The following is a 72,089-nucleotide window of genomic DNA, read 5'->3' as shown; positions in this document are numbered from 1 at the left end:
GACAATGATCATTCCAAGAGAGAGGAATGGTGATAGGGTTAGAGAAGGGGAGGTCTGAGGAGATCAGAACATCCAGGGTGTGCGTTACAGAGTGAGTCAGGCCAGAGGGAAGAATAGAGGGAGACAGAGTGAATCACAGTGCTTGCAAAAGAGACCTGAAGAATAGCTGGTAGCATCCAGGTGGATGTTCAAGTCTCCGAGGAGGACAAGTTGAGAGGTAGAGGCAAGGAGCAAGAAGGAGAGGTCAGCCACTCAGAGAGGAAGATGACAACCTGGCCAGGCGGTTTGTAGATAGTGGCCACAGTGAGAGAGAGGTCAGGAGAGAGAGAGAGCCTGAAGACAAATTATTCAAAGGAGGAGTAGTGCTGCACTGGAATGATAGAAGCAGGGATCCACTCTGGGAAAAATAAGGCTACACCCCCACGGGACGGTTGGTTCTGGGTTTTGAGAGGGTCTTGTAGGCTTTGGGAAGGAGAGTGTCGAAACCCGTAACAGATCTGGCCGTGCACCAAGTCTCGGTGAGACTGAGTACATCCAATTCAAGCTCTTCCTGGAGACGGCAGATGTCAGAGGAGTGTTTGACAGCAGAACAAGAGTTGATAGTTGCGATGTGGAGCACATTTGAAGGACTCCCAGGGAGGGGTACAGGCCAGAGGTACACCCTGCGGAAGTGTTTGAAGTGCACGAAGATGGGCAGAGGAGGAAGGAAGAGAAGGCAAGGTAGTCAGAGAGGGAGAAGAGAGTGACAGAGGTGTGGCAGAGGAGGGAGGCAACAGGGTGGCCAGAGAAGCATCAGGGGGTGCCAAAGAGGTGGCAGAGGAAGGAGGTGGCACAGGAGCCAGAGAGGCTCAAGAAGGGAGAGCAGGAGAGGAAACGAAGTTGATAAGGCATGGGAAGCATCTATCAAAGAGAGGAGCTTGGCCTGAGGGCCCTGGACCAAGACGGTGACATTTAAGAAGATAATAATGATGGTCTAAGAGGAGTGGAAGGGGGCCAGGTGGGCCTCCCACCGGGTGCCACCATTAATGGGAGAAGAGGAAAAAGGAGAGATGACAGAGACCATATGGGGGTCCATAGGCCTGGAGAGGGAACGACAAAGTGTATGTCGGTAAGGGTCTGTATGGAGGATGCACTGATATAGGTATCACACATTAGATTTCCTGATGCTTTCATTACTAGGGAGGGGTTACTTTATGAGTTCAAAGATGCCTTGGTCACCTGAAAGAAACCCTTTGCAGATCTGAATAACCAGTCAAATTACTACTCAATTTTAAATGTCCTCGCTCGGTCTAGAACCCTAGAGAACATTACAAATCCCCAGCTGTCATAGTATAACACATTTCACTTCATTTGTAAGAGAGAAGAAATCCCAAATTGCCTAGATGCAAAAACCGTAGCAATAGTTATTCTCCTTACTTTATCAAAATATTAGGTTATTATTTGCCAAGCAATTCTCCTGTGTAGCGTACATGACAACATGGATATTGAGGGTGTGTCTCTAGCTTGGCTGAAATCCATTCTGAATCATTGAGCAATCTTGGTAAATTGAAAGGATTTCACATTAGTCCCAGAAACCCGGAAGATAGGGTTCCTTCAAGGGTCAATGATATCCCATCAGCTGTTTAATAGTTAAAATTAATCATGAGCATCACTCATTAAACAGCTTGCACCATCTTTCCAGTTCTATGGAGAAAATTCCCAAATACCTTTCAATATCATGAAAACAGACACAACATAAGCTAACATTGCTGGCAATTGGAGGTACAGGAATTAATGACAGTGCATAATCTATGCTTCTCTTTACTAATCTAATTGCAGTTCTTTGTTTTAATGCAGTATTTCCCAATACCATTGGTTTCTATGATCCTGACAGCTTGTGACCATGCCTGCCATGCCATTCATGGGACCATGCTAACATGGTTAAAAGTCGTGGCATCACATTTGATAGCAATGTATCTGTCTCAACACTTCTAGCTCCATGTCCATACAAACATCTGACCCTATTGTGAAATGTTATAGAAAATAATCCTTGATAACATCTTGCTTTCAGTGTTGGTCTTCTATAAAAGTGTCTACATATGATAAATACAATTCAGGTCCATCAACTACAACTAGTGCACAATCATGCTGCTTGAATGGCCCAGGGTTTCAAAGAATGTGACTATCACACCAAGCCTCTTGGCCCTCCAAGGGCTACCTATTGAAGGCTGCATCTAAATCAAAATGTTATGCCTGATCCACAGTAGTCTTCATAACAGGGGCCCAAATATCTGTCATCCCCTCTCACATAGTATTGCCCAAGGAGGTTGCTCAGTTCTTAAGCTGATAATCTTCTCAGACACCAACACCCAACTCCCAAGGTCAAAAGAACAGCATGGAGGTAGGATATTTGACTCGCATGCCAGTAGATGTGTGAATTATCTATCCAATAGAAATGTAAATATGTTACCATAGATTCAGACACACGCTGAAAGGGTATATGTTGAACAACTATTGCCCAACGTTGTCCTAACTTTGCCAACTGAATGGGAAGTGGCCACGCCCATGGAATTTGGAATTCTTTCTCAGCGCAACCATCCCAACCCTACTATCCCTGATTAACCACCTCACAATCATCTCTAAATCTATTTAAATATTATGCTGTACTTATTTAATCATCAAACCCACACTTCCTTGTATGTATTCTTAAGTCCGGCCTTTTTCTCCTGTACCATTTCATAGGGCCTAATAGTTGATATCTACTTTGCCAACATTTTATTGTACCCTTCAATTGATTGTTAAACACACTACCTGTCAAAACGACCTATTTTTTTCCCATATTCCCTTTATCCCTATTTACTTTCCCAACATGCTCTGTAAAACAAATTATTCTGATTGTACACTTTATTAAACATCAATCAAATTAAGAAAAATGTATGTCCTACTAGATATCACACCTATCTCTGTTTTCAATGTACACAGGTTGATGGTTCCTCACATGAGACAATAGGACCTTAAGAGGTATAAATGCTGACGTTCCTACAAAGTAATATTTGTATAACTCTTCTTTCTGCTGTTGACAATTTATTGTCAATTTATTTTAAATGTGTGTTTTCATTAAACGGTTAACAAATACATGTTGTACAAATACAAATACAGTTTACAAACACATACAAAAATAAAATGCAAACATTTGAAAATACGCATTCCTAGTTATAAATAATTCATCAATTGAATACACATTAACAGTAATTGAGGAATGTATCAATGAACAATCATCAAAAATTCACAGAAATCCCTCAAATAATCTGAAAGCAGAACTATTTAAAAAAAGCAACATATATTTGTTTAAAGTGAACGCTTCGATAAGCTCTCTCATCCAATAAGTATGATTTGGGTCATGGATCCTTCCAACCCTACATAATCTGTTGTTGAGTTCAAATAATTGCTTTACGATAGAGTTGATTATTAGAAGAGAGCAACCCCTCCTCATCAGAGTACATTGCAAAAAAACATGTCACTGTTATGTTCAGGTGAGGATCATAGAAAGTCACCATCTCAGAACAAACTCACATGTGAGCATTCAAAGGACATATACAGAAATTAGCATGAATCTGTAAACATCTTGGGCTGCCAGATGTAGCTCCATATTCCATTAATTAATTAAGGCAAGACATGAACTTTATCTATGGTACTATTAATAAAGCCATTTAGTAACAAGTATTGCTTGCAAATAGAGCCTTTCTCTGCAATTCCATGATAGACCAGAGCATAAAGTGCCTTGGGTGTTATTTATTGACATAAATAACGTCATACAAAAACACCTTACCTGCAGGTAATGATTAAACATTCTGCACAGGTCCTGAAAGCATTGCAGCCCAATTTTGCCATATTCACCACATAACATTTGCAGAATAACTGGGTTATCCTGAAAAGCTTTGCAATAATTAATGTACTGGTTATTTAAGAGCTGATTAAAGACTTCCCAGTTAATGGCAACATTCTCAATAGTCCTAAGTCTAAACCAGTTGAAGTAGTAGGGATCATTCAAAAGGGTTTCACACCAAACCCTGACTACATGCAGGACTAGACCAATTGTATAAGAAGCAAAGAGCCTTTATAATAGTGTCCAGCAATAAAATCTAAGGTCTGCAAAATGATGCTCTCCAGCCAAAACAGTATCTTTGTGAGAAATTGTCTGTCTTAACCTGTGTCCAAATACAATATGGGATCATAGAACTATAGTCTTTACTTTGCATGCAATTTAGATGAATTGGGATGGCCCAGAACATTTAAAAAAAATCACAGGAATGATCAGTAACTTTGCAACACTGATTCACCCAATAAAGGAGAGGAGCATCCATGTTAACCAAACTTAGATCTTCCGAATTGTGCTCAATTTCTTATTGAAATAATCTGACACCTATCACCTAATATGTAATTGGTTCAAAATCCCAAAGTAAGTGACATCGGAATGGATTTCTGGAAAAAGGAGGTTGATCATTACATTTGCATGACATATTCAAGTATGTATCATCATTTTGTTTATATTCAGTGATAGTTCCAAACCTTTTGGCCTGAACACAGTATCCTTATAAACTTGCTCAAAATTGCCTGTGACCATGATCAAATCATCCATGTACATGATGACTTGAATTTAGCTTTTGCATAGCAGATTTAAAAGAATAAGTACCATGAGAGAGGTTAAGCTCTCTAACAAATGGATCACGCTACAATCTGAACAGTAACAGTGAGAGTAGACAACCCTTACAGGTCCCCGTTCCCTCATTGGACTGTGAAACTCATCTGGATAATGCACACTGGAGGATCTCACTGCAGGCCTGGTCAAAAACCTTTTGCACATTAAGAAAGCACAGGGTCCATTCAGAATACTAGCATGTGGACAAGTCCACAAATGTTACTGCCAGTCTTGTGTATTTGGCCGTATTCCAACCAGGTATGGACACCAGTAGCTAAGGCCGCATCTATGAGCTGCCATAAACGTAGGGCCAATATTTGATCATATCTTTTTTTATCCCCATTAATAAGGGTCATTGGCCAGTATGATAAACAGTATCTTGCATTCTTCCCCTTCTTGAGAAAAAACAATATTAGATTTCTACCAAGAAAGAGGGACACTGGTAGCTTTCAAAACATACCAAATAATTACAATTAGGTACAGAGAAATTGAATAACAAAAACTCTGTAAACCTCAGTGAGTCTAACATTATCACCCATTGTGTTGCTGGTGACAAGATAGGTTAAGGCTTGAGTGCACCTGCCAGAAGGTTTATGTTGGAACTCAATACTGGCACCAAACCTTTATCTGGACAGGGAAAAGTACCTAGGGTATTGTATTACTCAGAGCATGAATGCCATATATGGGGAACACATCCTAGTGTCTGATAACCAACATCATTCTCTAAAAGTGTATTTGAATTCTTCCAAAAAAATGTAATGAATTAAGCAATTATATGCATATACATTCACATGTTGATTCCAATAAAAAGCATAAAAGGATGTGGTCAAAATCAGGGGGTGGCCAATTTTAAGTATTAGAATATATGTGATATGAATGCATTGTGTCCATGAAGACTGAATAATGACCTACCCCAGTCAATGTATCCCATAAGAGACAGACATTCACTTTGTCAATGTGTTCATTAAAGGAAGGATACATCAAAACATTTGATGATAAATATACAAACAATCTTCAAGCTCCGGCAGCTTTCTGTCAAATATCCATATTTGATGCTTCTTAACTGCAGATGCACCTGCCCGTGATTAGTTATTAATGGTGAGTGATCTGAGATCAAAGCAGCACCATAGTCAACCTTAACATGAGGAGCAGCTCTAATAAGAAAACACATGTTTGAATAGGGATTGTGGACATGAGAAACTAATGACAGTGCATGATTATTAACATGCTGCTCCTTCTATGCATCAACAAACTAAATGTTCTGACAGAAAACAGAGCAGGCTTTAATTGCTTGGCATTTCCCTTCTACACCCACATTAAATATTTCTTCAAGGCTCATGAGCATAATTAAAAAGGACCTGACCAGTCAGCTTTTCTGACTGCAGGGAAATATAATCAAATTTGGGATCCTCAATTTTAGGGGCATAACCCCTGAAGTATACATTGATAATTACTTGAATCAAGGGCGGTCACAACCTGCGGAAAACTGCCTTGCACTTCAATGCATCCTGTGTTGCCATAATGCTCTGGTAATTGATCATCTCTGCATACCTAGTAATGTAAGTCCGTTAGCCAGACCCACACTGTTTCGCAACCTAGTATTATCATTATCAAATAACCACGATGCCGAACTTCTGCCCAGTAGCAACATTGAGTAATTGATATCCGAACATTACTCGCATATTCTCAGTTGCCTGCATTGACTCTCTACATACTGAAGAATACACCTTATGCACACAACTATAATCTTCTAATATTAGTGTGATTATTGGTGTGTCGTATTTAACCTTCAGGGACATAGATTATCATTGTCATGCAAGCCCACTGTGCCACCAACATACTGTAGGCACTGTACGCACTCCCAAATTGCGATCATACGCTTGCGCCAGAGCAGGGGATTGCCACTCAATAGGTACCACCTGTACTGTTTTGCAACAAACTATTGCTGTTTATGCTAACAGGTTAAGGGTGATCCTGATGCACTCATGTTAACTCTGTATACAGTAAGGCTATAATATCGCTACTATACTGCTAATTGTACCTGCCACGACTCGACCAACTACAGTATCCTGAACAGCTCACCATGCTTTGCTCTATTGCCTAATGTATCGCTGCCTACTGTATATATGCCAAAGATGAAATGTTAGCAACCCCACAAAGGCTTACCTTAGTCCTGTGCTGGTACAGTCACCCAAGCACTAGGGATATTTCTCCTATTACTTCATTGTGATATCACACTGCTAGCATCATTATAACTATAGTCATGATAGTCTGGATACCTCTTATTCTGTTCTCGTTTTTATCGTACCTAATTGCCTTCCATGCACAGGAAACCCCTTCCTCACCTATCGGAATGGCCTCTCCAGACTAGGCTGCCCCTGGCACCACCCTATCCCCTGCCCCACCCCATTCTTACCTTCCATAGCACCCTTCCTACCCTTAGAGGACCATGCCAACACCCCTAATGACCTTAAGAACTGCAACAAGACAGAACCCATAGCTATTCCACCTAGGGCATATTGCATCCCCGCTCTAAAGACTGTTGATGAGCCGATCTCCTATCCCAATGCCAGACTCGCTTGACTGAGATCACACAAGTACACAGTCACGTTCCACCCAAACTCAGACCTCACCAGGCTCAAGCAGCTCAAATCAATCCCCATTCAGGGCAGTATCAGAACCCGCCGCCTCAGGTCACATACTAAAAATAGCACCTCTAAAAATATTCTCGCCATAACTACCCCCATACAAACCAAACCCATCCCCGAACACCAACCAGAAGTGCTCAAAACAAGTGTTACAGCTATTACTTAACAACAGGCGAGCCCACAAGATGGCCAAATTCCACCCACCATCACGGCACCCAAAACTGCTCTTACTACAAAACTTAAAGGTTCCCTTATTAATGCCGATCTGTAGGAGCCCACCCTTCAGAGATACATGACTACTTCACTGAACAACATTTGGACATACTAATAGTCACAGAATCCTGGCTCCATCAAGTGTCAGGACCCTTGCTCATGATTGCCATCCCACCTAATTACACCATCCTTAGGACTGATAGATCTAATACTGTTGGTGGGGGAGTAGTTACCATAGCTAAATCCCACCTCCAATTAAGATCTTGCCCCATCAAAAACCTGGAAGGTTACAAAGGCACAACAAATATGGGAATTCTCTTTGAACTGAATTATATATCAGATTGTTTGAAGTCACCCATAAACTATTAACATCACTTCAGTTTTTGATGTATAGTATTGAGACACAAATACGTGAATAAGCACACTCATGCTACAGAACCAGATTTTGTTCTCTGTCACATTGTGCTATCTGTTGTTATATATGTTTTTATGATAAAGGGACTGATGGTGCCCAATTTTGTTATATGTTATGGAATAAAATGTATTATATGTTTATAATCCCGACCTTCTTTCATCTCTTGATATTTGTTTGACAAAAAATGATAGCTTGCATTCACCCAATGTGATGTTGAATCTACAACCTAGAGTGTGACATTAATAGGTAGCTCACTGTGGACCCCTTGTTGTCGCTCCCAGGTTCCAAAGTCCTACTAGCGAAATTCCCCACCAATCACAAAACAACTATCAATTTAGTAGTGATTTATAGATTGCCCAACTCTAACACCCAGCCTGAGGTAGACATTCCCCTTTTACTAGCCCCATTTGTCACACCAAAAACCAAATGTATTAATCTCAGTAATTTTAATCTAGGTTTCAAAGATAGCCAAGATCATAACGCTGAAGCCCTCCACAGTGCCCTCAAAGATATGCATTTCACACAACTTGAGAACGCACCTACCCATATTAAAGGCAGGATACTAGACTGGATACTATCACTCAATACTGCCTTAGCCATTGAGCCAGTCACTCCACTAGTCTAGACAGACCACCACAGTGTGAACTTCTCCCTTACATGCAACGAAATATGCTCTCCTAAAACTAAGGAAATGGAAACCTACGAAATGAGAAACATTCGTAACCTCTCAGCTGAGAACCTAAACCCCATTTTAAGCAATGCCCTTACAACCCATGTGATCACTAATGATAATCCATGCCTTCTGGCAGACATCTATTGTAAATGTCTTACCACTACAATAGATGCATTAGCACCTCTCACCACTAAAACTAGACGTGCTGACAACAAACCATCTTTTTGGTTCGACAACGAGCTAGTATCACTAAGGCAAACCAAACATTCACTTGAACATATCCATACAAAATCTCGTACCATATAGTCAGCAAACGCCTTCAATGCTGCAAACAAAACCTGCAAAGCAGCAATTATTACCCACAAAACTGATGTCTACAATATCTTCATCGGCAATGCCTTCTCGAATTCAAAAGAACTGTTCTCCACCCTCAGAGAGTTGGAAAATCCTATTCCATGATCCACCTCAGCTAACACTAGCAAAGAATGGTGCACGACCATCCAAGATGCTCTAGCTTCCAAAATTGAACTGTTGCAAAAGGAAATAATCACCAAAAGACAATTAATAGCTGAAAAATATACCTGCCGCATTACTCCTACTATCCCCAAAGATTGCAATATCCCACTATTCCATTTCACCCCAGTATCCCAAGAACAAGTGTATAACACTATTGCCAAGTTGAAAGCCTCCAACTGTAAAGAGGATAACTTCCCAGTCCACCTATTTAAAGCATGTGCATCTATCCTCACCCCATCATCACCAACTTCGTCAATTCCTCCTTTAGCACCAATTTGGTCCCAGCCAGCATCAAAGAAGCTGCTTCTAAAAAAAAAAAAAAACACCCTTGTCCCTCTGGTTCCCACCAACGACCGGCCTATAACTGCTGTCTCATTCCTTCTCAAAATTATAGATAAATTAGCATACTTACAAACCCACCTCAAACAAAACCACCTCCTAGGAGCCACAGAATCCGGTTTCAGGCCAAACCATAGCACCGAAACCGCACTCATTGATTTGAAAATCCAGATGGACACCATCAGAGACTCAGGGAAACTCTGCATACTACTGTTGTTAGACCTAGTAGGTCATGACAAATTATGCTCTACGCTAGCAAAAGACTTCAGTTTTTCAAACAATGCCACGGTTAGGGTAAAATCCTTCTTATCCGGACACACATCCAGAATTTCCATAGGCAAAGATGCTGCCGACCCCTTAGTAGTCCCCATTGAAGTTCTGCAAGGTTCATGCCTTTCACCTACCCTCTATAATGCCTACACAAAGCTCCTCTTTTCAGCACTAGATGATATGGGTGTCACCAACACTAATTTTGCAGATGACACCCAGATTCTCATCCCCATCTAGGGGAACTATGATCAAGACACACTGACCATAAACAAAGTCTATGCCATCATCCAAAATTGGATGGCCTTGAATAGCTTCTGCCTCAATGATGAGAAGACAGAGATTCTCAATGTTTGCTCTCAAACTAAACTAGTTACACTTCAACCAGACTATGCAGCAATCAACATTGATGGCACGATGATTCCTATTACTTAAGCAAGTCAACACTCTAGGAGCATACCTAGATGCCAACCTCACCATGAGCAAACATATCTCGGCACTTGCGTCCTCCACTTCATACACATCTAAACTAATCACATTAAGACGCCAATTCCTCACACCTAACAATTGCATTACCCTGGCCAGAGCCATGATTCTAGCTAAACTGGACTACTGTAATGCCCTATTACTAGAAGCTCCCAACACAAACCTCAGTAAGCTTCAACTAATGCAAAACAAACCATTACGGACAGCATTAGGCATAAAAAAATCTGACCACATCTCCAATATCAGGAGGGAGACCCACTAGCTTCCCATTAAGGCCAGAATTATCTCCAAAACCATATGTGTCACACACAAATGTCTCACCAATAAAGGTCCCATTTATCTGAACAACACCAGCAAGAAAAAAAAACATCCAGCAGGACTCTCAGATCAAATAACCACGCACTCCTGGAGATCCTGTACCACAAATGTACCAGAGCAGGAGGTAGCAGCTTCCATGTCCTTGCCCCCACACACTTGAATTCCCTCCTACTGAACATTAAAAAGGAGGAATCCTTCCTAGGCTTTAAAAAAGCATTAAAACAATGTTTTTTTAACCAATTCTAGCAAATTCTAGTCAACCACCTCAGACTTATTAGTTCCGCTGGGCTATCAGAACTTTCACCCTGAGGTGGACTGAACTGAACTTTGTAAATAGAACTGTATGTTTTTCTGCACCTTCCTATGCATACTATTAACTGGCTAATTATGTAACCCCATTTATCTGCTACATGTATATATGCAATGTAAGGAACCCTGTCCAAATGTAAAGCTAAGCTGTCTGTTACCATGCCGTGATACCCCAGGGTGTGACAAATGTAATAAATAAATACATACATAAATAAACCCATCTACCTTTCGGTTGCATTTTGTACTGAAGGATTATTATACTAGAATTGTAATTAAGCAGAGCTGCCCCTCTTAAGGAGAATTTCACTATGAAGCTGCCTGCCTCAATAATGGATAGCACTGGAGGTAAGGTTCATAACGGTTTACTCAGGTACATTACAAGGGATATTAATGCACACATTCTGAGACACAAGGACTAGGGACATGAAAAGCTGACTACCCTCATCAAGGGTAGAGGTCCACTTCATTCAAGCCAACACATTCCATTAGAAAACCAACATTCTGCTTTCCCATGGGACCATCAAACAGTGACTTCACCATAGAGCAGCATTTCATACTTAGACAGGGGAAGGGAGGATTTCAATGGAGTATGATATGATATGATATGATATGGCATTTGTAACGCGCCTATACACAAGTGTTTCAAGGCGCGACGAGGCAGGGAGGGGGGAACAAGGGGAAGACAGACAACGATCCTACTAGGCCAGGTGTCATTCAGATCGCGCAAGTGCAGGGGTAGGCGGAAGGGAGAGGTGCATGGGGAAGGGGGGGGGGAAGTGCAGTACAAGGTAAGTAGAATAAATAAATAAAAGGGCCAGCTGGTGGCAAGTGCAAGGTAAGTGCAGAACAAGTGCTGGGAAGGGGGGGCTGTAGGGATACAGAGACAGTCCCGCAGTGCAGGGGTTGCCCGGGAGGCAGTGCAAGTGGAGAGTGGCTGGGCCCAGGACCGAGGTCGCTGAGAGTGGCCCAGTTGCAGATTCAGTGCAGTTTCAGCAAAGAATTAGCAGGGGAGAGGGAGAGAGAAAGCAGAAGCAAAGAGGAAGGTTTTGAGGTGCTTCCGGAACCGGAGATGGTTCTCCTCAAGTTTCAGGGGGGCAGGAAGCCTGTTCCAGAGGGAGGCCCCTGCCGCGGAGAGAGATCTACCCCCAGCTCGTTGCTTCGAGAAGCGTCTGACCCTGAGGGAGTTGGAGACAGATGAGCGAAGGGCTCGGGAAGGAAGATATTTAGGAAGAGAGAGTTGAAGGTATTTAGGCCCCAGGCCCCAGAAGGCCTTGTGGACAATGCAGAGGGTTTTGAACTTTATCCTCCCAGCCACTGGGAGCCAGTGTAGAGATTTCAGTCCTGGAGAGATACGGTCCCTGGGCTTGAGGCCAAGGACAAGTCTCGCAGTTCTGTTCTGGATGAGTTGCAGAGGGCGGAGTGTGGAGGCAGGCAGATTAAGATAGAGGCTGTTACAGTAGTCCAGCTTTGAGAGAACCAGGGCTCGGGAGACAGCAAGCTTCTGGGGGAAGGAGAGGAAGGGAAGATCAGACCAGGATTATAAACCTCAATCCCATAGATTCATTTTGGGATAGTTTTACCTTTATAATATTGAATGCAAAGTAACAAGGGAATCTTGCCAAACTGAGCATCCACTTGTTTCATTTGTGTTGCAAGTTGTACTGCCTTCGAATGAAGCCAAGCCTTAGTTGGAATCAATGAAGGTGTGGCTAGAATAAGAAAACCTAAATAGATGAAGGAATCAATCCTCTCAACTGGTGTAACTTGAGTTTACCATATAAGGTGCTGACCTCCGCCTGTTTGAGATTTCCATTACTTTAGTCTAGTGGGGTTCACCTTCAGGGCATTCTCGCTAACACATGTACAAAGGGCATTCAAAACTCTCTGCAGGCCCACAGGAGTAGTATCAAACATAAAAAAAATCATCGGCATACCCTGTCCACACCACTTTATCTTTAGCAATCTTAGGCGATGCCTGGGCAGCTGCTTGTAAATGGGGACCTATGTCTGCCATTTATAGAGTACAGCTAAAGGGGTCCAAGATGCAGCCCTGTCTAGCTCCTCTAAATGTTTTTATTGGGTGGGATAAGTTGCTTTGATAGTTAAGGCAAACTTGTATAGATGATTCCTTGTGTACCCCAATAAGTAGTCGTAGGAGCCCCAACGGAATTGCCCACCTGTGTTCCTGCCTCCACTGATGAGCTTGGTCCACCGAATCAAAAGCCATGGCCAGAACTATTGTGGCCAAATAGACCACCCCCTTTCCCATACCGTCCCCTGTAGGCATTTCACAAGCATACAATTTAAGAGTGTCCCCATTCCCTTCCTGAAGCCTGTATGCCATTTAGCCAAAAGATGGTCGCTAGAGGCCCAACCCTCAAGATGTTTCAGGAGTAATATGGAGAAAATTTGGGAATCTACATCGAGGAAAGCAATGGGCCTATAGTTTTGAGGATTGTATCTCTCCCCTCGTTTATAGATGGGAATAATGTGAGTGGTATCCCAAGTTGGAGGGAAATTGTAGAGTACGAGCAATGTCTGTGAATAGAAAATGTAACATTTCCGCCCACAATGGAGGGTTAGTTTTGAAGAGGCGATTTGAGAGACCATTGGTGCAAGGCGCATTGGAATTGCTGCATCTGGTTATTACAGCTATCAAATTCGGGAACAAAAGGTCCAACAGTAGGCCCGTCCCCTTAACCAAAGCATCACCCTCACTCCCCTTCCATCCAGGCGGAGGAGATGCATAAAGCCCTTCAAAGTGTCCACCCACTTCGCTTTCCCACAGCATTAACCAGATTTCCTGCAGGCCCATTTCCTCTGGCTTTAATTCGTGACCAAAAAGCAAAAAGCACCTGAGTCCTTGCAGACCAACACTGCCAGCATAGACTCGGCATATCGCTGTAGACGTGCCGCCCTCGTGTATCGCAACCAGTTCTGATTGCCCTCTTGAATCTGTCTGATTATTTCCTGCTTTAAGCAGGGGTGAGAACGGTGTCATTATTGATGCATCTTATTGATTTCCTGACATCCCTTCTTTTAACTAGATCCGCATCATATACATGAAGGTGCAAATGCTTACACAATTGGTTTTCCCCATCGCCATGTTGAACCGTTAGGCCCTTTTAAATGAGGTAGCATGTCGTAAGATAGATGGGGGTGCAAAATGCAAAAAACCTCTTACACCAATATTAAGACCGACTCAGGAAGTTGGCAAAAATAAACTGTTTTATTTTCATTTGTCTAAAACACGGAGTACAACGGATATCAACAGATGTCCCACAGCATAATCTCAATGCATCAGATAAAAAAATCACACTTTTATGGGAATAAACTTGTCATACATGATGTCATACTATGTGGCAAACTAAGAAAATGTATTTAGGATTGTGGTTGGTCTATGGGGAACATCTAACTATACTTTCTGTGGGGGTTTGGATTGTGATTGGGTCTCTATAGTCAGGTGGACGACTTATGCCCACCCCTTGTGCAGGTCACCCTCACTGTTTGTTAGATACGCTACACACTACTGGCTCTCAAACTATAGGGCTCTTCAATACATGACCCTTTATAATTGGTTGGCATGCTTGTACCCTTCTGGAATATTCAACTCGCTAGTAGCATGCAAGCTAGTACCCCAGGAGCTGGTGGGTGGACTTGACCATGCCGCCCCACCCAATTAGCCCATCATCCAACATCACTCATGCATTCTGCCATTTGAATTGTCTTTGAACTTGGCCTTGCACAGCATCACTGCTCTTGAGAATGGAAGGGAGTGCAAGCACCTTCTTATCTTCAAGTCTAAGTGCTGCTTGCCCATATTCTATTTCCATCTACCCCATGTGACAGGAGATCATGTTTTAGCTCCTTCTTCACATTTAATGCAATTAAATGAATAAAACTTGGCACTCAGTGTCTTTGTGTCGCACCTTAACAAGCGCTTGCCTCACTTCTCACGTTCTCACGTTTTCAGCACTTCTCTTTCGCGGGTCCTGGCTTACTAAAGTTGCGACATCAAATATCCAGATTCTATACATGTATATATATATTGGCGGAACCGTCTGCAGTCTATTCACTATGTATAGTCAGCCTTCATGATTACTTAGTCTACTTGCGTTGCAGCATCTGTACATTTATAAAACAGCTTATGTTTTCTTCAGTGCTCTTTGCACGTGCAATCTTCTTTCAGCACATGAAAGATTACTGCATTCTTGATTTCATCATGAGATTCCATAAGGTCGGTACATTCTCTTCTTTTACCATTCTTCTTAGCACATCATCTTCACCTCATGTGACACCACCCATCTTCTCTTTCATGCATTGTTACACATCTTCAGGGATCTCTATTAAGAGACCGTCATCATTCCAAGGGTACATCATATAGGGATTTCTGAATGGATACCTTGTTTCGAAGATCTTTTGCAGTATAGGTATCATTACTGGCATTGTGCATGTCGCAACCTCCGGCTTCCAACATATAGGCAGAATAGGGGTGGGACTTCTGGTAGAGGCTCTTGGCTCCTCTTCTCCACTCCCCGCTCTGGTTGATTCATCGACCACTCTCCCATCAGTCTTCACATCTAGACATCCTTGCCTTAAAAAGTGCTTCTTTGCAGTCCATATTTTCATTACTCCTTTCAGAGATCCTGCTGATTTTACATGGTCAGCAACACTCCACGTCATGTGACTACATTGTCCATTCGAGCTGCAGTAAATCCACCATCACACTTACTTCTTGTGGTTCTTTAAATACAGGAACTTCATTCCCTCAGTTGCTAAAATGCTTGATACTATATATTTTCTGATTTCTTCATCTGCCAACTCTTTGGGTCCAAGCCCAGACTCAACATCGATCATGACCTTCATTCCTACTTCTTTCTTTGCTGTCTTCTTCCACTGTACGATTATTATCCTGATCACACAGAATCCAAACATGATCATCACCAATAGGGCTCCAATAAACTTGAAGATATTCTCCATCCATTGTGGAACCCATGAGAAGATCGATGCAAACCAGCTGTCATCTGCAATATCTTCTGTCTCATCTTCCATCTTGATTTTCAAGTTCATTAGCAACAGTATGGCCTCTGTCAAGGTCCCATTCTCATCATCATAAGAAGGTATGAATGTGCAACATGATTCAGTGATTTCGGCCAAACACCTCCATCCATTGCTGTAACCATGTCCAGGGCATACCTATTCTGGAGAGTCATCAATCTTATGGCTCTCAATTCTTCCTTGATCACGTTAAATCCCTTTATGGTAGTATTGAACGTCTGCAGGATCTCCAAGCGAGTGATTTGCAACCTCTTTGCATTAGCCACCATCTAGATCCATGGCATACAGATAGTTGTGAATACCGCAGCAGTCTCACTGAACAACCGGTGTTCATATGGAATAGCATAAAAGGCATCTATTGACATAGCTGAAAAGTAATTCTCTCTTCTTGTCCGATTGAGCAATCCAAATGATCTCACATTCCTCATATGAGCATCTGCTTTTGGAAATTCTCCAGTGTTCAGGTCACTCTTTGGAATCACTAATGCTGGAACATGAATAAGTACTATGGAACACAGCCCTCCCCAATCTTTGGGCAACTTCAGGTAAGTTCTGGATCCAAAGGCCCAGTAGTGATCCATTAAAACAACTGTTCCATTCTTCATGCCTGGTATAGAGAAAATTCAGCCACACTGCTGATTCATCCCAACTTTTCTCGTGTCATTGTTTCTGAAACACAGGAATGCATTTGCTAGAGGTACTATCTTCAATGGACCTCCTTTATCATCCATCCATGTCAGCAACTTCACAATGTTCGGCCAATGATGCTTGCATTCATTATCGGCATGCCACACAATTGCTTCAGGTCGTCCTGTTAGTCCTGGTGCCTTAGACACAATCAGGCCTTCCGCCGATCCTTCTGGAGTCAGAACTGTTCCCGTGATGTTCAGCTGACCTCTTTACTTGCATCTTCATATTTCTTCAGGTTCTTTCCTTGACAATTTAGCATTTTGTTTTCTTCTTTTCTGATTCCTGCTTTGTTTATTCCAGGCTGTTAATACCTTATCACTTGATTCCGTGTCTCTGATTTCTCTCTTGTCTTTAAATCTTGCACAAAGTCATCTTCTCTTGGAGATGTCTTCTCAGTCACCCATACTAAGGATTCTGTTCGGCCCTGGTACTGACCTCTTGTCTGGCAGAGTGCAAGGTGTACTTTCTGGAATGCTACTTCTATAGCTATAAATATCTTGGAAGTCCCCAGGGCATAACGTATGAGAGCACAAACATAGCAACTCTCTTTGGACGTTCTCTCTCCCACCTTTTTCATGTGTTGATACCACATGTTATTGCCCAAGTGTGCTGTACTGTCTAAAAAATTATTTAATTCATTACCATTGTCCCTTGTACTTCTATTATGTCTCCCTTTCTTAAAGTAAGTGCTTGCATAATAATCAAGAAGCATATCAGAAATAGTCCTCCCTTCAGGAAGAACCATCGGAACATTTATCTCAATTATAGGCAACTCCATACAAGCTACTGGAGTGGGGAAATCATGGTAGTCTCTACCTCAACAGGAGCAAGAATATAGTAAGCAAGGCTAAACAGGAGAAACAGAAGGACACAACGTATGATGGCAGATACATATATCATGAATCAGCAAAGCTAGTCCCATCCATTCACACAATTTTGAACTTCATTAGGCTTGCTTTTTTTCCAAAACTGTACCATTATCAATATTCCTTATTTTGCCTGCGTACTGCTTTAAGGAAGGAAAAAACATTTTTAATCAGGGAATTCTGTTAAATGCTGCAGGATCTGTCCAACTATCGCCACAACCAAGCTCTGCATCACAGGGCCATTTTTAGGATCATGCAGAAAAGTAGGTATGTTGACACTACGCCCAACAAGAGCAGGATAAACTCAAAGAAAAAATATGAAAACACTGACTAGGAGCCTATGGGCATCGTTGCATGTCAGAACCATAGACTCAACCAAACAATTGCGTTGTAGGAAAAGAATCAGCGTATTATTCACTCTTCCAATCACTTACTAGATGTTGTCACTCAAACATATCTGCAACATGTCAATAACTTTCTTAAATTTATTTTTCAAAGATTCCTGTGGCTCAAGAACTGAGTTTGCACTCCTGCTATAATATCTATTAAGAGTGTCCGGGCTGAGCCACAGTCCAAATGCACACTTGCATTTATTTAATCAGCAACCTTAGCATCCTTCTTCCTCGTCATTGACCAGGTCTGTACGTGCTGAACCTCTTCTTCTTGTCTTGCTTCCGAATCAATCATTAGGGGTGCAAAGGTCTCACCAGTGTGGAGTTTAAAGTCGTTTAGATGGATCCAATCACGTCTCTTTGGAGGGAGAAAATCTTTCCACAATATAAGGTCCGACAAAGCACATCTCCTGGCACTTTCTTGTGAAGTCTGAATCAATATTGTGTCTCCAACAAAAAGTCTAGGTACAGGTAGTAATTCCAAAATTCTGGTTGCTGAATGGTCTTCATCCGTGTTCTGAGACCAACCCCCCGGCGCTTGAGTTGATCTGAAATGACAGATACTAGTGGTCTTAAATGTCAACTACACACATAACTCATTTCCTAACTTTTCTGCAGTCTGCTGGGCATCACTTCTGTTCCTCGATGGAGGAGACAAAGGCTTTCTCATTCTCCTCCCTGTCACTAACTCATGGGGTGTGAGGTGGTGGTCTGACCCAGGCTTATTCCTTAATGCAAATAGGGCTAGGGGTAGGCAATATAGCCATCCCTTCTGCGGTGTCAATTTGAGCTTTGCAATCCTCTCCTTCAGAAGATCATTGAGTATCTCATACACTCCATTTGCTTGAGGGTGATAAGTAGAAGAAAACGTGTGCTTAATATTCATTATTAGGCTAATCTGTTCAAATTTTCATTAACAAATTGGGGCCCATTCTCGGCTCTCAGCACCTCACACACTTCCATCTTAGATAGACTTCTCATACTAAAAACTTTGCTATGCAAGTGGCATCAGGGTGTGTACAAGGACCTGCTTCGATCCACCTGGAGAAGGGACACACCACCACTATCATATACCTATGTCCACTACATACTTTCAGCATATCAATAGAGTCAATATGTAAATGCTGAAAAGGACCATTTGGTCGTGAAATCACTCCTCTAATCATATGTCGTGTGTACCCAGTGGTAAACATTTGACATATGATGCAATTTACTAAATGAAATGCAACGTGTTCTAACAAGTTTGGTACAAACCAGTCCTCTGCAATAGTTGCTGCTAGGCTTTCCCTAGTTACATGTGCATGGTAGTGCAGCTGTTCAAGCGCTATCTTTAACAATGCTACTGACATCACCAGCTTTGCAGTGCTGTTTTGTCGCCAATGCTTCTAAGGGGGATAAAGAATATCCCCTTTGTTTCCATATTTCTTGCTCTTACTGTGGTGCACTGCCCTGAATATCCATCAACTCTGTTCCAGATGAATGATTAAACCCTTTGTTTACTACCCTAATCATGACTGCTTTCTCCTTTACATCTGGAGTATCAAAACCTGAAATATCTGGTGAATATGCAACTCTTTTGGCCTCTACTTCCGCGGCTTAACTCCCAGGAGAAATAAAGTCTGTTTGCTTAGTATGTGCTGCACATTTAACTCTCGCTATAGCTACTGGGAGTTGTAGTGCCTTAATAAGCCTGTCCAAAAACACTGCGTGTTGCAATGGAGTGCCATCTGTCGGAGGCAACACCTTCTTTTCCAACATGCTATTCCTGCATGCACCGTTGACATCACATAGGCGGAGTCACTGTACACCGTCACTTCCTGACCTGCATGATTTTTTAGCGCGACAAGAAAAGTGAGATGGTAGTCTTTTACGTGCTACAACCTCAAATTCTCCATTTGCTCTATATCTCAACACATCTACGCCAGAATGCCTTTCTCCACTAGTTTGATCAATTTTAGAATAACCATCAACAAATAGAATCTCCCCTAATGCTAACGGATTCTCTTTTATGCGTGGGATGTCATCGTAAAACTCCTCATAGTTCACGCAATCATGCACATGGTCGCCCTCTGCCACAGGCTCAGCTACAAACGTGGCAGTTTAACTATTCTTCATACTATTTTAATTGCTGGATTTGATATGATCAGCTCATACGCAGAAGTTCTCTGAGATGTCAATGTACCCTTAGGTTTCTCCAAAATAGCCAACAAAGCATGCTCCACAAAAAGCGTCATAGAACACCCTATTACAATACTAGTAGACTTCTCTATTGCGAACACGGCTCCCGCCAGCGACTGTTCGCAAGGAAAGTCACCTTTCATAACTGGATCTAGAATCCCACTGTAATATTCCAGAGGTGTTTACCCTAGTGTAGTTCTCTGTGTAAGTACAGCTGTCATGACTGTCCCATTCATGTGTGAAAATAAAAAGAACTCCTCAGCATAATTGGGAATTTCTAAAACGGGAGCTCTACAAATTGCTTTCTTCAATTCTTTAAACCCTCCCACCATTTCCTCAGTCCATTCTATTTTCTCATTGTTTACCTGTGCTTCCTTTAGCGCTTGCAAAAGGGGTATTGTGTATGAACTATAATCAAACACCCGTGATCTAACATAATTGCATAGTCCCAAAAACTGCTGCATTTGCTTCACCGTGTGCGGTTTTGCTGTTTTCATGATCGCCTCAGCTCTTTCAGGTGTGACTCTTTATCCCTCATGTGAGATCAACTGGCCTATGTACAACACCTCTTCCTGACAGTACTGTAATTTCTCTTTGTCTACCTTGTATCCCTTGCCAGCTAGGACAGTCATTAACTGGATCAAGCCTTGCCTGCACTCGTCTTCTGTAGTGATACAAATCAGAATGTCATCTACATACTGTATCAGAACGCTCTTCAGATTAATATTGCCTAGGTCCATCTGAAGGACCCTATTAAAGATCGCCGGGGACTCACAGTACCCTTGAGGCAAATGGGTGTGTTTCATTCAGATTTAGCTGAAGGAAAAAGAAGTCAAGTCTTGTGAGTCCTTGTTCAACGGAGATTGAGAAAAACGCATTTTTCAAGTCAATCACCTCGAAATATCACGCTTCTACTGGTATACTGCATAGTATCGTCGCTGGATTAGGAACTAAAGGAAACTCTGCTTCTACAATCTGTTGAATCTTTTATGAATCTCCATGAAGACCCTTTTGATTTTTTGATCGGATACACGCAGCATTGCACAATGATTCTGATGGTACTAGAATACCTTGTTCCATCAGTGCGAAAATAGTCTTAAAAATCCCTTCATCCACACCTTGAGACATGGGGTACTGTCTTGCTTGAGGTAAAATTGCTCCTGGCTTCAACTGTATCTTAACCTCCCCTACCCCCTTCAATAGGCCTAAGTCATAGGGGCCTTTAGTCCATAAAGCGCTGGGCACTTTTTCCAAGTCTTCATCTAAGAATGCTGGACGCTGCCGCGCCATTCACGATGGGATCTCTCTTTTCTCTATTCTAATCCAATATGTAATACTCATCTTGAATATTACTTCATCATCTGTTAAATCATCTCTAAACATGTCATTGTCAGTGATGTAGGTATGTCTACACCCTTCCCCAATGGCAATCACTGTTCTTTATGGCCTGTCCTCGTCATCTGTTCCTTCGAGCATTGCCCTTTCCCTTCGTACTATGGCTGCATTTAACTCTAGGGGAATAGTCCGTCCCCGTTCTTCGTCCATAGGTATCTGTGGCCTGAACAGGAATTCATCAGGTATTCTCATAATCTTTCCCACTAACCTGGGTAGCCATGTCAACAGAATGTGTACCCCATAACGAAAAACTCCTGGTTCCAGTGGCATTTCTTGCATAGCCATTTGCTCTGTAAATGGCAATATAAATTCAACTACATTCATATAATGTATCCCTGGAGTAGAGCACACTATGCCTTCATCAGTAAAAGAAATTGTCATGTTAATCTTCGTCATTACATCTCGTCCTAGAATGTTAACTGGTGTCTGCTGTGAATACAATAACAGAAAAGACATTGCACACTCTCCCATGGAGACCGATAATTTGTCAGTAAAGGGAACTCAACTCGTAGCTCCAGAGAATCCCTGAGCATTCATGGCATTTCCTGACATTGGGTACTTCACTCTCATATACATGAACGAGTTTCACCAGCGTCTACTAAAAAAGAAACATATTTGCCTCCTATCGTCACATCACCGCTTGGTTCCTCTTGGGGGTCCGGTGTCACTGATAGTTCTGAACACATCAAGTCGCCCTGCGAGCTGTCCTTTTGTGGATACATGCCCCTTTACCCGTGAAAGGACTTCCTCCCACCACAGTGACACCCCCTATTCTAGGTGTCAATAATTATCCTGTGTTTGCATTCTTCTGTATATGCATGGGTGCATGCTGGGACTGCCCTTGCAGTGGATTCAATGTTGCTTGCTGTTGCTGCAATGCCTGTTGCATTTCAGACGTTTTGCCTAATACACTGTCTGATCTTGTGTGAACCCATCCCAAACTTGTGAGCTATATGCTGGAGGATAATCTTTCCCACCTCTTTATGTGCCCTGTCATCACACATGTCCAACATACATGAGGAGCCATTCTGACTAGTCGCCCTTGGTTAAATCCTCCTTGTACACTCTGATTATCATTCTACATATTTTGAAAACCGCTTTCATTATTCTGAAAACCACCCTGATTATTCTGAAAACCATCCCTTCCTCTATTTCCCATCCCTCTGACTCGTGGCACAAATCCATTCCCTCCTTGGCTGATCTGGCACTGGTTATTCGCCTGTGATGCACCCACTGCTTGCTGCATTCCCAGTCCTTCTCCACTTGTTAATACTGCCCCTTCTATGGCATATTTTGAAAAATTTCTTCTGAACTAACTTGGCTTCATCAAGTTTTCTTGAATCTTCATTCTTAATGTTTTTCTCCTGTAGCAGCCAACAGTGATGTACTATAGTAAACTGTATCTCTGCCCATGGCTTTGCTTTCATTCCCACTATTTTCTTGAGCTGCCTCTGTACCTGCTTGGGCAACCCCTGACATAAAATATGGTAAAATACTGCCACTGTTTTTCCCCACGGCTTGTGAGTTTCAAGAGTCCAGCACTCCTGAATGTCCTGAATGTAAGCAAGAAGATCATCATCTTCTTTCATCTTACGTGTCACAAATGCATCCATATCTGACATGTCAGGATACACCCTGAGAGCTCTCCAGTCATCTGTTCTACAATGATTAAATGGCGCTCCATTATGTGTTGTGTTCTGTGCGTGACACTTGAATAGCCTGCTTTTGTTGATCAGCTGTTTCCCCAAGAATGGCTGCTAGGAGACCCTTAATGTCCCCTATTGCCAGAGTATTTCCCCCTGTCATTTTCTCTAATTCATAAATCAATTTTCCTGCACCCGCCATTAAACTAGGGAGTTTGCATCTTAAATTATCGTTATCCATTTGTGGCCATGGAATATACTGCGGTCTGGCCCCTCCTTTTCCCAATAAAGGGAACTGCGTGAATCCCAATCTGCAATCGGCTCTCATCGTCTGCCTATCGATAGTGGGGACAATGGTTACTGATTGCTTTCTACCTGGCAATGACCTCAGCCTGCTCACATTAGTGGAGACTCTCCCTTCTCGCTATATGATCGTCCTCTAGGACACTCTGGATATGCTACAGGATCTGGCGTCCAATCCTTAGGTTGCTCTAAATCAGAGCATCTTGCTTCCTTGTCTGTTTGCAGACATCCCTTGGGGCTGCATGCACTTCCTCCCTCCTCCCCAGGGAAGGTTTCTCTCTCGTCGTCTGACATATCTATACCCCAGCTGGTATGGCTCTCATCCCCTTCACCCTTATCTAATGTCAGCCTGTCTAAGGACAAAGTTCTATGCTTGAGACTAAATGGGTCTCTTTCTTTGCTTCGGGATTGGAAGACCAAGGATCAATCTCCCTTCCCTTGACTTCCCGATTTGCTACCTTCTCTTAAGTCTTGATAGGCCTTATCAATCCTATCTCCAATGCTCCATATGTCAAAATTCTCTTCTTGGGATACTCTAGATCGCCCTGGCATTGCCTCCTTCGAAGGACGAAACTCCCCTGTATTGTCCCAAGGTATTATTGGACTCGGTTCCATTAACTCCTTCTGATTGCGATCAATATTGTGCTCCCGCTGTCTCCTTTTTTGTTCCAATTCTTTGTCTAATTCTCTTCACTTTCTCGTGTCCCATCTAATTATTTCCTCTTGTTCTTTCTCCTCTCTTCTTTCCTTCGGTCTTCCTCTTCCCTTCATCTCTGTATCCTTTTATCCCTTAATTTCTGCATTTCCTCTTCTTTGATTGCTCTCTGCCTTTTGTCATACTTTCTTTGCTCCTATGCCCTTTCTTCCTTCTTTTGCTGCTCTTCCTGATACATTTGTTCTTGCCCCGTCTAACCTTTCTCTTGTGTTCATCCTCTTTCAATCTCTTTTCTTGTTTCGTCTTGATCTTCCCTTTGCCTGACTTCCAGATACTCATCCCATCAAGCTTGAGTACCATCTGTCCTCTCATCCATTCCTTCTGTACGAGCGTTACCTCGTCAGCTTTATCCTTTTCTCCTTTCCATCTCTTATTCAATCATTCTGTGTTTGTTGTTATAATCGATCGCTCACTTTTCTACACCTTCTTCTGCACAATCTTAAAGATTTCCTGCTTTCTTTTGGTCTCTTCTGAACTATCGTCACTGCTATGAGCAGGTGGTTCATATATCAGATTACTATAACCTGTTGCTGCTTTCAGTTCATTTAACGGACACAATCCTACGTCTTCTGTACTTTCGCCATTGACTTCTGGCGAGGTGAGGGGAGCAGAAGGCTCAACACATTCCTCCCTGCACTGAGTAAGCATCCACTCCTCAGGTGGTGGACCTCTCTCTTCTCTTGGTACATCTTCCAAAAGCTCTAAAATCGCTAACCTCTTCTCCAATTTCTTCCCTGTGTACGCAGCGTGCAAGTATGCGGTCAGGTCTTGCAATACTGCTGTAGACAGCGATCCCCCTTGCGCCCGTGGCATAAACATTGTACCTGCTGTGCTCTTTACCCACTCCGCACTGTACTGTTTGAACTTAGGCATGTGCTTTGGCAGTGTTTTGAATAGGTGCATCAGAGGAGTAATATCTCCCATTGTGAGTCTCATTTGACTGTCAATACTTACCGGTGTAAAACAACAAATATAAGCGTGCTCCAACACTCACCGCTCAAAACCTCTGTTTCTCAATGACCTCAACCTACTTCTTGGTCGGTGCCAACAATGACCTTCAATAGGCAGCAACTTTTTATCGTTACTTCAACTTTACACAACTTATTCTTGCAGCTCTTTGCCACCTTTTTTTAATTACAACACACACAAACAGTCAGACTAGTCGACTCTTTTACATTTAAACCATGGTACTCATCTTCATCATCTCGCTCCTAAAATACTCTGACTAGAGTTGAACCCATCTCCTAACATAAGCCTGTTTATGCGCTGCCTAACTTATCCCGATTGGGGTGTGAGATGAGTTCTTTTAAAACTCTTTGAGCTAGGAAATCCCGGGCCTTATCTCTTTTCTCTTATTTTACACTTTAAAAATGCTCTTAGTTTCTTTTTTACTCAACCATGTTACTTTTCTAAACTGCCTACAATTTGCCATTCCCATGATTCTACTCATCATTCAATTGTTCAGCTCGAGGCCTTCGGTATCGCCTCCCCTCTCCAATCAAGCACTTTTGCCTTCCGTCCGCGAAGCGCCAGTGAAAACCCAGAGGGATTTCGTCAAAGAGCGACCCGTCCCACCTGTATCGATTTTCTTACAAGAATTCTATGCCAGCCGCTCTTCACAGGAAACTGTGCGATCTTCCGGCTAGATGGCAAAGGGTGCTCTATCATCCAAAACACTGGATTTCTACTTAATCAATGGGTTATAAACCATCCAACATGCTAGCACATTAACAGATAGGCCCTTTTAAATGAGGTAGCGTGTCTTTAGATGGATGGGGATGAAGAATAACATTTACACCAATAATAAGAATGACTCATGAAGTTGGCGAAAGTAAACTGTTTTATTCTCAATTTTCTAAAACACGGTGTACAACGGACATCAACAGACTTCTCACAGCATAATCTCAACGCATCACATAAAAATAACACTTTTATAGCAAAAACTCATCATACATGATGTCATAATACGTGTCAAACTAAGAAAAACGTATTTAGGATTGTGGTTGGTCTACGGGGAACATCTAAGTATACTTTCTGTAGGGGATTGGATTGTGATTGGGTCTCTACAGTCCGGTGGGCAACTTATGCCCACCACTTTTTAAGTCATCCTTAACATTTGTTAGATACACGACACACCATTGGCTCTCAAACTATAGGGCTCTTCACTACATGGCCTTCTATAATTGGTTGGCACGCTTGTACCCCTCTGGAATATTCGACTTGCTAGCAGCACGTTAGCTAGTACCCCAGGTGCTGGTGGGCGGACTTGACCAAACCTCCCCACCCAATTAGCCCATCATCCATCATCACTAATGCTTTATGCCATTTGAATTGTCTTTGAACCTTGCCTTGCAAAGCATCACTGCTCTTGAGAATGGAAGGGAGTGTGAGCACATTCTTATCTTCAAGTCTCGACGCTGCTTGCCCATATTCTATTTCCATCTACCCCATGTTACAGGAGACTGTGTTTTAGCTCCTTCTTCGCATTTAATAAAATAAAATTAATAAAACTTGGCACACATAGGGCCTCATTATGACCCTGCCAGTCCGGAAACAACGGTGGCGGTAAACCCGCCACCACTGTTGACTCCAAACCGGTAGATTAAGAGTTCTGCAAGCGGGTGGTGTCACTCCCGCCAGGTCTGACCTGGCAGGAGTAACGCCACCCACCTGCAGACAGAAATGGAAACACCAGCACCGTTATTTACTGGTCTCCATGGGAATGGAGATTAACGGAATTCCGCCTCCGGAATTACGGGGTCACTGGGGTTGTAATGCCCCGATAAATCCAGCAAGTCGGGAGGCGGTAATTCACTCCGGGTCTGGCGGCAGCCTGTTGGTTTTTCTGGCACGGCTAACACCGGACTCGTAATGAGGCCCATAGTGTCTTACCACCGCACCCTAACAAGAGCTCACCTTGCTTCTCACATTCTTTTTATCTCCTCAAATAGATAACCAGTTCTTGGCTGCCCCAACCCTTGACACTGGGAGAGACAGCTTTTTCAATCCTTCCTCGATTTTCAGCTGTTTTCTCTAGTGCACCATATTTTCAGCCCTTCTCTTCCACAGGTCCTGGCTTACTAAAGTGCAACATTGAATATCTAGATTCTATACATGCATATATATATATATATATATATATATATATATATATATATATATATATATATATATGTACATATATATATTGGCGGCACCGCCTGCAGTCTATTCACTACGTATAGTCAGCCTTCATGACAACTTAGTCTACTTGCATCGCAGCATCTGTACAGTTATTAAACAGCTTATGTTTTCTTCAGTGCTCTTTCCACATGCAATCTTCATTCTGCAAATGAAAGATTACTCCATTCTTTATTTCGTCATCAGAGTCCATAAGGTCTATACATTCTCTTCTTTGACCTTTATTCTTAGCACGTCGTCTTCACCTCATGTGATGCCACCCATTTCTCTTTCATGCATCTTTACACATCTTCAGAGATCTCTCTTAAGAGACCGTCATCTTTGTGCGGGTACATCGTATAAGTCTTTCTCAATGGATACCTTGTTTCGAACATGTTTTGCGGTATAGGTATCATTACTCGTGTTGTGCATGTGACAATTTCCAGCTTCCAACATACAGGCAGAAAAGGGGCGGGACATCTGGTAGAGGCATTTGGCTCCTCCTCTACAGTGTGATGACTCCCCATTTTATTAGAGATAAAGGGATCAAAATTGTTGACCGCGAAGGCTGCCTCCTTGTTTTAACTTGACATGTCTGCCAGCTTTCCCATAAGACACTTATTTGCTCTCTTGATTAGGGACAGGGATCAATACAGTCTCTGTCCTTTCTGGTTGGATGTAACCATGTGTCTATCTAGGGCCAATTGCTCTCCCTTAGAATCCCATAACTGCAAATCCTCCAGAGAGAAATGGGCAACTAAAAGTGAATAATCACTAATGTCCATCGGCATCACCTCAAAAGTCACACATCTTTTGAACCCCTTCCCATCCACAAACAGGAAGTCAATTATAGATGTACTCTTTCCATTCGTCCATGTGGATGAGTGCGGAATGTCTCCAGCAATAGCTCCATTAAGGGGTGCAAGACCCAGATTCATAAGACAGTCCAACCAGGCTCTCCCCTTTTTCAATTTAATTCCCTCCTTACTCTACCTGGTATGTCAGTGTGCAAGGGCCCCCATAAAGTCTGAGTTTAGTTCCCCTACCACTAGCACCTTCCCTTCCGGTGTAGTATGTAGCCAACCTGCCACACACACCCTTTAAATCCAGAACGGGTGCCAATGGACCAATACCCCTGTGCCAGTAGATACAGAAAACATTATCTCCACCGCCCTCACACACCAATGGAGTGACACATTTGCAGTGATGTTTAAGCTCACCGAAAAATTGCGGTATAGGTATCATTACTGGTGTTGTGCATGTCACAATTTCCAGCTTCCAACATACAGGCAGAATAGGGGCAGGACTTCTGCTAGAGGCATTTGGCTCCTCCTCTACAGTGTGATGACTCCCCTATTTTATTAGAGATAAACGGATCAAAATTGTCACCGCAAAGGCTGCCTCCTTGTTTTAACTTGACATGTCTGCCAGCTTTCCGTTACTTGCTCTCTTGATTAGGGACAGGGACCAATACAGTATCTGTCCTTGCTGGTTGGATGTAACCACGTGTCTACCGAGGGCTAATTGCTCTCCCGTAGAATCCTATAACTGCCAATCTGCCAGAGAGAAATGGGCAATTAAAAGTGAATGATCACAAATGTCCATCGGCATCACCTCAAAAGTCACACATCTTTTCAACCCCTTCCCATCCACAAACAGGAAGTCAATTATAGATGTACTCTTTCCATTCATCCATGTGTATGAGTGTGGAATATCTCCAGCAATAGCTCCATTTAGGGGTTGAAAGCAAGTGTCCCCAAAAGGCATTACCCTCCCCACAATGAGAGGCAGTAAAGGACACACCCCAGGAGGGAATGAGACCAAGACCAAGTGCGGGTGAAGGGTTTTTTTATCTAGTCAAAAAGGGCATGCAAAGGACTCTGCAAGCTCCAAGAGCGCTCTGTCTGACAAGAGCAAAGAAAGTCTTATTTATTACAAAACGACATCACAAGTCCTACACACTATAGGGGGCACATAGTCTCAGGGATTGGGTGGCGTTGACTAACTATAGGTGTGATAGTGATGAGCCGCTCCTGGATTGGTGGACATCCATGTGGTGCCAAAGTGGGGTGGATGGGTCAGCTGGGCTCATCAGGGTGGGGCTGCCAGGCCAGGCGCGGTCAGTGTCGTTGATAGATGGCTGCACTAACATTCTGCCCTTGTGGCCACACACACACAAAAACTCATCCGTTAGATGATTCCAGTTGTCCTGTAAATCCTACAATATGTTACTCTAAGAAATAATAGGATACCGGAGGAACAACATGCAATGCGGAGCTTCACCAATACATCAGTGCACTGTTACTTTTGACCTGTTGGCCGGATGTTATACATTTGGGTGTTTGATCTGAGGGCATAAGGTGAGCTGCCCTGTCATTCCGTTCTTGTTAGATGTAGTGAAGAATTACTTTATGATATGTTAGTGCAGGGTTGAATACCTAACTCCAAGGCCCATTAACTTGGGGTGAGCTGGAGTACTACTGGATCAGCGAGGGTGCACCGCTGGCCCCTTGAGGCAGTGGGGTTTAGGACCAGGTTGTAAATAATTCATTTGGCCGACCATGGTGGCCTCGGATATGGGGGAGGTGAATACTTGACGCGGGTCCAACTGAATGAGGGAAGGTGAGGCAGTGCTGCCCGCGCACCAGCAAGCCCTGGCGGGCCTTGGCGGGAGAGAGGAGGAGATGGCCTTGTGGTTATACGCATTTCTCTGTGCCTGGGCTGCACACTATACCGCACGAGGGGACGGTTAATAAAATTAGTAATATTAGGATGACTGCACATTTCTAGTGTTTATACATTCATGTACTATTTCATATATGATTATGAAAGTCTGGCAGTGTTTCATACATCACAGAACATTGGTTGAATACATCTTAAGCGGTAGCAGATAGATAACACATGAGGTAGCATTAGGTTTGGTTGTGTACTCAGGAGCATAGGAGCAATGCGTTCAGAGGTGATGGTACTTTTACATTCATGCTCATAACATTTTAAATGTGTCCCACTATATGACACACATACATTTTCAGTAATGCTTTTCTCGCCTACCTTTGTACATTAGCAGCATTCGTTGGTTAGCATTAGGTGGTCTGTATCAAGCCCATTCATTGAGTCTTCAAGGCATATAGTACCTTAAATGGACTGAGGTCAGTCTTGCTTTACTAGTACTATAAACTTTTATCCCTTTCCCAACACGTGTGTTATAATCGTTAGGCTTTGGTATGCGGTTAACACTTAATTTGGGGAACATAGACAGGGGTTCATACGAGGAGGGTATTGACACGATATATTTTAAATGTTAGGGGTTAGATGCTGGGTCGAGGCCTGTTCTATTAGGATGGTTTTTGTTATTTTCCAGATGTGAACCTTGAGTCAGGTCACTCCAGGGGCAGTGATGTACTGCGGGAGGTAAATGATACAGTGTTTGTTCTAATATTTGCTTGTGTCTGGTTGCTCTTGAGAACGGGCCTCCAGCGGATCTACCATGGGGTGGAGGCGTCGGGAGTGCATAGTTCCCTGTGCACAGTGAGCGGGGGCCACGCTGCAGCTTTTGCAGGCAGGCTATCTCATTGGGGTTTAGGTCGCTACTATCTAAAATGGAGTCTCGACGCTCCCAAAATTGAGTCCATGGTCTGTTACAGTGCAATTCGATTGGCCCTGTGTGTCGATCAGCAGCCACCCTGTCACCTGTGCACAGGTGACAGGGGGGCCTCTGACGGACCACAAACCTAATGTAGGTGGGGCGTGTCGGGGAGGGGGTCTCATGGACCTATCCTCCCATACATTTCCCCCCTTTCATTACTAAGTAACACATACTGTAACTCGCCCAACCTCTGGCGTTCTTTCTCGTTTGTAACAGCCTCATCCCATGCTGGGGTGCCTTTTATTGGCATCCAAGCTCTACAAACCCCCTGCAGGCTCTCCCCCCTCCTAGCATATTCATCTGGTGTGCAGGTCATGTATATACATCCCCCATCTCCTTCCAAGTCCACCTTTACTTCTGTATACCACTCCCGATCTTCGGGCTCTTTTATTGTGGTGTGATATAACCTATTTACTATGTCCCCATCATAATAAAGAGGCACCATTCTATACTTTGGTTCTGGGTCCTCACCTGTCTGTACTTGAGCTTCCTGCATGATCTGTGCCACTCCTCTAATGTTGCCCATTGTCACCATCATCATTGCGCCATTAGGCACTGCATTTGCCAAAATCGAAGACCCAGCTGGCACACACAAAAAATCAAAAGTAAAAATACCACGATAGGCATCAGAATTTTGACCGTCAATCCAAGCCATGATGCTACCCAGGAGAAAAGGTTGTCGAACCAGGTGCTGGCGCCTTCTCCACCTTCGTTTTTCATTCGCTCCCCCAGATTGTGCACTTCTGTGATAACATGTGAGAATGTACCATTATCTGCGTCTTCAGAAGGTACAAATGTGCAACATGCACTCCCGATTTTTCAGCAAACACTGCCGTCCATTGCCGTTAACAGGTCTAGGACATACCTGTTCTGCATAGTCATTAACCGCAGGGCTCTTAGCTCCACCTTGATCACATTAAACCCTTCTTCAGTGTCGTTAGCCAGCTGGATCAGCTCCCAGCATGTGATTTGGAGCCATTTTGCATTTGCCCGTGCAATGCTTGGGACGAGGGAGGCGAAGAATGTTTCTGCAGAATTGAACAGTCAGTACTTGTCTGGAATCTGTGCCAATAGTTCTGAAGAGGCTTTGGATATATAGTTGGATGATCTTTGCTGCCTCGATAACACAGCTTGCACATTTCCTGGGGACAGGGCATACAGTTGCGGTTCTTCTGTTGGCTGGGTGTTTTGTTCACGATGGGCATCTGGCACTCCTTTCCCCCCATTAATATGGCTCTCCGGAATTTCCATCAAGGCTGAATGCAACGTTGCCAAGGAACATGTGCCCCTCCAGGATTGTGGGAGGTGCAAGTACGCCTGTTTGCCGCAGACCCAGTAAGTGGCCATAAGCACTGCTGTTCCTTTCTTCATGTCTGGGATAATGAGTGTCCGGTTACAGTTCTTATTTACACCCATTGAGTTCTTCCCTTCGCCATGGAAACACAGATCATATGATATTTCTTTCTGCAGTTTGAACGGCTTTTCTATGGCGGTCACCCAGGTCAGTTTCATGATGTGCTCCTTCCAAACTGGTGTGCAGGTTTTTTCGATCCACTGTAATCTTTCTGCCATCAGTCCTCGCAGTGCTTCAGCTTTGCATGATATTACTTCATCTTTCCATTTATTGTCCAAAACAATGTCCCTTTAATCACGAAAAAAGGTTCTTTCAAACATATCACTCCTTTGGCTCTTGAGTAACAGGTTCTCTCCTTTTGCAGCATTTCCAAAGATACCTTGTGTGCCTGAAAGGTGTTCTTGATTCTACACACAGTGAGGTGAAGGAGACACTGGGCATCTGCAAGAGGCAATTCTTTGGGCAACAGAACTTTAGGTGTACCCGAGGCGTGGGGGATCAGGGAACAGAAATAACAACTCTCGTTGGTTGTCTGCTTCGCAGTCAAACTCATGTCTGCATACCATTTATTTGACTGATGTGGATATCTGGGGTTTTCTATTGTGTCTATACCCAGGCCAGAATATTTGTCATATTTTCTCCTACCCACCTCCCTCTTCTTTCTACTGCTTCGCAGGTAGCTCCTTGCTTCTCGGGCTATATGTTTTATTGGCCCCCCTTCTCCACGCCCCCCTTTTCCCATTCATCATATAAAGCCATAAACCTCTCTGCCGTTTCTTCATTCTCTTCCTTTATGCTTGCAGGTGGTCTAGTTTCTGTAGTTTGGGTAATTTCTGGTGAGGACATTGAGGCAGTAGTGTCATACAACCATGATATGACAGAAGGGTTGCGATCATTTAAACTGTAAACATTATATTCTGAGACATTTTTTAGTGCGGAGCTGGACTTATACTTGGGCTGCTGTTGGTATCATTTAAGGGCTGTGCATTGGTAGGGACTGTACCATAGCCCCATAGAAGCTGCAACCCGTTGCATATTAAGTAGTCCCCTTCCTTAACCATCCTGGTTCCATTCCCCATGTCAGTTCCATTCCCTCCCCCTCATTCATCTCGATAGAGATGAATGAAAGAAACCAATAAGTAACAAGACAAAAGATCATTGCAAAGAATAAAACAGCACACACAAACAGACCACATTCATACAAATATCTCCGTAAGTCGAATGCATTATTTACGTTTATAACTGTCCTAATGTTATTCGTTGTGGGCTGCCCGTTCGTTTCCATGGTTACTCCTATATGTTAAAACATAAAAGTGCAATAATGAAACAGTTGAAATCATCATTTTGCTATGCAACAATAGAAAGATAAAAGGATAAAAGGATAAAAGGAGGGGTGAGAGAGAGAGAGAGATATTTTATAATTGCAATTCAGCCTTATTTACATTTCTTTTCACTGTGATACTTCTGCTGTTGTTTGTACTACTACTACTACTTCTTGTTTCTCTCTGACACTGTCGTATGCTTTGCGTACGTCTGTCAAAAATGTATGCAATATCTCAAGCCCTTCACCTTCACTGCAGTTGGTGTACAAAATATTACCTCATAAGGGCCATGAAATCTTGGGGCATTCCACCTACGTACGAAACTCCTTACATAGATCATATCTCCTGGCATTAATTGCCCTTGTGGGATTTCCTCGACAAACGTTACTGCCTCATTCCCTTCTTCTTGTGTTAATGGTGGTGCAAGCTGTCTTGATATCATGCGGGCTGCTCTGGTGAGTTTTGTCAAATAGTCATTAAATTCTTCTCCTAATATCGTGGCGCTTGTGTGCTCATCTGAATGTCTGCTGAGCGGGGAGTGTGCTGTGCGCATGCGTCTTCCAGTCACGATCTCGTGCAGTGACAAATGGTGGTCCTTGCTAGGCTGGTTTCTCAGCTCGAACAAGGCCAGAGGCAGACAATGCACCCAATTCTTTTTAAGGGAAAAACACAGTTTTGACAATCTCCCCTTCAGGAGGCCGTTGATCTTCTCAACAATGCCATTGCTTTGCAGATGATAAATCGAGCATAGTTTATGCTTAATTCCTAACAGAGCTGTTACTTCTTTGAAAGGTTCATTGACAAAATGTGCTTTGCAGCGCATTTGGCGTCTGGTCGTGCACACAGCCCTGCTTCAACCCACCTGGAGAATGGACAAACTACCACTATCATGTATCGTGCACCATTACACCTTTCTCCCATATCTGCAAAATCAATATGCAGTTCTCTGAAGGGCCCTACGGGTTTGGGTATTGTTCCTCGCAGTGTCCTTAGGGTCATCCCTGAATTGTATATTTGACTTGTCGTGCATTCCATTGCCAGTTTTGATATATGTTCCTGGAGGCCTGGTACAAACCAGTCCTCTTGAATCTCTGCTGCTATATGCTGTTTAGCATTGTGGGCTGGGAAGTGAAGTTGCTGGAATGCCATCTCTAAGAGTTTGAGTGGCATAACCACCTTCCTGGTATTATTTTGTCACCACAAGAGATCTGTTGCTGATTGGCTACATCCCCTCTTTTCCCACAGCCCTTTACTTGCCCCTTCTTGTAACTCCAGTATTTGTGACACGGGCATGGTGTTGTATCCATCTGAGAGATCTTCCTCTACATGCTGGTGCATTAGGTACTCACCTGTTCGTTCTTTTACTAAATAGGAGGCTTCATTGGCTGCAGCATCCGCTGCTGCGTTCCTCAAAGAGATAACGTCTATATTAGATGTATGGGCCTGGGACTTCACTATGGCTACCATGGTGGGCCCTTTTAATGGTTCAATCAGTTCCTTCAGGAGCTCTGCATGTTGTACTGGTGACCCATCTGCTCTGTGGAACCATATCCGTCCCCACGTTGCCAACCCGCTGTGTACTGTTTTGGTCATATAAACTGAGTCTGTGTAAATGGTGACTGTGCACCCTTTCGCTGCACGTAATGCTTCAATGAGTGCTATAGGTTCTGCTGCTTGGGCTGAGTAATGGGATGGCAGGCGATGCTATACTATCACTTCAAATCTCACCTTCTTCCAGTCTCACAACTGCCACCCCCACATGGTTTCCCCCGAGTACGTGTTTATTGATGCTGACCCATCTATGAAGAATACCTCTCCCTCGTTTAGGGCGTTTTCACTTACCACTAGGCCTTCCTCTTGTAAGTAGTACAGTCGTGTTCTTGCATGTCTTCTAGTGTGCATGGTTCTGTAATGAATCTTGCTGGATTCACTGTTTTACATCGGACGATGTGTATGTTTCCACTGGTCAAGATTATTTCATAAGCAGTTGCTCTTTGAGTTGTCAGTGTGCTTTTTGATCTTTCCAGTATAGCGGATAGGGAGTGTTCCACAAATAGTGTCACAGAGCAGCCCATCACTATTGTTGCACTTTTCTCAATGGCGAATGCTGCGGCTGTGAGAGATTGCATATATCCATTTACTTGCCCCGCCTGATAGCGGGGGCAATGATTTTAGCAAATTGACTTTATCCATTTGGGTTAGCAATATAAGGAAGGTAGGAAAAGGGAATTGTCAACAGTCACTTATTCTCTAAGTGATAAATTCACATTTAGAAAAGATATAAAAAAACTTTAATAGTAATTATTTTAAGTTAAACATTGTACATATATAGATACACAAAAAATTTCATTTTCAAACACTCTAAAATGCATGCATGGTCAAAACCTTTACAAAGACTAATTAAGACTCGTAGTTCTAAAAAAATTAGGAGCATATGGTGGTCTAGCTGTTAGTATTTAACCTAAGCTTTGGGTCCTGTAGTTTATCGTAGGGTATTAGATCTTGTTAGATCTCTAGCTATTTCTGTGCAATCTAGTTAGACTCATAGATTGCCAACTCAACATGTTTCAGTCCTCTATATCGGGTGTAGGGACTTTCTTCAGGAGTAGTCTTAAACATCCATATTGAGTGATCAGTCAGATTGTCTGGAATCTTCTTTAGATGAAGAGTCTTTAGTTAAAAAGAGAGGTGACTGTTGACAAAACCAGAAAACCAGAGTCAATATTATATAGTATTCTGGTAACACAATTTAGGGTGTTATGAAGCGGAATTAGATAGATAAATTACCTTTCCGTTCTTGTGTAGGGGCTCCCTTTGTTGGTAGAGATAAATCCACATATGTTGGACACGTTCTCTTGGGGGAATATGTATTATTCCTTAGGTACCTGAAATAGGTTAAATAAGGGAGTCATTAGATCCGTTTTTCTCTTTGGGTCGGGATTAGCCAAAGTCCTAAATAAACAACCTAATGTTGATTAGTAGCCATGATGTAATTGGCGTATATTTCCTTTCATTCCTACCTTTTCAGGCGTGGGTAGGGTATTTCTTTCTAGTCTCTACCGGACGCTTGGAAAGTCGTCGCTGCGGGGCGGGCCATTTGATTTTCAAAACTCGTGTGCGGCGTCTAGAGGGTCAAAAGTACCTATTAGTTATGCCGTTGTGTCAAATGTTATAATGCGGAAACCTGTTGTTATTATAAAACTGTTTACCTTTGTTTCGCGGCAAAATTGCGTGTTTGTGCCCTTTCCTGGTCAATCCCTTGTTCCTAACTTGCGAAGGGTGTTCTCCTGGGCGGTCTGGTTGATGAGCCGCCGAACGTCTGTTGGTGCCGTTGGGAAACCTGAGTAGGCTGCCATGTTGGGTGTATAAATACATGAGTGCCTGGTTCTCTGTGTTAGTCCTTCTTTTGTGGTGTTGTAACGTCCTACGAGGATAGCTGGCTAGTGTCTTATTTTACTGGCAATCAGGTTCGGTGTAGTGAGAAACATTAGTAGATCTCTAGCAAAGTAGTTCTATTGGATGTCGTTTTTTCCAAATAATTCAGAAATGAGTATTTAGATTTTAAGCCATTCAATGGACTCATTAAGTCCTTTCTTATCACTTTGTGTTATAAAGATGAGTCTTTGTTCTTTTTTAAGAAGAATTCTACTTTTAGTATGGTGATCGTTCCCTTTGATCATTAGCAATACGGTCCATTTGAAATCTTCGTATCCGTGTTTGGCTTCTGAAAAATGTTTTACTAGAGGGGCATTTACTGTTTTGTTCTTAAGACAGCTTTTGTGTTCTTGCATTCTTACTTTTACTTTTCTGTTTGTTTTTCCTATATAATGTTTGTTGCAGGGACAGGTAATCATATAGAGGACATATTCCGAATTACAATTTGTGAACTTTTTTTGTTTCCACATTTCTGGTAGTCCTATATCTACTTCTTTAGTTTTTTGTGTTTGTTTACACATCATACATTGACCGCATGGATAATGGCCCACAATTGGGTCGTTGCCCCAAATTTGTGTGAGGCTTGGCGTAGAGGGTCTAATAGTCTTTAGTTTGCTATTGCTCACTCTGTTACCTATAGTGGCTGATTTTTTATATGCAAACATAGGTATTGGTATTGATGAATTGCCCTTTTCAAAGATTTTCCATTGTTTCTTAACTATTTGATTGATTTTGAGACTCAAATTAGTGAAGGTATTCACACATACAAGGCGATCGTTGGTAGGTTGTTTACACTTATCTTCCAATAAGGCGTCGCGGTTGTTATTGAATGCTCTCTTTGCGGATTTCCTCACTAGTTTTTTAGGATACCCTCTTTGTCTAAGTTTTGCAGCTAGGTTCTCGGCTTCTTTTTCAAATGCTGGTTTTTGGCTGCTATTCCTTTTTAGACGTAAAAATTGGCCATAGGGTAAATTGTCTCTTAAATGTTTAACGTGATGGCTTTCGTAATGTAACAGGGAATTTTTCTCTGTGGGTTTGTGGAAAGGTTTCACTAGTAGTCGGCCTTCTTCATGATAGATAGTAAGGTCTAAGAAGTCGATCGAGTGTTTTTGAATGTTGATAGTAAACTGCAGATGTCGATTGCAGCTATTAAGCCAGTTGAGGAATTCTTCAGCTTTTTCTGCTGTTCCTGTCCAGACCATAAGTATATCATCAATATACCTTGCCCACGATTGAATATTGTCTTTAAATGGGTTTGTCATGTAAATGTATTGTTTTTCGAAAAATTCGACAAACAGATTTGCTAGGCTGGGGGCCATAGTGGCTCCCATTGCTGTGCCCTCAACCTGTTGGTAAAAGGTTTCGTGAAATTCAAAATAATTTCGTGTCAGTGCAAGTTCTATGCACCAAAGGATGAATGAACTTGGTACAGGGTCGTTGTCTAGTCTGTTGAGTAGAATTTCGCTTATTGTTTCTAATGTGGCTTGTTGTGGAATATTGGTGTATAAAGAAACAATGTCTAACCCTATTAAGTAGGAATTCTCAGGGTTATATGGTAGATTTTCATACTTAATTATCACGTCTTTGGTGTCTTTTAAGTATGATTTCATTTTAACCACGTAGTCTTTCAGATAGTGGTCCGCGAATTTAGAAAGAGGTTCCAAAATGGAATTAATACCCGAAACTATAGGCCTACCCGGTGGATTAATTAGTGACTTATGTATTTTGGGTAGGCAGTAGAATTTTGGTACGCTGGGTTCTGGATTGTTTAAAAATGCCCATTCTTGTTTGCTGATCCAGTTCCTTTCTAGAGCTTTGGTGGTCTTCAGTTCTATCATTTGTTGTAAATCTTTAGTGGGATCCTTACTTAGTTTTTTGTAATAGTTTCCATTTGCTAGTTGTTTTTGACATTCTGCAATATAGTCGTTCTTATTGAGCATTACGATCGCTCCGCCTTTATCAGCTCTCTTGATGATAATTTTGTCATTAATCGCTAGTGATTCCATGGCTAGTCTTTCTTGTGTCGTTAGATTATGGTACATTGGTATATTCTGTAGTTCTAACTTGGTAACATCTGCCAGGACTTTCTTCTCAAAAATTATTGATTCTGGAGAATAAGTGTAAGTTGGTGGACAGAAGGTTGAAGGATTCCTTAGGCCTGAATGGTTCACTGTATTAGGTTCTTTTGGTATGGCTGGTTCTGTGGCGAAAAACTCTTTAAGTCTAATCTTACGCATGAATTTAAAGAATTCTATGCGGAACTGGAAAGGGTCGTGTTTATTAGAGAATACAAACCCTAAACCTTTCTCCAAAAGTTGTTTTTCAGTGTTGGTTGGTTCATAAGTAGATAGATTGACTAAAAGTTGTTGCCGCTTCGGAGGTATCTCTGGTCTCCGTTCCGATTGCCCCTGTTGGGGCCTTTGTATAAAAAAGGTTGTGTGCTTGGATTCCCTCTTCTTTGTCTATAGTTCGGGTTTCCTCTTCCTCTAGTTGGTGGATTACCGGAAGGGCCTGGGTTGGTATTATCTGGGTCATTACTGGAGTTACTCGAACTATATGATGTAGCTCTAAATCTAACTCGTCTATTTTGGCGTGGCTGGCCATATGTAGGTATTGCTTGTGTTTTATATCCATCTTTAGTGTAGGGGTATGCTTTCTCATGTGAGTAGTTGGCAAGGTCTTTTTTAAGTCTTTGTATTCTTTCTAAGGTGTTTGTTTGTTTGAAATCTTTCATTTCTTTGTCGATTTCTTCTATTCTTTTCTTTAATGCATCTAGAGCGATCAGTTTTTTAATGTCGTCTTCTAATTTTTTAAGGTCGATCTCTATTTTGCTTGTGGTTTCTTTGGCTGTGTCTATTATGAGTATAAGCCAGTCTCTCCCGCAGCGATTCGCAATATAGCTCCATTGTAATACGAATTTAGGGTTATCTAGAAATAGTCGTGGTTCATTTGGTACAGTTAACCCTTGTGGTAGGGCCTTGTTTTTAAGATATTCTAGCATTATGGCTCCATGTAGTTCTGTTCTGATCAGTCTTTTACGTAATTGGATTATTTCATCCCAATCGTTAAGTTTGTCACTATTTTCTTCTAATTCGCTATTGTTAATGATTGAGACGGCATTCATAAGTGCCGTGGCATAATCATCGCTATAAGCGAGTAGTCTTTCGTCTGTCATTTTGAACAGAGCTAAAGAGGTGTATATCTTAGGTATTTAGTAAAGTCAGTAGGCTCTGGGGTCCCTCTCACACAGAGGAAAGAACGGATCACTACACTGAGTGAGTCTCCGTGACTAATTAGCCACTATAGAAGAGGGAAAAACAATGAGGAGATCCCAAACGTCCACAAATGTGGAATCCTACCTTAAATTTGGGAGAGTTAAAGGATTAGCAATATAAGGAAGGTAGGAAAAGGGAATTGTCAACAGTCACTTATTCTCTAAGTGATAAATTCACATTTAGAAAAGATATAAAAAAACTTTAATAGTAATTATTTTAAGTTAAACATTGTACATATATAGATACACAAAAAATTTCATTTTCAAACACTCTAAAATGCATGCATGGTCAAAACCTTTACAAAGACTAATTAAGACTCGTAGTTCTAAAAAAATTAGGAGCATATGGTGGTCTAGCTGTTAGTATTTAACCTAAGCTTTGGGTCCTGTAGTTTATCGTAGGGTATTAGATCTTGTTAGATCTCTAGCTATTTCTGTGCAATCTAGTTAGACTCATAGATTGCCAACTCAACATGTTTCAGTCCTCTATATCGGGTGTAGGGACTTTCTTCAGGAGTAGTCTTAAACATCCATATTGAGTGATCAGTCAGATTGTCTGGAATCTTCTTTAGATGAAGAGTCTTTAGTTAAAAAGAGAGGTGACTGTTGACAAAACCAGAAAACCAGAGTCAATATTATATAGTATTCTGGTAACACAATTTAGGGTGTTATGAAGCGGAATTAGATAGATAAATTACCTTTCCGTTCTTGTGTAGGGGCTCCCTTTGTTGGTAGAGATAAATCCACATATGTTGGACACGTTCTCTTGGGGGAATATGTATTATTCCTTAGGTACCTGAAATAGGTTAAATAAGGGAGTCATTAGATCCGTTTTTCTCTTTGGGTCGGGATTAGCCAAAGTCCTAAATAAACAACCTAATGTTGATTAGTAGCCATGATGTAATTGGCGTATATTGCCTTTCATTCCTACCTTTTCAGGCGTGGGTAGGGTATTTCTTTCTAGTCTCTACCGGACGCTTGGAAAGTCGTCGCTGCGGGGCGGGCCATTTGATTTTCAAAACTCGTGTGCGGCGTCTAGAGGGTCAAAAGTACCTATTAGTTATGCCGTTGTGTCAAATGTTATAATGCGGAAACCTGTTGTTATTATAAAACTGTTTACCTTTGTTTCGCGGCAAAATTGCGTGTTTGTGCCCTTTCCTGGTCAATCCCTTGTTCCTAACTTGCGAAGGGTGTTCTCCTGGGCGGTCTGGTTGATGAGCCGCCGAACGTCTGTTGGTGCCGTTGGGAAACCTGAGTAGGCTGCCATGTTGGGTGTATAAATACATGAGTGCCTGGTTCTCTGTGTTAGTCCTTCTTTTGTGGTGTTGTAACGTCCTACGAGGATAGCTGGCTAGTGTCTTATTTTACTGGCAATCAGGTTCGGTGTAGTGAGAAACATTAGTAGATCTCTAGCAAAGTAGTTCTATTGGATGTCGTTTTTTCCAAATAATTCAGAAATGAGTATTTAGATTTTAAGCCATTCAATGGACTCATTAAGTCCTTTCTTATCACTTTGTGTTATAAAGATGAGTCTTTGTTCTTTTTTAAGAAGAATTCTACTTTTAGTATGGTGATCGTTCCCTTTGATCATTAGCAATACGGTCCATTTGAAATCTTCGTATCCGTGTTTGGCTTCTGAAAAATGTTTTACTAGAGGGGCATTTACTGTTTTGTTCTTAAGACAGCTTTTGTGTTCTTGCATTCTTACTTTTACTTTTCTGTTTGTTTTTCCTATATAATGTTTGTTGCAGGGACAGGTAATCATATAGAGGACATATTCCGAATTACAATTTGTGAACTTTTTTTGTTTCCACATTTCTGGTAGTCCTATATCTACTTCTTTAGTTTTTTGTGTTTGTTTACACATCATACATTGACCGCATGGATAATGGCCCACAATTGGGTCGTTGCCCCAAATTTGTGTGAGGCTTGGCGTAGAGGGTCTAATAGTCTTTAGTTTGCTATTGCTCACTCTGTTACCTATAGTGGCTGATTTTTTATATGCAAACATAGGTATTGGTATTGATGAATTGCCCTTTTCAAAGATTTTCCATTGTTTCTTAACTATTTGATTGATTTTGAGACTCAAATTAGTGAAGGTATTCACACATACAAGGCGATCGTTGGTAGGTTGTTTACACTTATCTTCCAATAAGGCGTCGCGGTTGTTATTGAATGCTCTCTTTGCGGATTTCCTCACTAGTTTTTTAGGATACCCTCTTTGTCTAAGTTTTGCAGCTAGGTTCTCGGCTTCTTTTTCAAATGCTGGTTTTTGGCTGCTATTCCTTTTTAGACGTAAAAATTGGCCATAGGGTAAATTGTCTCTTAAATGTTTAACGTGATGGCTTTCGTAATGTAACAGGGAATTTTTCTCTGTGGGTTTGTGGAAAGGTTTCACTAGTAGTCGGCCTTCTTCATGATAGATAGTAAGGTCTAAGAAGTCGATCGAGTGTTTTTGAATGTTGATAGTAAACTGCAGATGTCGATTGCAGCTATTAAGCCAGTTGAGGAATTCTTCAGCTTTTTCTGCTGTTCCTGTCCAGACCATAAGTATATCATCAATATACCTTGCCCACGATTGAATATTGTCTTTAAATGGGTTTGTCATGTAAATGTATTGTTTTTCGAAAAATTCGACAAACAGATTTGCTAGGCTGGGGGCCATAGTGGCTCCCATTGCTGTGCCCTCAACCTGTTGGTAAAAGGTTTCGTGAAATTCAAAATAATTTCGTGTCAGTGCAAGTTCTATGCACCAAAGGATGAATGAACTTGGTACAGGGTCGTTGTCTAGTCTGTTGAGTAGAATTTCGCTTATTGTTTCTAATGTGGCTTGTTGTGGAATATTGGTGTATAAAGAAACAATGTCTAACCCTATTAAGTAGGAATTCTCAGGGTTATATGGTAGATTTTCATACTTAATTATCACGTCTTTGGTGTCTTTTAAGTATGATTTCATTTTAACCACGTAGTCTTTCAGATAGTGGTCCGCGAATTTAGAAAGAGGTTCCAAAATGGAATTAATACCCGAAACTATAGGCCTACCCGGTGGATTAATTAGTGACTTATGTATTTTGGGTAGGCAGTAGAATTTTGGTACGCTGGGTTCTGGATTGTTTAAAAATGCCCATTCTTGTTTGCTGATCCAGTTCCTTTCTAGAGCTTTGGTGGTCTTCAGTTCTATCATTTGTTGTAAATCTTTAGTGGGATCCTTACTTAGTTTTTTGTAATAGTTTCCATTTGCTAGTTGTTTTTGACATTCTGCAATATAGTCGTTCTTATTGAGCATTACGATCGCTCCGCCTTTATCAGCTCTCTTGATGATAATTTTGTCATTAATCGCTAGTGATTCCATGGCTAGTCTTTCTTGTGTCGTTAGATTATGGTACATTGGTATATTCTGTAGTTCTAACTTGGTAACATCTGCCAGGACTTTCTTCTCAAAAATTATTGATTCTGGAGAATAAGTGTAAGTTGGTGGACAGAAGGTTGAAGGATTCCTTAGGCCTGAATGGTTCACTGTATTAGGTTCTTTTGGTATGGCTGGTTCTGTGGCGAAAAACTCTTTAAGTCTAATCTTACGCATGAATTTAAAGAATTCTATGCGGAACTGGAAAGGGTCGTGTTTATTAGAGAATACAAACCCTAAACCTTTCTCCAAAAGTTGTTTTTCAGTGTTGGTTGGTTCATAAGTAGATAGATTGACTAAAAGTTGTTGCCGCTTCGGAGGTATCTCTGGTCTCCGTTCCGATTGCCCCTGTTGGGGCCTTTGTATAAAAAAGGTTGTGTGCTTGGATTCCCTCTTCTTTGTCTATAGTTCGGGTTTCCTCTTCCTCTAGTTGGTGGATTACCGGAAGGGCCTGGGTTGGTATTATCTGGGTCATTACTGGAGTTACTCGAACTATATGATGTAGCTCTAAATCTAACTCGTCTATTTTGGCGTGGCTGGCCATATGTAGGTATTGCTTGTGTTTTATATCCATCTTTAGTGTAGGGGTATGCTTTCTCATGTGAGTAGTTGGCAAGGTCTTTTTTAAGTCTTTGTATTCTTTCTAAGGTGTTTGTTTGTTTGAAATCTTTCATTTCTTTGTCGATTTCTTCTATTCTTTTCTTTAATGCATCTAGAGCGATCAGTTTTTTAATGTCGTCTTCTAATTTTTTAAGGTCGATCTCTATTTTGCTTGTGGTTTCTTTGGCTGTGTCTATTATGAGTATAAGCCAGTCTCTCCCGCAGCGATTCGCAATATAGCTCCATTGTAATACGAATTTAGGGTTATCTAGAAATAGTCGTGGTTCATTTGGTACAGTTAACCCTTGTGGTAGGGCCTTGTTTTTAAGATATTCTAGCATTATGGCTCCATGTAGTTCTGTTCTGATCAGTCTTTTACGTAATTGGATTATTTCATCCCAATCGTTAAGTTTGTCACTATTTTCTTCTAATTCGCTATTGTTAATGATTGAGACGGCATTCATAAGTGCCGTGGCATAATCATCGCTATAAGCGAGTAGTCTTTCGTCTGTCATTTTGAACAGAGCTAAAGAGGTGTATATCTTAGGTATTTAGTAAAGTCAGTAGGCTCTGGGGTCCCTCTCACACAGAGGAAAGAACGGATCACTACACTGAGTGAGTCTCCGTGACTAATTAGCCACTATAGAAGAGGGAAAAACAATGAGGAGATCCCAAACGTCCACAAATGTGGAATCCTACCTTAAATTTGGGAGAGTTAAAGGATTAGCAATATAAGGAAGGTAGGAAAAGGGAATTGTCAACAGTCACTTATTCTCTAAGTGATAAATTCACATTTAGAAAAGATATAAAAAAACTTTAATAGTAATTATTTTAAGTTAAACATTGTACATATATAGATACACAAAAAATTTCATTTTCAAACACTCTAAAATGCATGCATGGTCAAAACCTTTACAAAGACTAATTAAGACTCGTAGTTCTAAAAAAATTAGGAGCATATGGTGGTCTAGCTGTTAGTATTTAACCTAAGCTTTGGGTCCTGTAGTTTATCGTAGGGTATTAGATCTTGTTAGATCTCTAGTTATTTCTGTGCAATCTAGTTAGACTCATAGATTGCCAACTCAACATGTTTCAGTCCTCTATATCGGGTGTAGGGACTTTCTTCAGGAGTAGTCTTAAACATCCATATTGAGTGATCAGTCAGATTGTCTGGAATCTTCTTTAGATGAAGAGTCTTTAGTTAAAAAGAGAGGTGACTGTTGACAAAACCAGAAAACCAGAGTCAATATTATATAGTATTCTGGTAACACAATTTAGGGTGTTATGAAGCGGAATTAGATAGATAAATTACCTTTCCGTTCTTGTGTAGGGGCTCCCTTTGTTGGTAGAGATAAATCCACATATGTTGGACACGTTCTCTTGGGGGAATATGTATTATTCCTTAGGTACCTGAAATAGTGGCTACTAATCAACATTAGGTTGTTTATTTAGGACTTTGGCTAATCCCGACCCAAAGAGAAAAACGGATCTAATGACTCCCTTATTTAACCTATTTCAGGTACCTAAGGAATAATACATATTCCCCCAAGAGAACGTGTCCAACATATGTGGATTTATCTCTACCAACAAAGGGAGCCCCTACACAAGAACGGAAAGGTAATTTATCTATCTAATTCCGCTTCATAACACCCTAAATTGTGTTACCAGAATACTATATAATATTGACTCTGGTTTTCTGGTTTTGTCAACAGTCACCTCTCTTTTTAACTAAAGACTCTTCATCTAAAGAAGATTCCAGACAATCTGACTGATCACTCAATATGGATGTTTAAGACTACTCCTGAAGAAAGTCCCTACACCCGATATAGAGGACTGAAACATGTTGAGTTGGCAATCTATGAGTCTAACTAGATTGCACAGAAATAGCTAGAGATCTAACAAGATCTAATACCCTACGATAAACTACAGGACCCAAAGCTTAGGTTAAATACTAACAGCTAGACCACCATATGCTCCTAATTTTTTTAGAACTACGAGTCTTAATTAGTCTTTGTAAAGGTTTTGACCATGCATGCATTTTAGAGTGTTTGAAAATGAAATTTTTTGTGTATCTATATATGTACAATGTTTAACTTAAAATAATTACTATTAAAGTTTTTTTATATCTTTTCTAAATGTGAATTTATCACTTAGAGAATAAGTGACTGTTGACAATTCCCTTTTCCTACCTTCCTTATATTGCTAATCCTTTAACTCTCCCAAATTTAAGGTAGGATTCCACATTTGTGGACGTTTGGGATCTCCTCATTGTTTTTCCCTCTTCTATAGTGGCTAATTAGTCACGGAGACTCACTCAGTGTAGTGATCCGTTCTTTCCTCTGTGTGAGAGGGACCCCAGAGCCTACTGACTTTACTAAATACCTAAGATATACACCTCTTTAGCTCTGTTCAAAATGACAGACGAAAGACTACTCGCTTATAGCGATGATTATGCCACGGCACTTATGAATGCCGTCTCAATCATTAACAATAGCGAATTAGAAGAAAATAGTGACAAACTTAACGATTGGGATGAAATAATCCAATTACGTAAAAGACTGATCAGAACAGAACTACATGGAGCCATAATGCTAGAATATCTTAAAAACAAGGCCCTACCACAAGGGTTAACTGTACCAAATGAACCACGACTATTTCTAGATAACCCTAAATTCGTATTACAATGGAGCTATATTGCGAATCGCTGCGGGAGAGACTGGCTTATACTCATAATAGACACAGCCAAAGAAACCACAAGCAAAATAGAGATCGACCTTAAAAAATTAGAAGACGACATTAAAAAACTGATCGCTCTAGATGCATTAAAGAAAAGAATAGAAGAAATCGACAAAGAAATGAAAGATTTCAAACAAACAAACACCTTAGAAAGAATACAAAGACTTAAAAAAGACCTTGCCAACTACTCACATGAGAAAGCATACCCCTACACTAAAGATGGATATAAAACACAAGCAATACCTACATATGGCCAGCCACGCCAAAATAGACGAGTTAGATTTAGAGCTACATCATATAGTTCGAGTAACTCCAGTAATGACCCAGATAATACCAACCCAGGCCCTTCCGGTAATCCACCAACTAGAGGAAGAGGAAACCCGAACTATAGACAAAGAAGAGGGAATCCAAGCACACAACCTTTTTTATACAAAGGCCCCAACAGGGGCAATCGGAACGGAGACCAGAGATACCTCCGAAGCGGCAACAACTTTCAGTCAATCTATCTACTTATGAACCAACCAACACTGAAAAACAACTTTTGGAGAAAGGTTTAGGGTTTGTATTCTCTAATAAACACGACCCTTTCCAGTTCCGCATAGAATTCTTTAAATTCATGCGTAAGATTAGACTTAAAGAGTTTTTCGCCACAGAACCAGCCATACCAAAAGAACCTAATACAGTGAACCATTCAGGCCTAAGGAATCCTTCAACCTTCTGTCCACCAACTTACACTTATTCTCCAGAATCAATAATTTTTGAGAAGAAAGTCCTGGCAGATGTTACCAAGTTAGAACTACAGAATATACCAATGTACCATAATCTAACGACACAAGAAAGACTAGCCATGGAATCACTAGCGATTAATGACAAAATTATCATCAAGAGAGCTGATAAAGGCGGAGCGATCGTAATGCTCAATAAGAACGACTATATTGCAGAATGTCAAAAACAACTAGCAAATGGAAACTATTACAAAAAACTAAGTAAGGATCCCACTAAAGATTTACAACAAATGATAGAACTGAAGACCACCAAAGCTCTAGAAAGGAACTGGATCAGCAAACAAGAATGGGCATTTTTAAACAATCCAGAACCCAGCGTACCAAAATTCTACTGCCTACCCAAAATACATAAGTCACTAATTAATCCACCGGGTAGGCCTATAGTTTCGGGTATTAATTCCATTTTGGAACCTCTTTCTAAATTCGCGGACCACTATCTGAAAGACTACGTGGTTAAAATGAAATCATACTTAAAAGACACCAAAGACGTGATAATTAAGTATGAAAATCTACCATATAACCCTGAGAATTCCTACTTAATAGGGTTAGACATTGTTTCTTTATACACCAATATTCCACAACAAGCCACATTAGAAACAATAAGCGAAATTCTACTCAACAGACTAGACAACGACCCTGTACCAAGTTCATTCATCCTTTGGTGCATAGAACTTGCACTGACACGAAATTATTTTGAATTTCACGAAACCTTTTACCAACAGGTTGAGGGCACAGCAATGGGAGCCACTATGGCCCCCAGCCTAGCAAATCTGTTTGTCGAATTTTTCGAAAAACAATACATTTACATGACAAACCCATTTAAAGACAATATTCAATCGTGGGCAAGGTATATTGATGATATACTTATGGTCTGGACAGGAACAGCAGAAAAAGCTGAAGAATTCCTCAACTGGCTTAATAGCTGCAATCGACATCTGCAGTTTACTATCAACATTCAAAAACACTCGATCGACTTCTTAGACCTTACTATCTATCATGAAGAAGGCCGACTACTAGTGAAACCTTTCCACAAACCCACAGAGAAAAATTCCCTGTTACATTACGAAAGCCATCACGTTAAACATTTAAGAGACAATTTACCCTATGGCCAATTTTTACGTCTAAAAAGGAATAGCAGCCAAAAACCAGCATTTGAAAAAGAAGCCGAGAACCTAGCTGCAAAACTTAGACAAAGAGGGTATCCTAAAAAACTAGTGAGGAAATCCGCAAAGAGAGCATTCAATAACAACCGCGACGCCTTATTGGAAGATAAGTGTAAACAACCTACCAACGATCGCCTTGTATGTGTGAATACCTTCACTAATTTGAGTCTCAAAATCAATCAAATAGTTAAGAAACAATGGAAAATCTTTGAAAAGGGCAATTCATCAATACCAATACCTATGTTTGCATATAAAAAATCAGCCACTATAGGTAACAGAGTGAGCAATAGCAAACTAAAGACTATTAGACCCTCTACGCCAAGCCTCACACAAATTTGGGGCAACGACCCAATTGTGGGCCATTATCCATGCGGTCAATGTATGATGTGTAAACAAACACAAAAAACTAAAGAAGTAGATATAGGACTACCAGAAATGTGGAAACAAAAAAAGTTCACAAATTGTAATTCGGAATATGTCCTCTATATGATTACCTGTCCCTGCAACAAACATTATATAGGAAAAACAAACAGAAAAGTAAAAGTAAGAATGCAAGAACACAAAAGCTGTCTTAAGAACAAAACAGTAAATGCCCCTCTAGTAAAACATTTTTCAGAAGCCAAACACGGATACGAAGATTTCAAATGGACCGTATTGCTAATGATCAAAGGGAACGATCACCATACTAAAAGTAGAATTCTTCTTAAAAAAGAACAAAGACTCATCTTTATAACACAAAGTGATAAGAAAGGACTTAATGAGTCCATTGAATGGCTTAAAATCTAAATACTCATTTCTGAATTATTTGGAAAAAACGACATCCAATAGAACTACTTTGCTAGAGATCTACTAATGTTTCTCACTACACCGAACCTGATTGCCAGTAAAATAAGACACTAGCCAGCTATCCTCGTAGGACGTTACAACACCACAAAAGAAGGACTAACACAGAGAACCAGGCACTCATGTATTTATACACCCAACATGGCAGCCTACTCAGGTTTCCCAACGGCACCAACAGACGTTCGGCGGCTCATCAACCAGACCGCCCAGGAGAACACCCTTCGCAAGTTAGGAACAAGGGATTGACCAGGAAAGGGCACAAACACGCAATTTTGCCGCGAAACAAAGGTAAACAGTTTTATAATAACAACAGGTTTCCGCATTATAACATTTGACACAACGGCATAACTAATAGGTACTTTTGACCCTCTAGACGCCGCACACGAGTTTTGAAAATCAAATGGCCCGCCCCGCAGCGACGACTTTCCAAGCGTCCGGTAGAGACTAGAAAGAAATACCCTACCCACGCCTGAAAAGGTAGGAATGAAAGGCAATATACGCCAATTACATCATGGCTACTAATCAACATTAGGTTGTTTATTTAGGACTTTGGCTAATCCCGACCCAAAAAGAAAAACGGATCTAATGACTCCCTTATTTAACCTATTTCAGGTACCTAAGGAATAATACATATTCCCCCAAGAGAACGTGTCCAACATATGTGGATTTATCTCTACCAACAAAGGGAGCCCCTACACAAGAACGGAAAGGTAATTTATCTATCTAATTCCGCTTCATAACACCCTAAATTGTGTTACCAGAATACTATATAATATTGACTCTGGTTTTCTGGTTTTGTCAACAGTCACCTCTCTTTTTAACTAAAGACTCTTCATCTAAAGAAGATTCCAGACAATCTGACTGATCACTCAATATGGATGTTTAAGACTACTCCTGAAGAAAGTCCCTACACCCGATATAGAGGACTGAAACATGTTGAGTTGGCAATCTATGAGTCTAACTAGATTGCACAGAAATAGCTAGAGATCTAACAAGATCTAATACCCTACGATAAACTACAGGACCCAAAGCTTAGGTTAAATACTAACAGCTAGACCACCATATGCTCCTAATTTTTTTAGAACTACAAGTCTTAATTAGTCTTTGTAAAGGTTTTGACCATGCATGCATTTTAGAGTGTTTGAAAATGAAATTTTTTGTGTATCTATATATGTACAATGTTTAACTTAAAATAATTACTATTAAAGTTTTTTTATATCTTTTCTAAATGTGAATTTATCACTTAGAGAATAAGTGACTGTTGACAATTCCCTTTTCCTACCTTCCTTATATTGCTAATCCTTTAACTCTCCCAAATTTAAGGTAGGATTCCACATTTGTGGACGTTTGGGATCTCCTCATTGTTTTTCCCCCTTTATCCATTTGGGCCCAGGGTATGTAATTTGGCCTCCCACCCCCCCTGTGTATCAATGGGAGTTGTAGTTTGCTCTTTGTCACTCTGCCAGTACTCACCTTTACTCCTTTCTTTCCTAACATTGCCATTCTTCCCATTCTATTCCTTAATCTTCCAGTCCATTCCTCTTCCATTGTCCTTTCTAGGGGTGTCTCCTCTCCTCTACCTGATCTTCCTCCCATAGCCACACCCAACCTCCCATTCTCCTGTTCCTCATCCTCAATATCGCACCACAGTTCTTCCATCCCCCCGGTAGCCATTCCCTCTTCACCTGTGTTTTCTTCCATTTCCTGAGGCCCCAGTTGTATTGTTCGAGTTGGTTCTTCTTGAATCCTAAACAGTATTTCCCCCTTCTTCCACCCTTCTTCAAATGACCTGTCGAGCTCCTGTGCCCTAGGTGTTTGCTCAGTTCTCACAACACTTGTTCCACTCTGCTCACATATATTTCTTATTCTAGATAGCTCGTCTCTTGCCATTGAAAGCCTAGAGTCTAGGTCCTCTGTTAACTTTTCAATATCTACTGCTGGGGTGCTTACCTGTCCACGCTGTCTGGGGCACTCATATGGTGGTGGTGCAGTTGGTCTTGGGCTTGCTGTGGGGGCTGTGGTGGGCACATATGTGGGATCTGTAGGATTATTTAGCGTGTTTTTGGAGTGCAGCTCCACTACATGGGATCAATATATAGCGTGTTTTTGGAATGCAGCACCACTGCATGGGATCAATGTATTGCTATAATGTGGTACAGCAAGCCATGTGTTGCCAGTGTAACATATGGATATGTAAATGAAGACAGGCTACTCAGTCAAAAACACACCATTTTTTTCACATTTAAAAACGCACCATTTTATTTCTCACCTGAAATGCCTCTGTTGCAGGAGACACATTAGAGGATTAATGAACTAATATAATTAACAGTACTAACATGATTCTAACTTATTAATATCATAATGTGTTCTCCAAGTGCAAAATGAGGTATGCTGAAACTCATTTTAAACAGACAGAATTTTTTTTTCTTTTCGCTTTCTCTGTGCTTTTCATGGTCCTTGCTAAGGAAACAAAACTCGAATAAGCAGGAAATTAGTGGATACAGTTTCTTACTGAAAAGTGAGCTATTGTTTGAAGAAGGAGGGTATGACATGATAAATTTTTATCGGATGCACGTCACATTAGGGGCTGTAACAGAGGTCTCTTGGTGCATCTCAGGGAGGAAGAAAGGCAGTGGACATTTTGCACAGCTTCGGTGAGGACTTGGTAGGAGTTGCTGTGGGGCTGCCTGATTGAGGGGCGTCGTTCCAGTGTACTGCTGACCTTCACAGGCTGGAGATTCCAGTCAATTGGCACCGGCTTGAGGACCAAAGATTGCAGATTGGAACTGCATGTCCTCGCCGGGTGCTCTAAAAGGAAGCCCCGAGCCATTTAAAGAAAGCGACCTGCCCAGAGAGTTTGCGTGCTGAACTGCTACAATTTTGCTGGTAATTACCTTACACAAAGCAAGCATGCAGTGTGTGTATGAAATCTATTTCAGTCAGGCAGCGTAGCGATAGCTGCATTCTAATGTTGCCATTCAGAAATGCAAGTCAACTGATGCACTGTTCTTTTTATTGTTGCAAAGAATCTAATGAAATGCCATGTATTTTGCAATTGTTTCTCTTATGTTTATTCTAGAAAAGACTGCCTCGCAAAACTGGTAATGTATGATTTTTGAAATGATCTGATGTAAATCAAAATCCGTGTAAAGGCTTCTATTTGCTTCTGTTTTTCTCTGGTGCAGTTAGCCCATATCACCTGATAAAAGGGGAGGTTATTAGGTAATATTTGCCAAGCATCCCATGTGGAAAAAGTTATGTTATGAGTAGTTATAAATAGCTGTGTGCGTGGTTCCACTCAGTGTATATGTGTTGAGTGGAACACAATCTGATAGTCTGCTGGACGTACATGAGTCAGCAGAGAGAGAGGCCTCTGGAAATAGTTTCACTAATGTAAATAAATTAGTGATTATACCACATGTTATTGTGAATACTTTATGGAAGCATAGCTCACTGGTGTAAATAAATCAGTGATAACAGCCATAAGTGGCACTCCATATGAAAATGTGGTGTTCTTGAATAATGTAGAAGCCTGAGGCCTCTAGAGATCACAAGAACAGTCTAAACAAAAGAAAGGGGTTTCGTATGTTGGGCCCACAAATAAAGCAAAGAAATTATGCTCATCACTATACCACAACAAAATGCATACCAACTAAATGTATCTGTGTACTGAAATAATGCATAGCCACGATACCACTATAATACCAAACCCAATCTGAATGCAAGGAGTGATTATTGCTAAATTACTTTTATTCTTGGTGGTAAGAAAATACCGCTAGGCCCCAAATCTACACAAAATACCCAACAGATCACTATATCCTTCTGCCAGCACGGGTTTGTTTAGGAGGGGGTACAATTGTGTTACCTCTATTGATCCTTCTTTTCCTGTATCCTCCCTTTCATTTTCATGTACTGTTAGGGGAGTGTCAACGGTGGAGGGCAGGTTCGGTACTAACGCTTTCTTTTTTAGTGGAGGCACTTCCTCAAATAGCCTCTATAAATCTAATATTTCTCTTCTATTATGAAAATGTTTTCCTTTGTATTTCATGAATATACAGGTGGCTTCCATATCTAGGACAGTTTTAACAAATGATCCCCCTTCTGGCCATACTTGGGGTAGTCCTTCTCCCTTTAATTCTGTTATCCACTGATCGTGATACTTTTTTATGCGTTCTGCATAACAATGTAAACTTTTACAAATGTGGGCCAGAGGTGTTTCCGTCCCCATATTATACTCTGTGTTTACCCTTCTGCACTATTTTGTGTCTAACACTGTGACTTATATGCGTGTGTGTGACCCTTATCTTCAACAGTTCTTAACCATTTACAAAAAGGACTCGCTTACAGTATTACTACCTTCAGATCTTATCGGGTCACACTTACAATGACCACACCATAGAGATGTGCAATGTCACCAAATCGGCATTATCTTTTTACAACTCTTTGAAACATTGTTTGTTTTGCATGTGCAACATAGGACAGACACTTAACATACTTTTAACATACAACACATAACATTCACCCCACCCCCTTTTCTTTGTCCTGTACTCGTGTCTCTGATAAGGCCCCCTTACCCTAAAGCATCATTTGCCCCAAAACCTTTTAAGAGTCTTCACCCTTTGTTCGCCACTGAGGTACCCAGACTGAAGTCGAAGAAGAAAGAAGAATAGCAGTTTCTAACGTATACACTGGGTCTCCCTATTCTCAGACACCTTTATTTTATCCTCCTCTGTTCACTTATTCCCAGCACTAATTGAGATAGCACTATGCAGCGCCGCCTTCTACCCCCTTGCAGAGCTAGGTTCCCACCTCTATCTTCCCTTATTTCACCTTTTTTGTCCTAATGGCCATATGCAGAGAAAGTAAAGTAAATAGAAATAGCATTAATAGTTGAAAGTGCCCCTTAAATGACCTTGTATACTATGGCTCCCTTCCCCTTCACCTTTTATAATCACTCGCACTTAATACTCACGTGCCCGTCTTGATTCGAGATTCTCTGGACTGGGTCCGTCCAGGCGGCACTGCCTCACACTCAATGGCCGACCCCCGGCTCCGGCGAGCGGTACTAAAGGGTTTTTTTTGGAGCAGGACCCCGTACCCTTTGGCCTACTTCTTTCGCACGTATAAGCGTACCAGTTGCCGTAGGCGGGCAGCTCTCTTGAGCGGGAACGCTGTGCATCTCCACTGCCGCCCGGAATTTCTCGTGCCAGAGGGGACGATGGAAGAATTAATCACGCCTTCGGGGTTACCACTGAAAGCAGCATCCCCAAAAGGCATTACCCTCCCCACAATGAGAGGCAGTAAAGGACACATCCCAGGAGGGAATGAGACCAAGACCAAGGGTGGGTGAATGTAAAGGGTTTTTTATCTAGTCAAATAGGGCATGCAAAGGACTCTGCAAGCCTCGAGAGCGCTCTGTCGGACAATAGCAAAGACAGTCTTATTTATAACAAAACTACGTCACAAGTCCTACACACTATAGGGGGCACATCGTCTCAGGGATTGGGTGGCGTTGACTAACTATAGGTGAGATAGTGATGAGCCACTCCTGGATTGGTGGACATCCGCGTGGTGCCAACGTGGGGTGGATGGGTCACCTGGGCTCATCCATTGAATAGGGATTTACCTCCCTTACCACCACTTGTAATTTGGCGGTAATTCTGCTGAACAAAGTGGCTGTAACTCTAAATTTGTTTGCTGGTGTCCTGATGGATTGTCCCCCAGGATACTGGCAAACCTATAATGAGCCCCAATGTCCTTTGCTTAGTAATTGTAATTATACCTGTTAATTTGTAAAGTGCTTATAAACAAGTGAAGTGCTTCAAAGCGCTTCAAGGCGGAAAGGTAACAAGGGAATACAGTAGTCATTCTTTGGCCTGGAAGTTTCCAAATGATAAGACAAATTTAACTAGCATAATAGGTATGACGCATTTCTAGTAGTGCAAGTGCGTGAAAGGAGGGGGTTCGATGGTACAAGTCCATGAGAAAGAGTGTGGATAGAAGGAGGGGGGAAGGGGAAAGGACATCCAGAACAATAAACTACCTTACTAGGTCTGGCACCATTCACATTGATTGATGATAGGTTATCAATAATGTGTCCATGCACAAGTGTTTCATGTGCACCCAATCTAGGGTGAGACAAAGGGAGGATGAGACAATGATCTTTTCCAAGTGCATTCAAGGTCGTGTAAGTGCGCAAACAGAAAGTGCGAGGAATGGGGAGGGGGAATAAGTGCGCCCAGTCCATCAAGGCCTTGGTTAAGTGCAGAGAGGTTGCCCCTCACCTGGAACGTATTCTGAGTGTGTTAGTACAAGGCAGAGTGCAGAGGCCAAGAGGCAAGTGTAGGGCTGGCAGGGAAGCCTGGGACCAGTGAGGCTCCGGAGGTGCACCAGGTGACCAGTCAGACAAACTGAGCAGAGTTGGGGAGGATAAGTATGAGGGAAGCAGGAGGAGGAAGAAGGAGGTTAGCAGGGAGAGGGAAGGGAGAAAGAGGAAGAAAAGAGGACGATCTTGAGGAGTTTCCGGAACTTGGGGAGGTCCGGCTGAAGACGGAGAGAGGCAGGGAGGCTGTTTCAGAGGGAGGCACGTGAGGAGGATAAAGTTCTACCACCAAATCTCTGTTTGGAGAAACGGATCACCTGCAGAGAGTTGGAGGAGGGCGAGCGGAGGGCTCTAGAAGGCAAGTGCATCATTCCTATTATAACTACAATGTATGCAGGATTTGATTATTAGTGGTGATTTCCCATGTTAGTAAAACAAAATATGAAATATTAATAAACGTATACCATTGAGCTCCTTCACAAAAAGTAAATCTTAAATGCTTATTAATTCCAGATTATCTCTTATTATTTCATGTAAATCATGTATTTCCATTACAGATTGCCTATTATCTTTTATCTGACTTCACAATTTGTCTAGCATCTTTTGTCTAACATTTTAGATTGTCTGCCAACACGTGTTTCCGTATTGTTTTCAACACTCGGGGCCTCATTACGAGTATGGAGGTAGCCATGGTGCTATTAGCGCTGTGGCTGCCTCCATACCGGGCTCCAATACTGGGTTCCTTCAATGAGGAATAACCGGGTCATTCCAACATTGGAGGACCCAGTAATTCCTCCTTGAAGGAACCATTCCCCATTCTCATTTGAGCCCCCATAGGGCTCAATGGGAATGGGGAGGAAGCTAATAACGGGCACGTAAATAACGGCCCGTTATTAGCTCCCAGTTCCCCTTGCAGGACCCGGAAAGGACCACAAAGGGAACCTCGTAATAGGCGCTCCCGTAATGAAGGGTGCCGGTCCCGTACCGACACCCTTCATTACAGGAGTGCCAGGGTCGTAATGAGGCCCTCGGTCTTTGTCAAGGGATACAATGGGCCTCATTACGACCCTGGCGCTAATGGTTTAACGGCGCCGTAAAGAGCGTCGGCGCCGTTAAACCATTAGCGCCTGATTACAAGGTCCCTTAGCGGGTTGGAGGCTTTAACGCCTGCTTTTTGCAGGCAATAAAATCCAACCCGCTAAGGGACCTTGGAGCTAATTACGGCAACCGTAATTTACGGTGCCGTAATTTTCACCTTCGCCATCCCCTATGGGGCAAAATGGGAATGGGGAAGGGCAAATGGTGAATGGGGAATTACCGCCCCCGCCAACCTTGTGATGGGGGCGGTAATTCCGCCTTCCACCATGCCGGAGACCGGCATGGACCATGGTGCTAATAGCACCATGGTCCAGCGCCTGGGTCGTAATGAGGCCCAATATCTGTGAGCTTATATAATGTTCATATGAGAGCAGAATAAAATGATCGAAAGCAGAGGTTAGAAGAGAAAGGAAGAGCACACATAAATAATATCTGTTAGTGAAGTTATTCACATATCACAATGTATGATTTAATCATTACATATGAAGAATATTTATGAATAGTTATGACACAAATGTCATGGTTAAGATGAGTGTTCTCCCCGTGACTCCCATTCATGAATTCTCTTCGACTTGCATCAATGCATCGGTATTACATGTTTCATTTAAGACTTGATAGTCCAGTAAACAAGTAATATACATTGTACATAGGTCACCAATACAACTTCGTTATGGCCCAACACCCAGTGCTAATCTGATTTAAAGTCCTATAGTTATATACTGGGATCACACATAACTGTGAACTCTTTCACTGGTTGTACTTATAAAGATTCTCATGGAGTTACGGGTCAGTTCATCTTGTATTCTATTAAGAAAAGTAAACGAAATGCTGTGTCCTAATGTATCTGTGCGTAGCAAGCAAGAGGCCCAGCCAAACTTCATTGTATAAAAAATAGGACATTTGCATAGCTCCTTTTCCCAAGAATACACACATATTTGTCCTCTCAAATTGTCCTACCTACTTTGAAATGGTCACATTCAGATTAAAAGCAAGGATCTGTTTCTAAAGTGAGCACTACCGCAATGTTTCATTTTGTGTCCTAGCCACCAATTATTTGGTAGTGGTGTTGTACCGATGAATGTGTTGCATACACACATATACGAATGTTGAACATCCTTCAAGCCCTGGCCACTCCCTCATAGACTATTTGAGCATGCCTTAACTCCCTCTATATGGTAACTGCACCCTCAGTGTGTGTTCAGGACACCTGCAGAACACACGTGATTGTCCCCAAATATGAAGACAATCGCAGGGGATACCTGTTTCTTCTGATCTCATTTTACTTTTAACCATACCCTGCCCCATCAATATGTCTCTGTTTTAGGTAAGGAGCAGTGGGGGTGTAGAAGATGGGGTGCAGAATCCCCACAGAAACCACCCTCCCTGACGTGGAACCCCAATAAAATTGTCCCTTCAGATTACTGATCTAAATGGATCCCTGCCTGCACATCTCCCTAAATAACAGGATGAAAGAATAGTGCTTGGGCATATTTTAATTTCTTTACAATGGAATAATGTGTTAATGCATTATGTCTGACTCAGCCACTATGCTACTTTTATGCTATCAGCCACTGCCAACCTTTGGTCCTACTGTTATGTTGGTGGCCTTTCCGGGTTTTGATGTTGAACATGTGCTTGCCATTCATTTACAGTAGAGGCTCCATCTCTCACAGCACCCTTCTTCCTTTACAAAACACAGCTGGTCTCATTACCCTACACTCCCACAAGAAATTATTTCTAAAACATAGACGGGCTTTCTGGAAAGCTACACAAACACTCTCCAACTTAGTCCCCCCATGACCTCACATTACGGGATGTTTTCAGGGAGAGAGGGGATCTCAGAGAGGCTCACTCTAAGTACAGACTGTGGGAAAGCATGAGATACGGAGAGTCATCTGTGTATGATGTGCTGGGTATAGGGATTAATAGATTTACTTGATCTTGCCTGTGGCTGTTACAAACAATGTACACAGCAAAAAAGAGCAGCATTATTAAAATTTCTGCAGAAGGAAAAAATAATAACTTATATAACTATACGGAGTAGATTAGAAACAGGACATTTGGAGGAGTAGCACGGAAAGCAAAATGAGATGGCCCTGCAGGAAAATGCCATCGTGCTTCACTGCTTTCACCAACTACACATCAGCCCTAATGAGAGCAGGATTAAATCAGGTATTTTGTGCAGATATGTAAATGGGTCAATAAAACATTCATATAATAGGAACCCTTATGGCTCCACTCAATGTCCTTGTTGCCAAAGCAAGGAGCAAAATACTAAGCCTATATTGTTGTTAAACAGCATACTTGAGATTGGTTGGCATTGACAGCAACTATATAATTCATACTAGTAAAAATGTCCCTTCTACATTTTTATTATTTCTTTGACTGGCTAATAAAATTAACCTTTCAATTTATATACAGATTTTGATATCAAATCAATTCATTTTGCAAACATAAAAAAACATTTTACATATATTTAAGACCAACATTTAAACATTAGTATATTCAAACTAATATACTCATTACAGTATCTTCTTCATCACTATATGATTTCAGACATTAGCCATGAGGCAATATATGTCCCGCATTAACTATGACTTATTTTCTTAATTTCCCTCTTTTGGGATTACACATTCAAGAAAATGTACTACAGCAATTCCCACTTCTAATTGCCTACTAGAGAACTGCTTTTGCCAAATTTAATCTGTATTTGCTGACCAGTGCAATTTAGTTATTCTGCAAAAATGTGTGTTGCTTTGTTACATCAAGCTGGGACAATCAACAATCATATGTTTCACTTTTTCCTTTTGGAATGGTTCTTGACAAAATCGACAAACATTGGATTCCTTGAATATTAGACCTTTTCTGGCAAGAATATCTTTGGTATGCCATAAATTCAGTCTAAAACGTAAGTACGACATTCTTATTTTAGGTGCACAAAATATTTCTAAGTAATCTGACATGCACCTCTCATGTCCAAAAAAGAGTGCTAACAAAATCTTTAAGTGTCGTACACTTGCGCCTGTTTTGGATCCAGTCATATTGATACAATTTCAGTTTTGCTCTATTGGGATTTTCCAGTAACAACCTTATAATTATATCTGCATCTGCCAAATTATTTACTATGTTATTTCGCCATGTTCTTGGAAAATAATGGGCCATTATGCTAAGTTCATTCTCTTGGCTTAAACTAAGCAGGCATTTCTGGAGTAGATTGCACATTTTACACATGATGTGGGCTGTCAGTGACAACAATCCAAATTCAAAGCGGAGGATAGACAATGGAGTACATTTTGGTAGATTAAAAATATCTTTCCAGAATCGTCCTTCCAGAACATCCCACTTGTGTGCTGAGTTATACAATGTTGCTTCAACACGATATGTTCTGATTGGTATACATTTTTGTTGGTAAAACATTATATGCTTGCAAGAGAATTTCCCATATCTATAGAGCAGGATCTTGGTATGTGATATTAAGGTTATCATTTTATTATCTAGATTCTGCTCATAGATGGTGTCATACATGGTATTAAGCACTAGCATGCCTAGATATTTGTACTCAGTTGTAATGAGCAATTCTGTACTATGCAAGGTCCATCTAAATTTTCTAGCTTGGGTTCTACCGGAGCCCAGTGTAAGTGATTTAAATCCGGCACTCACCTAGGTCAACGCCTAGGGTGTAATGCACAACTGAAATCCTTATTTATTTGTGTCTAAAAGTTCTTTTATTCTGAACGATGTACCACTCTTATGACGCCCCTCTCCTGGAACCCCCTCACCCCCACCCCGGTCACACTGAACCAGGAATCAGGCTGGTTTGAAAAGTTAAAATATTTATTTATGTAGTTACAATTCAATCACACTAGGTTTTAATGGGTACACAATGATCACCAATGGGGTGATGTAACACTAAATAATCTCTTTAATACACAAGGAGTACTAGTGAGCAAAACAATCCAGCACAGCAATAATACTTTTGGGTGTGTGTTCAGATCAAATAGCAGTGGTTACTATTTCCGCCTGCACACCCCTCATCCCCTCAATAGGCAATGTAAAGAGATGGGAGGAGAGAGAGCAGGTATTCAGGAATGGCAGAATTCAAACAAATATCAATCCCAATTTCCCCCAGCAAACACAAGAAAAAACAGAACTGATTGGCAAGCGGTCAGAATGCTTTTAAAGTTATCTTGAGAATGGATTGGGTAAAAACACTAAATATGCTTCAAATTGCTGATATTGTTTAAATTCTTATGGGAGCCGCTTTGGATAGTTACACACAAACACCAGATTTGATTTTAAGAAACAATGTGAAATCTTAAAATTAAGGTTGGGAGCAATAATAAGCTGTTTTACACGTGTCAGAATTTCCCTAAATGAAATTCACGGCAAACTTTTCAATGCACGGTAATCGCGATCACGGGAGAACCGCATGGATTTAGGATGCGGTTTTAGATGCAAATTAAAGCTGCATAAGCCCCTTATAAGGCTCAAATGGGAATGGGGAGGGAGCTAATAACGGGCACGTTATTAACAGCCCGTTATTAGCTCCCTGTTCCCCTCGCAGGACCCGGAAAGGATGTCTGGTTTTACCAGACGTCTGTTCCCGGTCCCCCAAAGGGAACCTCGTAATAGGCGCTCCCATAATGAAGGGTGCCGGTCCCGTACTGGCACCATTCATTACGGGAGCACTTGGGTCATAATGAGGCCCATAGTGTTGATTTTTGGGGTCTTAACCAGTTTTTATACTTGGTCTTAATCCTGACTAGAGTGGGTACTCTCTGTAACAAGGGTAATTTCATTGCTTGTTTCTTTAAGGTTCGTACCATTGTTTTCATAAGGTGTACATCCTGATTATAACAGTGCAATTTAGGTGTTTGTCTTTTCCTATGAGTGTTAGAAGTTGCTTGAAAATGTTGCATTAACTCAGGATATACCAAAGTTCTTTCCATGCTATCAATGTTCTTTTGCCCATTTTCTCTTCCAAATTGCTCTTTAAACTTTAGTAGGTTTATCTTGGACCACTGCACCTTGGTACGACCTGGGTTAACTGTAATTACACCTACTGTGTCAAATTGTTCCTGTTCGAACATAGATTTCTCTATTTCTCATTGCATTATTAGCATATTATGGTCGCTTAATGTGGTCTGTTGTACATGAAAGGAGGACACTTTTGGCAACAATGAAATATCAACGTAAATATAATCAATGATGGCTATACCATTGTGCCTATTCCAATTAAAAGCTGGTGGAATATTGGAGGCAAAGGAACCATTTAATACATACAAATTTTAACCATATGTAACCAGCTGGCCAACTGTCCTTGTTCAGAGATCTCTTTTTGTTCTAGACAATGTAGATTGAAATCTCCAGCCACAATTGTATATTGTACATTTCGATCTCCGGCAATTGCATCTAATAAACAGCCCATGCTACTTATGAATTCTTCGTTAGTTAGCCCTTCCGGGTTCCAGTACAGGTTAATTAAGGCGTATGTTTTTTTAGTATCATATATCTTGATCAATTGCATATATGGATTAGGAGAGAGCCAGCTTTCCGATCGTAATAAAGAGCTCTGTTTAATCGCTACCAATAAACCTGACATGGGTCGTGCACGAGTTGCCTTAATTGCCGGGACCAAATGTCTATCATAATTATCCCATATGGGTACAGCAGTTAACCACATTTCCTGCAATACTACAACATAAAAATGTTCTAGACCCAAGGTTTGATTATTAAATAGATGTACATGGCCCCTTGTGTTACAACTCACTAGAGAATGGATTGCCAAAACTCCACTCTATAGTTAATTTTGTTTATGGATTTAATTACATTGACAGCCATTGAGATTTGGAGTCCCATTGTTGGTTATTACTTTAGATGGTTCACACTGATTTCGCACAATATCCCGAGTTGTTGTTTCTGTTGATTCTATGAATATATTGAAACCCAAATCATATATTTGATACTTGGCTACCCATAATGTATTTAGGAATACTCGCAAGTTGATCCATAGATTTGCTGAGGTTTGCTTCCTGCTATTACAATCAAGTACAACTAATTCTATATCTACAAAGGATGTATCATCTAAGGCGGGAACATCAGAGAAGATTGTCAGAACAGACTTACGATTCTGATTATATTGAATAGCTGGTAGAGGGCGACATGCTAATCATTAAAGTGTGGATAGCTGGTCTCTTACTTTTCCCATTTGTCTGTATTTTCACCTTAGGGCTTTGTGGTTTCAATTTATTCAAAGGACCACATTCTTGTTGTTTAGCCTGAATGGCCATCCTACTCCAGTTTCAAAATCTATTTTTGAAGAAGGTGGTATTTTCCGGTCACTCACTAAATGCAATGGCTTAGATGACTCTGGGTGTGTTAATGTCGGATTGGAGCATTCCTCATCCATTGATGCAGCTCCGGATTTAGTTTTTTGGATATGCTGGATCAATGGGCGGTATTTTAAGGAGGATTGAGCAGGTTGTGCAGCCATATACTCATCAACAGCACGTCTGATTTTCTTCCGATGGGCATCTCTAAATGTTTGTTCTGCAACATCCCAATCTGACAATGTCCCTTTGGTAATATTCTCTTTGGATGTTTTATCATTATTTTCTTGATTTCCTGCTGTGGTTACCACTTCCACTAAATCCTCTCAATGCTTGTAGGTTTGAACCATGGGGTTTGGTTTCAAAGCTGTATTATTTTTTTATTCAAAGTCTGTTGAAAATATTTCTTAGAAATTGCCGTTGAGACCTGTATCGTTGTTGTGTTTGTTCATTGCAAGGTTTTAATAAATTGCTTTGTTTGTGAAGAAGGAACACTTTTACAGGGTAATTCATAGAATTTCGCAGAAAAGTGTCGCAAGCGGCTGGCGCAGAGTGTCCGCGTGCGATTGTCTGCGCCAGGCACGTGCGCTAAAACCGATTTCCGCGCACAGCGTATTCATGGATTTTAGGCTCCCAAACCAGCCGTGGCGCAGAGTATCGCAGCGACCCTGCAGCAGCGCCAGTAACGCCCCCAAGAACGCCCTCGCGCAAGGAAAAGCCATCAAAATCGCTAAATCATCGCAAAGGGCTGCGCTAACCCTGGACCAGTTTACAGGGCTTCCAAACAAGGAACGCAAAGCGGGTAACGTGCATATCAGGGGTACGCGTGAAGTTATACACGCGATTAGCCAGGGTACGTGTATTACAGGGGTACGCGGGAAGTTTAACACGCGATTGGCCAGGGTACGTGTATTACAGGGGTGCGGGAATTATCACACGCGATTTGGCTGGGTACGTGTATTACAGGGGTACACAGGAAGTTGTACACGCGATTCGGCTGGGTACGTGTATTACAGGGGTGCGGGAATTATCACACGCGATTTGGCCAGGTACGTGTATTACAGGGGTGCGCGGGAATTATCACACGCGATTTGGCTTGTTCGTGTATTACAGGGGTACGCGGGAAGTTTAACACGCGATTGGCCAGGGTACGTGTATTACAGGGGTACAGGTGAAGTTTTACACGCGATTAGCCAGGGCACGTGTATCACAGGGGTACGCGGGAATTATCACACGCGATTTGGCTTGGTACGTGTATTACAGGGGTGCGTGGGAAGTTACACACGCGATTAGGCTGGGTGGGTCCTCACAGGTGTTCCCTGTACACCCTCCACGGCCCCTGCAGGCAGCCCACAAAACAGGGGACTACCCTGCACACCTGCTCATGTCCCCCTGCACCCCCACCCCCCAGCAGTGCAGGGGCACCCTCCACCAGGCCCCCACTCATGTCTACCACCACCCCCACCCCCCAGCCACCAGGGGCACCCTCCACCAGGCCCCCACTCATGTCTCCCACCACCCCCACCCCCCAGCCACCAGGGGCACCCTCCACCAGGCCCCCACTCATGTCTACCACCACCCCCACCCCCCAGCCACCAGGGGCACCCTCCACCAGGTCCTCACAATCCCCAATCATGTGCGTAATGGTCAGCCTCCACAGCCAAAAAGCCTTACCAAGTAACCCATTCACCCACATGGAAATGAAAACACATGTTACACCCCCAATGTTCATGAAGCAAATGAACCCATGTCCGTCACACACAGATTTTCAAATTGAATGGGAAAACACACAACATGACATGCATGAAACCAATGAGATGAAACCACACAGTGAACAATGGAAAAAAAAATGTATTGGACAAAAATACGAATGGTAAAGAAAGAAAAATAACTACAATGTAAATGTGAAAAAATAAGCTGCATGTCCGCATAAAAACACAAAAGTAGAAAATCAAATCCATAAAATTGTGTCCAAAGTGAAATGTAAAAACTCTCCATGCAACAAAGAACTATGTACAAAAATAACAAGGGTCCATCATCACAACTGAACTAAGGAAACCTCCTAAAAAACCTACCTAAATATCAACTATATACAAAAAGTGGAGCAGTGTCCGTCGACTCCAAATCATAAGAAAAAACAAAGGAAACCTAAAACTAAAGAACTATATACAAAGGCGGCGGGCAAGTCCAGCGGCTCACTCCGTGGTGTTCCGGGCCAGGGCATCATCGAACTCCTGTTCGATGTCCCGGAGGCGGTCCAGTTCCATGGCCCCGAGGGTCCGCAGGGACGACGCCGTGTCCTCCTCCAACCCCCTGCGGATTGCCTCGAGGCACTCGGCCCGCCTCAGGGCCCTCCGCATGGAGTTCTCCGCCCTGACCATTGTGAGCCGCGCCTCTTCCGCCCGCCGCCGCTCCGCACCTATGGCGTGGCCCAACCGCTGCCACACGGAAGACACTCTCTGTCCTGGGTCCTCCTGCCCTCCGGCCAATGCCTGCCCCTCCGATGTCGAAGGCCCCGAGCCTTCATGGCTCCCACCATGTTGCTGCTGCTGCTCTGCCTCTGCCCGTGCACTGCCTCCTGCTGCCTGCACATCCTCCGCCGGCTGGGGTGCAGTTGTTGATGTGGCCACCCCTGCTGGATGTCCGACTCCCGACTGTGGCAGGGATGCCTCCTCCACCAGCCTGGCCGCACTGTCAGAGGCAGCTCCACAGGGCACCCAGGGGACTGATGGGTGGGAAGATGGCACAGAGGACGACTAGCGCGTAGGGGGTCCAGTTGAGGAGGGGGTCGGAACAAGCCCCATCAGACGGAGGAATCCGGTCTGGGTGACCTGTCCCAGCAGGCTGACGTGGTCAACGAGCCATTGGAGATGACGTGCAGTCTCTCCATGAAAAGACTGCAGGTCACCTCGCATGGCCCGTTGACGCAACGCCACACCAGCCAGGGCAGGCTCAAACCGGACCTGGATAACCACGTCCGCAGGCAGAGGAAGGCCAGTTGACGTCAGCTCATCCCCTGCCTGGAAACGGGTCTGGACGTAGGCATCCCTGCTGGTGCAAGATGATGCAGGGACAGGATTGCACACAGGCACCTCCGCGGCGGCCTGTGCTGCCTCCTGTCCCTGGTCCTGGACTGCACCACTAGCACCAGTGGGATCCCCACCTCCAGACCCCGTCTCTGGTGCTTGCACGGCCTCCTCCTCCACCAGACCCCCCACCAACCTGGATGACTCCGTGCCATCTTCCCCTGTTGGGCCCTGTGGGGTCCCAGCTGCCCCTTCTGCTGCCGAGGAGTCCAACTCCAACCTCCGCCTCTTGGACCTCCCCCCGGCAGCTGCGGCCTGGGACGCGGCACCGGACTCCTCACTCCCCGACAAGATGACAACACGGGAGGGGAGCCGGGCCTTGCGTCTCCGGCTGGCGGTCGGATCCCCGCCGCTGTGCTCCACAGCACCTTCTCCGCCCTCTTCATCAGTTGACGCTGCAGACAGGGAGAAACAAAACACAGGCATCAGGGCACTGTACAATGGACACATACACACATGACAGTTGCACATGAGTGGCATTGGCAAACCTCAGACATGTCATCACAATCCCCAACACACATGTCATTGCAACTCGCACACATGAGCCATACCACAGCCATATCGCAACTGCCACCACCATCCATACACATACAACAGCATGAGCAGCCAAAGGTGACCCAGACATCACATGCAACACAGGAAGTGCACCACACATGTACACACACCACCACACTTGCATGCATGTGTACACCTCTGCTAAGTGTCGCACTGTTCAGACGGGCATCCATGTCACATCTGCCAATCAGGCTTACACATACCGCAGTCATATGCATCCATGTTGCATCACTGTTGCACCCTTGTCAAATACACACACATGCACATGTACACAGTGCTCATACATGCAGCCCAATACAACATACATGCGTGACATCACGGACATGTCTACTTACATACACATACATACAAACATGTGTGCACGCACAACTGCATTTGCCATGCAAGCCTACACACACAAGCACCATCCATGTCTCACACATTACAGCCCTCGCATGTGTCAGCCCCACGGCCATGTACACCCCCACCCATACTCGACCCCATACAAACAGATGTGCAACCTGCACAATACCGAATAATCACCACACGCACTGCTCACAATCAGGATGCATGTACACTCACCGCTCGACTCCAGACGGGTCTGCTTCTCCAGGACCTGGACGTGGAGCGCTGGGGATATGCGTTCCAGGACCCCCATCTGTTCTTCCGACAAGTGGCCCCGGCGCCCCTTGGCATCCGCTGCCTTCAAGAGGCGCCGGGCCTTGTTCAGGGTCCTGGACCTGAAGTCCTCCCAGCGCTTCCTGACATGTTGTAAGTCCCGGACTGCCACCCCCTCCGCGTTGATGGCAGTCACGATGTCAGTCCAGATCCGAGTCCGTCCTTCCTTGTCGGCGCGGGAACTTCCGAAGAGGGCATCATACTGCCCCAGGACTTGCTCCACCAGGACACCAACTTCGGTGGCACTGAAGCTGGTGCCCCTCTGCCTCTCTGGCCGGGGGTTGTCAGTGGTCACAGATGGTGTTTGCCCCGACATGACAACCCCAGAGGCAGGAGTGGGTGGGCAACTGGGTCCTGGGGCTGGGCTGTGGAGCGATGGAATTCCAGTCGGGAGTCTTCGGTACCAGCAGGGGTGGTCATAGCAACAGCACCCCTGGCTGATGTGCAGGCAGCAAATGGCAGTGCACATGGGCAGCAGGCAGTCAGGCAGCAGCAGATGGCAGGTGGGAGCGTGCTCGGGGCTCTGGGGGCCAGTAGTTCGGCCTTCTGGGCAGGAGCGTGGTCTTCCGTGTGCTTACGCGTGGCCAGCTTGGTACGGAGTGATTTGGCACGTGAAAATCCTGCACGTCAGCGTGAAAATCGAGGAAAGGCCCTTAGCGCGTAAGCGCGTCAGCACGCATATGCGATTCTATTGGACCAAAGGCCCTCAGCGCGTAAGCGCGTCTGTGACGTGAGCCGCACGGGTGTTTCCCACACAGCACGTGATGACAGAGCACACGTGGAAAGACTGCACGTCAGAGTCTCATCGCGTATTATTGGTGGAAATGGCCCTACACGCAGAAGTGACAAAGCGTGTAATTGGTGGAAATGGCCCCACACGCAGAAGTGACAAAGCGTGTAATTGGAGGAAATGTCCCTACACGCAGAAGTGACAAAGCGTGTAATTGGTGGAAATGGCCCTAGCGCGTACACGCCGCGTAAGTGACGCTGGACGTGTGGGCCTATATAAAAGGTACACGTAGAACACCACTTCCTTGTACGTGCTTTTCGTGGAGAGCGAGTGGGTGAATTCTGTACTTCTTGTCGTTTCACACGCGATTTACTTCACGGCGTTTCAAGTTCGTATTCCCTGTTACCTCTGACAGCTTTTTCTCTTCTTTCGCTTTTACTGGTTTACCTGGGCCTGTTCCCTCAAACAGTGTTCCCTTCTACTGTTGTCCTGTCTCCTCAGACAGCGTACAAATCTTCTTTTGGCGGGGGTGTTGCCAACCAAACGTGCTCCTTTTACACGCTCGTTTACCAGGCAGACGGTGAGTCACGCACGTATCTAACATCTGTGCTTGCCCCGTGTGTAGCCTACCCCTTCAGAGGTCATTCTAGGCTGCGTGTGACACGCATACGTTCATTCTTGTGTTTCTGGGTGCCACAGCGTAGTGCAGGTTTTTCTTTCTGCACACGTGGTCTAGGAGGGGTTGCGTGCACGTCATCTCCCTTTTTTGGGCCTCCTGTGCGTTGCGTGACCCGTCATCTTTCCCCAGGGGTTACATTCAGCCTTGCTAGAGCACTAGGGTACAATTACCATCTGGTACCCAACCCCTTTGACCCCCAATTGCCCAGGACAATAGTCTACATCCACTCCCATACGCACATTAACATCAGTGCCATGGCTGGGAGGCGAGGATTCCGTAAGGGTGGCAAAGGTGGAAGAGCCACAAGTGGTGGCCGTGGTGGATCCGGTAGGGGACGTGGTCGTAACTTGCAGGGTGAGCCTGTCCCCCCATGTGTGGAGGACCAGTCACGGACACCCATAATCCCCCCCCTCCCCCCCTCCCATTGAGGCTGATGTGGCTGACACCATCCATGCTCAGCCCTTGTTGGACCAGCCCATTGTGGCACCAGACCTGGCTGACTCCATGGCTGACTTCCAGGTCAGCAGGGCTACGACACGTGCGCTGGTGCACGTTGATGCCATCATGCCACGTGGATCTGGGGCAGCAAGGTCATCTGCTGCACCAAGGAGGCAGGGCGGAGAGGCTGCAGGGGCAGCTGCGGCTCCATCCACCCCAGCCCTCACACACCCAGCCAGGACAGTGTCGGTCCTAGTCCATGCTGCTGACATTCCCCCTGACACCATCACACTAGAGCCAATGCCTGCACCAACTCCCATGCTGAGTGTGCAATCCCACACTCCTGATACAGAGTCCACCAGGGCTCCTGCCCCTAGTGTCCAGAGCGGCGCAGGACACTCAGGATCACCACCACCTTCCAAGCGGAAGAGGAAGAGTGCTCGTCTGGCACAGGCTGATGCCCCAGACACGGCTACACAGTCCGGCCCGTCCAGGAAGCCCAGCTTCACGGATGACGAACTGAATGCACTTGTCGAGTATGTGTCCGGACATGACAACGAGATGGTCATTGTTGCAGGATCCAAGACCACACCTGCACAACGCCAGGCACACTGGCAGACCGTTGCGGACATCGTAAGTGCCCTTGGAATCGTGAGGCGCACAGCCAATGATTGCTATAAGCGCTGGAATGACCTAAAGTGCAGGGCAAAGAGTAAGCTGGCCTCAAGTCATGCCGCAACTCTAGTGACTGGAGGTGGGTCTCCAGTAGTAGACATGGAACTCACTCCACATGAGTCAGTCGCTGGGACCTACGTCACGGAGGAACAGATCCAAGGCGTGGGAGATCTGGCTGATTACGAGGCATTGTCCGGTGAGTGCACATGCATGTGTGTGTCATACATGTGCATGGTGTGTGTGTGAGGGCTTCTGTTTGTGTGCCAGGTGAGAGTGTGTGCGCCTGAGTCGTATGGGTCAGCCATGTGCTTCATGCAATACTTCCTGCGCAGCTGCATTTGGCCATAGCAGTATCCCTTCTGCCAACAGTTGACATCTAGCCCAACTGCACGCCAGTTGCCCTTGAAGTGTCACCTTGCCACAACATATTTGCTTATTTTTCACTGTTCATTCAGTCAGTTTGTTTGCATTCCACCACTTTCACTAGGCATGTCGCTGTCCACTAGTCACATGTCTGACATGGGTATGGTAAAGTGGAGTGACTTTGTTACCTGGATATCATTTGTACACACATGTCCCTGTGCAATTGGACCATTTCAGACTGGCAGCTCCAGGTGAAAAATCTGACCTGTTAGAATTAGAAAAGCAATTACATGCGGGAACTGGACTGAATGAATAGGTGCTGCCCTCCTCTCCATCTTCACTCAATAGCAATGGTACATGCCATCTGTGTGATGGCATGTGTGTTTCACCTGGCAATCACAGGCCAATGTGTGATGCCACTGCCAGGCAGCATGCAGAAAATGTGTTCATCTTCCATCTTGGTGTCATCAGTGTGTGCCATTTGCCTGCACTTCATACGCAGTGAGGGTGCATGCATGGGAGGGTTTCAGTCATGTGGGACATGTGTCAATCAAGTACTGGTTCTCTTGCTTCTCAGCCCTCATTGTGTGCCATGGTGCTAATGCCTGTTTCCATTTCTTTGTTTTCATGTCTTTGCAGGGGAAGACGCACCTGATACTGCTGGGGTTGTGGAGATGGTGCAGACCCAGGAGGGGTCCGAGGGCCGACCAACCACCAGTGAGGGACGTGGTGTGGTGGTGGGGGAGAACCCACAAGTGCTGCAGGTCGTGCTCTCAAGGGGTGTCTCTGGCTGCACCTCCCCCGAGCTGTACTCAGGTGTTGATTCGGATGAGACCTACGTGCCGTCGCAGGTGAGTGTTCCAGGGAGGGATTCTGTTCTGTCTCGCCCACCTGCACCAGGGTCAGAACCCTCCATGGGGATGTCAGTGTTGGCAGCTACGCCTTCGGTGGTTACGGATGCAGGGTCACACTCCGCGACATCTGATCCTGTTCCTGGGCCAGCAGATCAGAGGGGGAATGCTGTCCTGCAGCCTCAGGCAGTGCCGGCACAGCAAGGCGCAGTTCGCCTTGCCCCAGACAGGTGTGGTGCCCGCCGATGTGGTGGCCGTACGCCACCCGGCAATACCGCATGGGAGCAATCCATTTACGGTATGGCAACCCAACAGGCTGCATCATCCGAGATGATGGCTCAGGCCATGGATAGGGTGGCCACTTCCATTGTCCCCCCAGAAAGGCTGATGGAGCGACTAGAGCAGGCAACCGACTCCATCTGCCAGTCACACAGGGAGGACATGTTGGGGTCCAACAGGGACAGGCGGGCGGCACTGGCGA

At 43.1% G+C, this 72,089-nt stretch overlaps 3 long non-coding RNA genes across 3 annotated transcripts; 1 reads left to right on the top strand and 2 right to left on the bottom strand.

Moving 5' to 3' along the window:
- Nucleotides 1–36,218: 36,218 nt before the first annotated feature.
- LOC138527754 (uncharacterized) lies at nt 36,219–37,070 on the bottom strand. Its single transcript, XR_011284034.1, has 4 exons — nt 36,793–37,070; nt 36,604–36,707; nt 36,371–36,468; nt 36,219–36,275 (listed from the first exon to the last, which is right to left on the bottom strand). It is a non-coding gene; the product is annotated as an uncharacterized lncRNA (long non-coding RNA).
- Nucleotides 37,071–40,838: 3,768 nt separating this feature from the next.
- LOC138527737 (uncharacterized) lies at nt 40,839–41,690 on the bottom strand. The gene is made up of 4 exons (XR_011284027.1): nt 41,413–41,690; nt 41,224–41,327; nt 40,991–41,088; nt 40,839–40,895 (listed from the first exon to the last, which is right to left on the bottom strand). It is a non-coding gene; the product is annotated as an uncharacterized lncRNA (long non-coding RNA).
- An 8,145-nt stretch (nt 41,691–49,835) lies between these two features.
- On the top strand, nt 49,836–50,687 carry LOC138527931 (uncharacterized). Its single transcript, XR_011284093.1, has 4 exons — nt 49,836–50,113; nt 50,199–50,302; nt 50,438–50,535; nt 50,631–50,687. It is a non-coding gene; the product is annotated as an uncharacterized lncRNA (long non-coding RNA).
- Nucleotides 50,688–72,089: the final 21,402 nt, after the last annotated feature.

Source organism: Ambystoma mexicanum, chromosome 7q, assembly GCF_040938575.1.
Source record: "Ambystoma mexicanum isolate Mex_15411 chromosome 7q, UKY_AmexF1_1, whole genome shotgun sequence".
NCBI classification, from domain to species: Eukaryota; Metazoa; Chordata; class Amphibia; order Caudata; family Ambystomatidae; genus Ambystoma; species Ambystoma mexicanum.
Note: the sequence above shows the minus strand (reverse complement) of the source record. Positions and strands in the feature narration are given on the sequence as shown.